Raw genomic sequence first — 58,045 nt, 5'->3', positions numbered from 1 at the left:
TGAGTGAAAGGTTATTAGATTTATTCCTGACCAAAGGTTTCAAGACTGACAGAGACTATAGTCAGGGAATCAACTTCTAAGCCAGGGGTCTTCAAACTTGATCCTTTTATGACTTGTGGACTTCAACTCCCAGAATTCCTCAGCCAGTCTGCCTGGCTGAGGAATTCTGGGAGTTGAAGTCCACAAGTCATAAAAGGGCCAAGTTTGAAGACCCCTAGTCTAGATTAATGGTTGTCCAGTCTCTTCTTAAAAACTTCCAGTGTTGGAGCACCCACAACGTCTGGAGACAAGCTGTTCCACTGATTAATTGTTCCAACTGTCAGGAAATTTCCTCTTAAATGGGATAAGACTTTCCAAAAGAAGAGACTATGTGTAATTCAGGGTCAAACTGTGGAATCCTGGATTCTCTCTGACCTTGGTTGTTTGCTGGATCAATGTGAACAATAAACTGCAGTAAGAGCGGTCTCTAAAATGCCCTTGAGGATGAGATCTGCTGAAGCCCTTTTCATTTGTTCAATCTCTTTTTATTCTTTTTCACATAATTTTGATCTCCGGACTGAGAACCTGCCAGTGGGTAAGTTTCACAGCCAATCCAGAAGGTGGTCAACTAATTTGTCAGTGTTCTCAAAGTGATTTATTTATATGGATGTCTTTACCTGCTCTGTCTAAAGCACGTAGCTTCAGAATGGACTCTGAAGCATTGCACGGTCCTATTATGATTTCTTGTATCGTGTGAACAGGAGTTTTGGGATCACTCGGCCAAGGATCTGTGCTGTGGGAATGCAGTCAGCCTAATGCCAGTTCAGATAAGACGGGTGTTGCCTTCAACAACTCTCTGGAAATAATCCGGTTATGGACTGGTTCTGGCAGGTGGCTGATTAGTCAGCTCTGCAAAGATGCATGTACAGGTAAAAAAGGATTCCCACAGATCTGACTGCATTCTTATTAGTCTGGCAACGGAGATTATTCCAATTCATGCAACAGCTTGTTGGTCTTGATGCAACCAGAGAGATGAATTCTGGGAATTATGGTGCCTCAATCGATTTAAGCTGCCGTTTCTTACATTAGTGTAAATGTTGGACGTGCAGGAAGCCTGCAATCCGAATGTCTTCGTTTTCCAGGTAGCTGATAGGAATGCCTTATGCTTTATTTTAAACCCCCTTAAAAAGTTGTCTATTTTTTAATGCAGGAAATTTAACAACCCCCCCCCCAATTAAAGTATCCCTGAATTAAAACAGATTCTGAATCCTTCCTATTTCAGCACTTATTCTCAGTGGAGCATTGAATATATGTGTGAGGTTTACATTAGTAGGAAACCGTCTATCTATCCAAATGCAGTTTATACTTTACTTGTGCCTGGGTGTAGCTCCATTGTTACACAGAGTTTTGAAATGGTGTTATGATGACTACAAGGCATTTTTTTTTCTGAGCGTGTGAAAATAGGAAGGAAAACTCACAGAGTGGTGAGTTTACCATCTCCAAAGCTGCCTTTTATTTTGGTCACGTGACCTCAGGATATTGGTCCCTGGCGTTTGAAGTACAATCACCGTTCACTTAAACCTTTGCAAAAGTTTTACTAGCTGCACGTGCTGTGAAATGCTACGAAAACTACACACCAACAACGATATTGCTGTCATTGTACTTAGTAAAAAGGAAAAGGGTTTGTGCATCCTTCTCCATTTCTTTGTCCTCGGAAGCAAAATCTCCAAAGAGGATGGAATTTGCTGAGATGATCAGAGAGAAAACATCTATGTTTATTGATGATTTGAAACCTCTTAAGACATTTTTTGCATGAAACTGGAAAAAAATGTTAATGATTTCTGATTAGACAGACCACCAATTTTAGCATGAAGGATGAGCCATTAAAAAGAACGTTCAAGTTCCAAATTAGGCTGGATAGGTCCAGAAGATGCTGAGAAAAAAAAAATTAAAATTTCCCCCTATGGGCTCATGAAGTTATTGACTCCTGTATCCAAATTCTATTTTCTGGTCACATGATCCAGGGTGGTATATGCGCCCTTTCTGAATGACAAAAACTGGAAAAGGTGAGAATGGAATTGAAAAAAAGAGACTGCAACCCCAACAAATACTATTTATGTAGTCCAGTGTTTTTCAGGTTTGGCAACTTTTAAGGTGTGTGGACTTCAACTCCCAGAATTCCAGCTGGCTGGGGAATTCTGGGAGTTGGAAGTCCACACATCTTAAAAGTTGCCAAGTGTTTGAAAAACTCTGATTGAGGTGAAACACTTGGTTAGCCAAAAAAAAGGTGTAAAAAAATAAAAATTCAAAGTGAAAAGAAACTGGGTTACGGTTAAGATTAACCGTATCCTACAAAAGTAGGATAACCCAGCATATTTAATTAACAGCCGACTGTGAAGAAGTGAAGTGGGTTAATTTTGGGATGTCTGTGTATGTCAATAATTGTTAATAGGTGACAGAATCCTGATTTGCTTTGCTGGTGGGTCAGATGAGGTATTCAGAGTTCAATAAACCTTTATAGACCCTGTTACCAACTCTTTAAATATACCAGTGGTTAGATGACACAAACTGGAGAATATCACGGATGAATTCCTGAAGGATTGTAATTATGGGGATATTAAGAACAAAAACGTGAGGCTGGATTGGGCTATGACTGTTCTCCCCTTCAGCATTCTGTATACCAGGGGTCTTCAAACTTGGCTCTTTTATGACTTGTGGGCTTCAACAGTTGAAGTTCACAAGTCATAAAAGGGCCAAGTTTGAAGACCCCTTGATTTGTGGACTTCAACTCTCAGAATTCCTCAGCCAGGCACACTGGCTGAGGAATTTTAGGAGTTGAAGTCCACAAGTCATAAAAGGGCCACGTTTGAAGACCCCTACTGTAGACCAAGCAGAAGTTTGCAAGATGTTCACATTAGATGGTGATGGTCTTCACCCAGTTACGCCCAAAAGCTGGCATGGAAGATACGCTGTCTGTGATGCTGGGGGAATTAACATTCGGGAAGACTATTCTGGTCTTAAATCTAGTTTTAAATCTATTTATATTTCTTTTAATAGTTTTAAATCTATCTCAATTAATAGCCGCTCCCCAGCCTGATGGTAGCAAATGCCACTCTGCCTTTCTTTAACCCCTGATTTCTGCAGAACTAACGAACGAACGAACGAATCCATCATTCAACAGATTTTATTATTATTACTACAGGCCAATCACCCACCATTTAACCCATTGGCTACAAATGCCTTGCAGATTTTACAACCGGTTAGTGCTCAACTGTCCTCGTAGTATCGTTTTTTAAGAGCTCGATATTTTCGGAGGAAGTACAAGGCTTCCAGTTCTTTAATGACAAACTTGCCTCTGGTAATCAGTTTTTTGATTTCTTCTGGATCCTTCACTTCCTTGTTTTTCAGGAAGGCTGCCTTGAGTCGGGTTCGAAAGTAATCAGCCCCTTTGGGGTACTCCTTTCCCAGATACAGAAGCTTCAAAACACAAGAAAAGGTTGAGTTTTACACAACCAACAAATCACAGAAATTCTTATTTAGGGCCAATTACTCTGTCTGTCCTAGCCAGGTGTCCTTCCAATGGCTGGACATAAACTCTCATCAGGCTGAGGATTAAAGGAGTACAGGTCAAGATATTCAGAGGTCAACCACTGGGAGAGGGCTGAGTTAGTCCTCAGAACTTACGTTTTTGTACAGATTCAGTACTTCATATCTAAGAGGGTTGGCCATGTTGTCAGTTGAGACCTACGTCCGTTTTATTCATGTGGACTGGCATATTTACCTGAAGGACAATCATTTTAAAATGAGCTGCATAATCTGAACAGTTCTTCACGATTGACAAGAATCACCCTCTCAGATTCAGATTTCTCCACCACTTAACTCCGATTAAATCTCTGAATGGCCTTTCACTTTAGATAATTAAAAATAGCCTTCTTTCACACCGGGTGACTTCAAGGACATGTTATGTGTGTGTGTGTGTGTGTGTGTGTCTTTTGGCAAGAGAAATATGTTACTGTCTTCTTTAGGGAAATTTTCTTAATTTATTCTCTGTATATGGCAAGAGGGTACAACAACAAAAAATATAGCAGTACAGATAATTCTCAACATACAACCACAACTGAGTCCAAAATTTTCTTTGCTAAGCAAAATAGTGAAGGAAATTTGGCCTCATCTTACGACCTTTCTTGCCACAGTTGTTAAGGGAATTACTGTACTTGTTGAGTTAGTAACACAGCTATAAAATGATGCTGGCTTCCCCATTGACTTTATCAGAAGGTCACAAAAGGGAATAACATGCATCAGTTGATGACAACTGTCATAAATACAAGCCAGTTGACTCTACGAATTATGATCATGTGACCATAGGGATGCTTCAACGGTCATAAGTGCGAAAAAGGTCATAGGTCACGGGTAACCTGTAATCCAATCCCTCTTGAACACAATCTCCCAACACTTCAAAACTGAATTAACTGGGATAGAAAAAAAAGAACTGATATCCCAACCTTATGGAACATGCATTTATGGACCAATGGCGATAATAATTTATTAAATTTATATATTTAGAGGCTGCCCAACTCCCAGCAGCTCTAGCTGGTGATGAATTGTACTAAATATTTCCATGATCTGAATGAGAAGATTTGGGACGTGACCATAAAAGCCAACGGGAAAATTCCAAACAGCTTCCAATACACAGAACATAAAATAACAGGACTGAGAAGGACCTAAGGCAGGGGTCCTCAACCTTGGCAACTTTAAGACTTGTGGACTTCAACTCCCAGAATTCCTCAGCCAGCAAAACTGGCTGAGGAATTCTGGGAGTTGAAGTCCACAAGTCTTAAAGTTGCCAAGGTTGAGGACCCCTGATTAAGGGATCTTAGAGGTCTTCTAGTCCAACTCCCTGCTGAAGCAGAAGACACTATGACTATACCATTCCAGACAAGTGGCTGACCAGTCTCTTCTTGAAACCTCCAGTGATGGAAATAAAAGATTGGAGTCAAGATGCACATTAAAAAAAAAAAAAAAGATTTTAGGCAAGAATGCAGGAGTTTGCAGGAAAAAAAAATCAACCAAGGAAAACAAATTGGCTGGAAAAGTCAGAAAAAGTTATAGGAAAAAGTTATTGCTTATGACCTGCCCTCACCAGGGTGCGGCAGTGGTGAAGGGGCTGAACTGAGAACAGCGAGACCCAGGTTCGAATCCCTCCACAACCACAGAAACTCCCTGGGCGACTTTGGCCCATTCCTAAGATTCCCCCACCAACCTCACAGGGTTGTTGTAAGGAAAAAGGAATGCTCTGCAACCTGTCGAGCTCCTGCATATATATATATATATATACACCACGAACCCAGCTAATGTCAAGAGATTTCCTATTCAGCAGTCAACATGGCTAGCCAGGCAAGCCTGTGGATGATGGGAGCTGTAGTACTTCAACATATCAAGAGGGCTGCAGGCTACAACTGCAAGCTGCCCCACCAATAAAATCGAGTCCTCGGAGTCTGAGAGCCCCCCCCCCGCAAACCGGTGCGAATGTAAATCACAACTTCACTAAAGTTCGAGTTAAAATTCACTACCTGCGCAGTCCAGGAACTGCAACTTCTCCAGCTGTTCGCACAGCCTCCCAGGGAGTCTGACGGCTACTGCGCCTGCGCACGAGCTGGAGGGGCGGGGACAGACGACTCTTCAAACGTCCAGGATGGCATCGCCTAAGATTCGCAGGCAGGGGCAGATAGAGGTACGAAAGGGAAGAGGGGGTGCCTCTGCTCTCGAAAAAGAGTCCCGTTTGACCTAATGGACTTCATCACATCGTTATCAATGATGAATGAATTCATCGTTCATCAATGGAATTCATCCTCAGCAAGAGTTGGCGGCTCCATTCACACGATAGGCAAAGCTTGGTTAATTTTAAAAGGGTGCTCAATTTTTTCCCCTAGATTTTCAACTTGGATTCAACCTAGAAATAAGGAGAAATTTTCTGACAGCGAGAACAATCAACCAATGGAACAGTTTGCCTCCAGATGTTGTGGGAGCTTCATCACTGGAAGCTTTCAAGAAGAGACTGGACAGCCATCTGTCAGAAATGGTGCAGGGTCTCCTGCTTGGGCAGGGGGTTGGACTAGATGACCTTCAAGGTCCCTTCCAACTGTTAATCTTCCCTGTGTATCCAAGTTAGCATGTCGCATGTTAGTATGTAAAAACATATGAAACATATAATATATAATTATACCACCTACCTTATTTGCAAAACCCTGGATCAGTGTTTCTCAACCTCAGCAACTTTCAAGATGTTTGGATTTCAACTCGCAGAATTCCCCAGCCAGCACGTCGACACATCTTAAAGTTGTTGAGGTTGAGAAACAGTGCTATAGATCGAGAATACTGGTTAAGCTTATTGCAGGTCTGCATTGGGAGTAATGCGCCTGCGCTGACTTGCCATATAACAAAGATGGGAAATGATTAAATCATAGAGGAAGAACAAAATGAAAGCTGCCACCCAATCATCACTTCCGAATTCAATGTTCGCACTGGCCAAACCTCCATCATTGCACGGATTGCCCCCCCAAAACAACCCGATCCTTACTTTATTTCCACCCAAAGCGCCACGAATACCGATTTTCTCAATGCTCTTTCTGTATAATTAGTAGCGTGGGGGGAGCCATAGAGTTCCCACCTCCATAAAGTTCATTTGGGAACCGGAAGTGTTTTCACAAACAAGCCTTCCAACCTCTTGGGTTGAATTCATTCCAGTTTGCCAGGAGGAGCGTCAAAGGGGCGGGACTCTCGGAGCGCCTGGGGGAGGGGCGGGACTCGTTGCCGCGGAAACGGAGGGGCGGGGTCATCAACAACTTTTCAGCCCGGGTTATTGGGGTGCCGCTGAAAAATGGTGAGTGACGCCCTTTCCCCAACCTGGGGGTGGGTTTATTTGCATATCTTATATGCATATGCAAATCACCCCCGCGTCTCGCTTGTAGACCCTTTCCAAAGAGATGAAGCACGCGAGTGGGTCAACGTGTTGTGTGAACGCAGCCAGTCACCTCGTGAACTGCAGTTGGTGGATCTGGCACTTCCGTCCCCATTGAGGCTATAATCTCCATGTCTTTTTTTTAAAAAAAAAACATAACCCGGATTTCTTTCTTTCTTTTTCTTTCCCCCTAAAAATGTTTTATTTCCATTTGGGGATGCTCAGTTAATTGGGTTTGAGTTAATTCAAGAATCCAATTCAGTGTTTGTGTGAACACAGCCAGTAGGCTGATGGTAAGATGGAATTCTAACTACTTTGTTCCCCTCTTGACAATTTTATTGTGTTTTTCTGATTTTTCCCCCTCTTCTTTTTTCTCTCTCTCTGCATTTAGGGTCCCAAAAAGAAAAAGGTATGTAGGTAGACAGATAGCTAAATTAATCTTAGAGGCATTAATACGTAACACTTAATACTTAATCTCGGAGGCATTAATACTTATCACTTAATACTTAATCTCTTATCACTTAATACTTACCAATAGCTCATATATTTAATGTTGATAATAGATTATAACTTCAAATTATGGTCCACTTTAGTGTAACAAAATATATTACAAGTACATTAGTTCATACAATGCATTTCAATCCTTTGGGGCAGTTTCCCAACCTTAGCAGTTTAAAGATATTTAAGCATAGTTGACTGGGGAATTCTGGGAATTGAAGTCCACATATCTTGAATTTGCCCATGTTGGGAAACACTGCATTAGGATAAACTTGACAGTTATTTTTAATGACATGGAATTTAAGTGCAGGAATGATTAACACATTTACAGTCCCCTTCAATGTGACCTAAATTTGTTGACACCCCCTGCTAGCACCAGGTGTTGCTGAACTACAGTTCACAATCAACCTAGCCAGCATAGCCAATGGTTCAGTGTTGGAAGTTGTAGTTCAGGGATCTTCAAACTTGGCCCTTTTATGACTTGTGGACTTCAACTCCCAGAATTCCTCAGCCAGTGTGCCTGGCTGAGGAATTCTGGGAGTTGAAGTCCACAAGTCATAAAAGGGCCAAGTTTGAAGACCCCTGTTGTAATGCATCAACATCTGGAGCACCTTAATACTTCTATGGTTAGACTTTCACCTTCTGTAACCACAGAGGTTGTGAAATTGACACACCTCCACAATCACGTGTGATTTTTGAGATGTTTGAAATGCTATTGATTTGATTCTTGCCTCAGAAGAAGCATATACAGGTAGTCCTCAACTTACGACCGGTCGTTTAGTGACTGTTCTGACAGACTTACCTAGGGTTTCCTCTGGCACAGCTGAGAAAAACTCATCTCATCCTGCCTCCTGCCTTTCTCCTTCCCGCCAGGTGGCCATTGTGCCTTGCCAGTATCTCCCCATCCTCCATAGTCATATATATCTTCTCCTCACCCAAATTTTGCTTCTTTCCTTTTGACCATATGATTAATTTTGTGGGGAAGACAAAACACACTTTTGATGAACTCTAGTATAATAGTGAAGAACCTGTAGTTAGACAGTGGTTCAGGACCTAATTCCCAATAGCCCCAGTTCGTATGCATTATCTGAGGATCATAGCAGGGGTCCCCAATCCCGGGTCTGTGGACCAGTACCGGGCCGTGGCATGCCAGCAACCGGTTCACACAAACAAGCCAAGTCCCATCTGTGGGATGCAGGCAGCACACAAAAGCACACACCCTCCAGTCCGTGGAAAACCCTTTCTCCACAGAACTGGTCCCTGGTGCCCAAAAGGTTGGGGACCTCTGGATCATAGGACCTACGCCCAACATCATCTTGAAGACAGTTGAGTGTCCACACTATAATTATACTGCTGGGAATACTTAGGGCAATGTTTTGCTGTCCTCTCAATAGACCCAAGAAAGCATTGTCATGATGTCCTTCAAGATCTGGGAAGTTGCAAGATCACATCTGGGGTTGGGGAATATCTCGAGAAGCCCTCTTGCCTGGCTTTGGTTACCAGCCAGTGGCCTCCTCCAGTTAGGAAGAATGGACAAAAGTGCATTGTGACCCACCTTGGCATGATGCCCAATACATAGATAAGTGCATGGAGCTATTCACCATTCTTCGGTGAGGTAGCAGTCTTCATAAGTAAGATAATAAAATGTGGATATCATGGACCTTGTTTAACAGATTTCAGTGCAGTGGACAACAAGCTAATTCTGATTGCTTAATCAGTCCAGACAATGTCCTTGTAGTTTGTATAAATTGATAGCATTTTCATAAGCTGTTTCATTGAACGTTTCATTTAATTTTGTGCAAATCTTATGTACATTGTGTACATTTAATGTACATCATGTAGAAATGCAAAAATTAAATGTCATGTGCATTGTAGAAATTCAGATTTCGTGTCCATTGGGCTTTCCCCATTCTACCCCGATATTAGTTTGTAAAATTAAGAGTTTCCTTATCTGTCTTCCAATACCTAAAGTTGAACAATAACTCTTGCAATTTCTTGCTATTGGCCAGCCTGGCCAAAGTTGCTTGAGCTGAATTCAAATTCAATGGGGAAGCCAGAAGAAACATCTGAAGAATATGTCAATGGAGACCCTCAGTCATCCAGGTCATGGTTGTCCCAAAGGTGCTTTTTCAAGAGGCAGCTGGACTCCAGGTGGCCTCTACGACTCTCTAAAAATGCAAATGACCAGCTGTCTGCAAGGAGCATAAATCCTTCCATTCCCCACCATCCAGTCAGAGCTGAAGAAGCTTCTTGGATGAGAAGCGAAACGTCTTCAAAGAAAAACAAGAAAGTCCAGTGGCCTCTTGAAAAAAGCACCTTTGGGACATCTGAAGAAGATTGGGTTGCCTACTGCTGTTCTAGATTGCTAGGGCAGAAGGTGTCCTGCACTGGAGCAAATAGTCATTACAAGAGAAGAGCAGGGATGTCTCCATACTGAATTTGAAGCTGACGGACCTCTTTGGAGGACCTTCTGTGTCAGAGATTCAGAAAGTCTTAGCATACAGCACCACCATTTTAGTTTCCCAGCTGCTCCTCAGCATTGCCAAATGATGGGGCATTGTGGGCGATTAAAATGGCAGCTCTGATGTGTCCAGGTGATGTGAGTAGATTTATCCAACCTGTGATCTCTCAGTTGCCCATTTCAATGTCAACATCTTTCCAAAAGGAAAATAAAGACCAGTTCGTCCTCCATTCCACAAGTTTCAAAACGAACTACGCCTTGATTTGAAAAAGCGGATATATTTTTACCAATATATTTTTCAGGGTAAGAAATATATATCGAGTCCCTTTTCTGCTCTGTCCTTTAATTTCCTTTCCATTATTTTGTGTGGGTTCAGTCTGCTGGTAGTAAGAAGATTAGTAAAGCGGAACGGATGAAATTGTTAAGAGAAGAGGAAGAACGTCGAATGCTGGAGGAAGGTAGGTGGCTTTTGACCCTCGGTTCGTTTAGTGGCCATTCAAAGTCACAGCGGCACTGCAAAAAGTGACTTATGACCGTTTTTCACACTTGTGACCGTTGCAGCCTCCCCATGACTCATGTCATCAAAATTCAGACGCTTGGGAACGGACTCATATTTCTGACGGTCGCAGAGTCCCGGCGTCATGTGATCCCCTTTTGCGACCTTCGGACAAGCAAAGTCAATGGGGAAGCCAGATTCACTTTACAACCGTGTTACTCGCCGAACAGTTGCAATGATTCACTTCCCAACTGTGGTCAGAAAGATCGTAAAGTGAGGCAAAATTCACTGAACAGCCGTCTTCCTTACGAATGGGGATTTTGTGGTCATAAGTCAAGGACTACCTGTGTTTGCGTTCAAGGAATCAGGCTGATCGATTAAGTAAATGAAACCTCGTTAATTGTGTCTTTTATTTTGTTCCCAGAGCAAGCCCGCTTACGTTTTGAGCAGGAACAAGCTGTGAAGGCCGAAAAGGAACGTATTGAAAGAGAGAAGACAGAACGCCTCGAAGCCAAAGTGAGCTCCCTCAGGCCTTGCTATGGATATTATCTAAGGCCGCAGGGGTAGGCAACCTTGACTCTTTTATGACTCGTGGACTTCAACTCCCAGAATTCCTTCCAGTCAGATATGCTGAATCAGGAATTCTGGGAGTTGAAGTCCACAAGTCATAAAAGGGCCAAGTTTGAAGACCTCTGTTCTAGGCCATGGGTAGGGAGTCAGCATAACTGACTCAGGAATTCTGGGAGTTGAAGTCCATGAGTCATAAAAGAGCCAAGGTTCCCTACCCCGATCTAAGGAAAACCTGGGCATCTTATGTCCCCTGGGCTACATCCGGCCTTTTGGTTGTCCTTGTCTGGTCCACATGGATTGCTTTTATTTTGAAGTTGACTGCTTTATGGATGTGTATGTGTGCCTGCCTATGCATCTTCGCAGGCCTAGGGGTTCATCCTTCCACAACACGTGGCTTCTTGGGAAAATTACTTCCCCCCACCCTCTATTTCTAGGGCAATCACTGGTGTTCCACCCCATGGCGTAACTGCAGGAGGCTTAGGGTCAATAAAACAAGAAAATATATTCAAATGTCCTAGTCAAAATTCAGCTATAAACACGAAGAACCGAATAGAGTGGACGTCATATTATTAGAAAAACTCCAGAGAAGCATTAACATCTTTTCCTAGGAGCCCTGGTGGCATAGTGGTTAGAATGGAGTAGTGCAGGCTAACTCTGCCCACTGTCAGGAATTCGATCCTGACTGGCTCAAGGTTGACTCAGCCTTCCATCCTTCCGAGGTCGTTAAAATGAGGATCCAGATTGTTGGGGGCAAATAGGCTGACTCTGTAAACCGTTCAGAGAGAGCTATAAAACACTATGAAGCGGTATATAAGTCTACTAAGTGCTATTGCTATTGCTTTTTTCTAATATCCTTCTTCATTTGTGAATTCATCACTTCATGGTAGAGATTGCCACTGAAAGATGGTGGGGACATTATCATTATTTCAATCCGACTCCCCCCCCCTTTTTTTTTTTACAAGATTGGGTTTTGGATTGTAACACTGACTTTGCCATCTTGATCCTCCTTGCAGATACGGTTGGAGAGTTATGCAACACCCAAATGAAGAGAAGTGTAGTTTGTTAGGACAACTGTGAGATCAAAGTATGGTTTCCCAGCTGGCCATGAAATTGCCCATTTTATTCAAAGTGGAGTTTATTGAATAGCTTAGTATAGGGGTCTTCAAACTTGGCCTTTTTATGACTTATGGACTTCAACTCCCAGAATTCCTGAGCCAGCATGCTCGGCTGAGGATTTCTGGGAGTTGAAGTCCACAAGTCATAAAAGGGCCAAGTTTGAAGACCCCTGGTCTAGGCCATGGGTGGGGAACATTGGCTCTTTTATGACATGTCCACTAGGACTCCAATGTCCCTCTCGCAGTTATTACCATCTGCGCCTACCACTATACCTCTGCATTTATCTTGGATAAAGCAAAACGGGTTCATAAATACTCACCTGACTGCATTTTTTATCAGTTGCAGCTTCTGAGTGATCTTCAAGGACAAGCAGTCAGTTGCGATGGACTAGTGGCTTAAAATAAATAAAAGAACTCTTTCTTGTGTCCCATTCAGGATCAAGAACGCCGGGGTGAGGAGTTAGATGAACTTTATGAGTTAGAAGAGAGCTTTTTCCTTGCCAGCCAATGGAAGTTGAAAAGTAGAGCCCTTGCTAAGGTACATGTGTCCTGGGATATTTGGCCCTTGCTTCCTATGAGGGAAAATTGGAATTCACCATGTAATTTTTAAAGGCTACAAATCTTTTACGAACAAATCTACATTGCTGTAAGATTTTCACTGTACAGATAGTCCTCAGTTTGCGATTACAATTAGTCTAGAATAGGGGTGGGGGACCTTGACTTGTGGACTTCAACTCCCAGAATTCCTGAGCCAGCATGCCCAGCTGAGGAATTCTGGGAGTTGAAGTCCACAAGTCATAAAAGAGCCAAGGTTCTCCACCCATAGCCTAGAACAGGGATCTTCAATCTTGACCCTTTTATGACCTGTGGACTTCAACTCCCAGAATTCCTCAGTCGAGCACACTGGCTCAGGAATTCTGGGAGTTGAAGTCCGCAAGTTATAAAAGGGCCAAGTTTGAAGACCTCTGGCCTAGAATATTGGTTGTAAGTCACTGGAGTCATTAAATGGCTCGCCTCATGACCTAACTCAGTTTTACAACCATTTTCCAATGGTCATTAAGTGTGCTACCAGGGTCATTAAGTGACTTGTGTGGTCAGTAAGCAAACCACAGGGTCGTTAAGCAAATCCAGCATGTCCAATGGGCGTTTTTTTGCCACTTTCTGCCAGAAAACGGCAAAACCCATCAAAAATCACGGCCATGTAATATAGGTAGAAAAGCATTTTTGACAATGTTTGAAAGAGTTACTATACACTGTTGTGTGTATGGTGGTGACAGTATTAACTCTGAGGACAGGCCCCAAAATGTACGTTGTTAAGTGAGTTTTGCCCTATTTTACGACCTTTCTTATCACAGTTGTTAAGTGAATCACTGCATTTGTTAAGTTAGTAACCCGGTTGTTAAATGAATCCGGCTTCCCCATTGACTTTACTTGTGAGAAAGTCACAAAAGGGGATCACATGACCCCGGGACAGTGAATTGGTCATAAGTATGAACTGTTTGCCAAGCTTCTGAATTTTGATCACGTGACTGTGGGGGGTGCTGTAAGGTTGTAAGTGTGAAAAATGGTCATAAGTCACTTTTTTCAGTGCCATTGTAACTTCGGTCACTAATTGAACTGTTGTAAGTGGAGGACTACCTGTAGCTTTTTAAAGCAACCGGTCTTTAAGCGAGGACTATCTGTAAACAAGTGAGCAGTCCTGCATATCTGTTTACCTGCCTCTGTTTTAAATCCCTCCAAATCTTGTCTGCTTTCCACCTTCACCCATTCATGTCTTGCTGTTTCTCCAGTGGGAACATTACACAGGTTGTGACGGCAGCCCAGACCCAACTGTTCCCCAGGAAATCAACACTTTCATGAGTTTGTGGCTGGAAGAGACCCAGAACGATATTACGACAGTGGTCGAGAAAGGCAGCAAGGTGCTGGAAGTAAGTCCCTGCCATGATATCCCATAATAGTCATTCCTCCATCCAGAGATAGGTGAGGTGCCTTCTCACGGTGAGCAAGATTGTTGTTTTATTTTATTTTATATTATTATTTTATTTTATTTTATTATTTTATTTTATTTTATTTTATTATTTTATTTTATTATTTTATTTTATTTTATTTTATTTTATTTTATTTTATTTTATTATTTTATTTTATTTTATTTTATTTTATTTTATTTTATTTTATTTTATTATTATTTTATTATTTTATTTTATTATTTTATTATTTCATTTCATTTTATTTATTATTTAATTTAATTTTATTTAATTTTATTTAATTTTATTATTTTATTTTATTTTATTTTTTATTTTATTTTATAATAATAATGATGATGTTGGAAGGGACCTTGGAGGTCATCAAGTCTAACCCTCTACTCAGGCAGGTAACCCTATACCATTTTATTTTATTTTATTTTTTTATTTTATTTTATTTTTTATTTTATTTTATTTTATTTTATATCATTTTATTTATTTATTTATTTATTATTTTATTTCATTTCATTTTTTATTTTATTTTTTATTTTATTGTTATTTTTATTTTATTATTTTATTTTATTATTTATTTATTTATTTATTATTTTATTTCATTTTATTTTACTTTTTATTTTATTATATTTTATTTTATTTTTTATTTTATTATTATTTTATTTTATTATTTTATTATATTTTATTTTATTATTATTTTATTTTATTATTTTATTTTATTATTATTATTAGTTTATTATTTTATTTTATTATTTATTTTATTTTTTAACTTAGGTACTGTCCAACTCACTCGCAGTGTGACTCTGGGTATGGTTTATAGAGAAAAAAATTAAAACCCTATAAAAATACGTAACGGTAGTCCTTGACTTATGGCCTCAATTGAGCCCAAACTTTCCATTGTAAAGCAAGACAGTTGTTAAGTGAGCTTTGCCCCATTTTATGACCTTTCTTGCCACAGATGTTAAGTGGTGAATCAATGTGGTGGTTAAGTTAGTAACATGATTGTTAAATGAATCCGGCTTCCCCCATTGACTTTGCTTTTCAGAAGGCCACAAAACGTGGTCAAATAACTCTGGGGCACTGCAACCGTCGTAAGTACATGCCAGTTGCCAAGCGTCTGGATTTTGATCATGTGACCAGGGGGATGCTACAAGGGTTGTGAGAAAAACAGTCATAAGTTGCTTTTCTCAGTGCCATTTGCAACTTTGAACCGTCACTAAACAAATGGTTGTAAGCTGAAGACTGCCTGTGCAAGAGCAGGTGGAAGATAAGTGCAGGGCAGAAAGGGAGATCGTACACAATACACAACGACTGTGTGTTGTGAATGCCTGTATCTATTATCGGAGTGGAATGTTTTCCAGCTTATTGCCAAGTTAGAGATGTACGTGTTGGAGACCCCGTTTGAAGAGCTCCCTTCCAAAGATGTCGCTCAGTACCAGGAGACAATTGTGCAATTGCAGAATGTGCTTCGCCACAAATACAACCAAGCAACAGAACATCTGCTGAAGGTGAGTCGGCAACCCCGTTGTGGTTTTTCTCTGATCCTCAGATTACATGGATTGATGTGCATCTCATTCTGCCCAGGTTAGCTGCTGTTCTCCTTCCTCAGTTTAATTTTAATTATAACAACAACAACAACAACAACAGAGTTGGAAGGGACCTTGGAGGTCTTCTAGTCTAACCCCCCTGCTCGTGCAGAAGACCCAATACCATTTCAGACAAATGGTGGTCCAATCTCTTCTTAGAAATCTCCAGTTTTGGAGCACCCACGACTTCTGGAGGCAAACCATTCCACCTATTCATTGTTCTCACTGTCAGGAAATTTCTCCTTATTTCTAATTTGGTTCTCTCGAATTGTCTACAAGCCTTTTCTAATTGACTGTCCATAGATTTTAGTAAGAAAAAAAATCTGGTTTCATCTGCATATTAATTTTTAAAACTCTCTGCATCCCCCATACGTATTTGTGTCCAGTGTCTTTTCACTTTTTCACAAGTCCACCATGCATGATCAAATGCCCTTTCAGGTTTGTTATCTTTCCAACAGTAATTAGCAATAGCTTTTATCTGTCTCAGACAATTTCTTGGGCAGATTGGTACAACTTTTTGATTTTTTTTGGTTCCAATGTTCTTTACACAGCAAGCCAGTAGTTATGGAGAATCCGAAAGCGGAAATATGGAACTCGTCATGAAAGAGACGGACATGACGCTGTGCCTTTGGGCCAATCTCAAGAAGAATGCAAGGTAGAGTTCTTTGCTAACAAATTAAAGAGACAGTAACAAGGCTTCATGTTACGATCTTATTGAGATGAGCCACAACTGGGAAGTAACTTGTGGATGTGAGTGTGTCAGTGATGCAGTCTGTTATGACATGCAGGTAGTCCTCACTTACCTGCAACTTGTTGCTAAGCATCGTGGTCATTAAGCGAAAATCATGTGCGTCTAGTTGCTGGTTTCTAATGCATACACAAACACATAGTTGCTATGGTAATTAGCAGTTTACTCAAGATCAGGGAGATGACAGCAGACAAGGAAAGCAAACCAAAGCAGAATCTCTTAAAAGAGCTGGCCTGCATGTTTGCTTTTAAAAGGAGCACGCAGAAAAATAGCCAAAATCCAGTCCAAGGTTCTGAGAGCCAAATCAGAGTTGTCAGCCAACCCAGAGGTCACAATTCCACAAGCAGGGTCTAAAAAACATCACGTAAGAGCTGGAGTTCAGATGGTTGATTCCAATGAGGATCATGAGTCAAGACTGTCTCTTAAATCAGGCTGCAGCCAGCCATCTTTAATCAAGAGGTTTAGTCCCTTGCTTGGCAAAGAGCCTCATAGAACATCTCTGTTCCGCCTTATACTCACCAGGTATGAGGGCTGGCTGGCCTTATGGCACCATCATCTGACAGCTGTGGCACCAGCTGTGTTTGATCAGTCTCAGGTGGGTCTTATCTTTGTGTCTCCCGAGGCTGCCATTTCACAGGTTCTGCTGGAGCAGCTTCTTCACCTTCAGAACCAGTGCCTAAATCCCTGGCCCCAACAATATGACTGTGACCTTTCCCCCCCCCATCTGGTCATTATCTGAGTCACAATGGTTGTTAACCGAAATATCACACAATTGTGACTGGCAATTTTGGTTCTGCTTGCTTGTCCATTCCTTGTGCTTGTTGCAACGTTGCAGTTTACGACCTTCGCAGCATCCCTGCGGTCACGAGATCAGAATTCAGATGCTTGGCAACTGATTCACATTTATGACCGTGGCTCTGTCCTGGGGGGGGGTCACGTGATCCCCTTTTGTGACTTTCTCACAAGGGGGAAGCCAGATTCACTTAACACAACCGGGTGACTAACTTATCAACCGCTGGGATTCACTTAAGAACCGTGGCGAGAAAATGGGGCAAAATTCACTCAACAAATGTCTAACTAACACCAGAAATTTTGGGCTTAATTGTGGTGGTAAAGCGAGGACTTCCCATATCCGTATAACCTTGGTTGCAATTTCTCTCTGTCAGATTCCGGAGCCAGATATTTTACGATGAGAACAAGCAGCCCTGCCATGCGTTTGATCTTCCCAAGCCGCTGACCACCTGCGACGTGGCCGTACGCATCTTGCACACCCATTATGACCATTTGTCGCCTTTTCAAACGTTCCCCAGAGAACTCCCAAAGTTGGACCTCCCGTTCGCAGAGGAAATCACTCAGCCCAGCGAGGACAAACAAGTCTCAAGTGAAGAGCGGGAGACCTTGAAAGACATGTCTGAGATCAAAACAGAAGCCTCAGCCAGAACGATGGTAAGTGTGATGACCCCAGGGCACAGCACCGAGGCAATGCAGTCAGCTGGCAATTCAAACCAACCTTTAATTGCTCCAAATTTTCCCCAAATGCTCCCACGTTTCTGGCAAGCCTCCAAACAAAGGAAGAGACACACACCTCTGGCTGCAAGTAGTCTGATTAGGAGAGGAATTTACTCAAGGCCATGGAGATAAGAAAGAATGACACATACATCATAAACCTAATGAGTCTGTGTGAATACAGCTTGCCTGAGCAGTTTCAAAAGGGAAGCCAAAATACAGTCCGAGATCTATAAACATCCAAGCAACGTTGTCAGCCAGTCCAATGGTCAGAGTTTCCGGGTTTCTAAGCAGAAGTCACAGAACAAGAGATCAGCAAAAAAACACACACAAAACTCCAAGGAATCAGCATTTGTTCCCAACAAATGCCTCTCCCCACAGCGTCTCCTTAAATCTCAATCTCCAGGTGTTCCTTGTGGAGAAGGGTGGGACGCTCTCCTCCCGAGTAGTTGAGCCTGCCTGCGTTGTTCCCTCCTTCTCTCCACTCTCCGTGCTCTAGGGTCAGGTGGGGGTGGCCCCTGCTCATCACCTGAACTCTGCCTCTCCTGTTCCTCCTGTCCCACTCCTGAAGGGCTCTGGCCTGCCTCGGCCTGCTCTTCCCCACATTCCTCTGAAGCCACAGACATCTCTCCCTCGACCTCCATAGGGTCCCGTTCCAGCTCATTTTCCTCCGCAGATTCAGGCTCCGATGGAGGCATGACAGTAAAACAGAGCAGAAACTTGCAGGAGAAGGGACATTACAGTACAAGGACTTGCAACCTCCCTCAATTGGTATGCTTTGTCAGCTGGTCAAGCCAAAGCGAAATTTAGCAATAGCAAATAACACTTAGACATATACAGCTTCACAGGGCTTTACAGCCCTGTCTAAGCAGTTTACAGTGTCCATCTATTGCCCCTAATAATCTGGGTCTTTGTTTTACTGACCTCGGAAGGATGGAAAGCTGAGTCAAGCTTGAGCCAGTGAGATTCGAACTGCCAAATTGCTGGATGAGCGAGTAGAAGACCCGGGTTCTATTTGCTAACAAGCAAATATATATTGGCTTGAACAGTAGGGTTGAATTCAGGGTCTTCTATTGATTTTGCCAGTTTTAAGTGATTTTAATATTTAGTTAATTAGAGGAGAGTACACAGCCTCCAAAAGTGATTTATAAATATCATTCAACTGGCTAACGTTGTCACCGGCTGATGTTTTCTCCTGCTTGTAGACCTTCAGCGATGTCTTCAGTTATTCAGAAAGAAGAAGAAGCAGCAGCTCCAGGGGCTCTGGCAGCAGAGAAGATCATTATAACAAAAGCTCCTTTTTCCTTCGGTCCACCTCCAGAGGTAATGTGGTCTCTGAATAATGGCATCTCTTTACAAGTAGTCCTTGTTTAATGATGGGAACTGGGACTGGGAACGCCATCGGTAAGAGATGCAAAAAAAAATAAAAATCACTATATATATATTTGATTGATGGATTGATTAGCTCTTGGGCCATATCCAAGTGCAAAGTTCCAGAAACAAATTATGACTAAAATTCGACAAAAGCAATTTAAAATGGAATATGATAAAATACAATTTAAAATGGAATTGGAAAAAAATAAAATGAAATTTTATTTTACGTGTATATTTACGTGTACTGTATATATATAGTCAAGTATAGTCAAGGCCATGGTTTTCCCAGTTGCAATGTATGGCTGTGAAAGTTGGACCATAAGAAAGGCTAAGTGCCAAAGAATGGAGGCCTTTGAACTCTGGTGCTGGAGAAGACTCCTGCGAGTCCCCTGGACAGCAAGGCGATCAAACCGGTCAGTCCTAAAGGAGATCAACCCCGACTGCTCTTTAGAAGGCCAGATGCTGAAGTTGAAACTCAAGTACTTTGGCCACCTAATGAGAAGGAAGGACTCACTGGAGAAGGGCCTGATGCTGGGAAAGACTGAGGGCAAGAGAAGAAGGGGACGACAGAGAATGAGGTGGCTGGATGGAGTCACTGAAGCAGGAGGCGTGAGCTTAAATGGACTCCAGAAGATGGTAGAGGACAGGAAGACCTGGAGGAATGTTGTCCATTGAGTCGCGATGGGTCGGACACAACCTCGCAACTAATAACAACAAAAATGAAATTGGTATAAAATGCAGTCTAAAATGAAATGGGAATAGAATATAATAATTTAAGATATAGATAAAATATGATAAAATTATATTTCGGTGTCACCCCTGCAATCTACCCCAATCAGTCCCACATATGCAGATCCCAACTGAACCATTTTGCTTAAGTACCGCACAGTGTTAAATGTTATTTTCAGATTGTGGCTGCATGTAAGGTAAGTTGTTTTGATATGGGGATCCCAATGGGTCATTTGTTTGGTATGTAAACCGATATACCTGTCTCTCACCCTCTTATACAGGCAATCATCAAATAGGATGTGAGCCAGGTCTTCTACCTCTGCCACTCTGCAAATGCAGAGACGTTCATTGTAGGGTATAGAGATGCAAAAAAAAAAAAATCACATGATTGCCTCACTTAACGACAGTAAATCCAGCGATTTCGGTTATCTTTATTAAGCAAATCCTGGGTGGTGGTTAAGCAAGAATGTCAGTCTTTCAGAGTTATATGTGAGAAATTGCTTTCCTATCTCTCTACTTGAGGAATATTGGTCACGATATGAGATGTTGAAATACCTTGGACTATAAAATTTTGCTCGACAAACAGCTTTTTACTAGAAAAACTATTTATCAACACGTGAAAGAGATGGATGAAGACCAGGAACAGATTCTTTCCATGTTGAAAGCAATACATGAAACCATTCTTTCCGCTTGTGATAAAATAAGAACTAACATAAAAGATCAAGACGCCAGCTTAGATGCCCAAATCCAAACTTTTGACTACAACCAAAGAACCAACAATTGCAGAAGATAAGCAAGAATGTCAGTGACTAAATTAGCCACCCTACTTTCTGAAGGGAATTGGTGCCCTTCTCTCAGGTGTGAAGAATCAGGACCATGCTTTGTTCTAGTCAAGCTGATTTATTGCTCAAACATATACCCAACAATGTAGTCATCTAATGGTCAGCATTGAATTGGTGCTAAATAAGAATTAACAGAATTCAAGAGGGTCTGGACTTGGATCATTTGTGGGAACTTAAGGATTCTAGGCTGATTACTCCCTTAAATCCACCCACCAGGCTCTGCTTGTCCTTCTCCGACCTACACCTTCTTTCCAAAGGTGTGCCGAGCTCATGGGGAGTCCCGGTGGGCCTGCAAAATGCAGGCTGCATTGTGGAGGGAAGAGCAAACCAGGATGGGGGGGGACAGGTGCATTTTGGGCTTGTGTCCCACTCTTGTGCTGGACTGGCCACGGCTGTGCCACTTCCTGTTTGTGTTGGAATCCGGAATTGAGGGGAAGGGTGAAAAGGCTGGCTAGCCTCGAATCACTGATGTGGGAGAAGCAGCTGAAAGGACATCCCCCCCCCTAAATCTTGGCAGTATTTTTCTAGTACTTCTACGGTGAGTGCATTACTCTGATGAGCTCCTGCCAGCCTAGCATTTTGAAAGCATGCAAATGCAAGTAGGTAAATAGGTACCACTTTGGTGGGAAGGTAATAGCACTCCGTGAGGTCATGCTGGCCGCATGACCGCGGAAAGGTCTTCGGACAGTGCTGGCTCAGCGGCCCTTGAAATGGAGAGGAGCACCACCCCAGCAATGATTAGCGGAGTAAGCTCTGTATGCTTTAACTTTACATTCTGTGTTGCCAGGCCTTGGCAAGCCGATCTGTAAAGGGGAGGGGTTTGCTTTTCAGCTGAAAAATGAGGGCAGTTTAGAATTACGGTACAGACAAACTAAAGACCTCCCGCCTGTCTGTCCTTTTCCAGCTCATGTTTCAGCCCTGCGGCTCTTTGATATCAGTGAATTGGATATCCTCGAAGATTACACGGTGGATTTACACCAGTTCATGCCAGTGGGAGGCGTCTATCACTGTGATTTGCTGAAGCTCCCACCTCAAGCCAAGCAGGTCAAAGGATGGACCATCGTGGAAGTAATGGTCTTTTTTCTTTCTTTCTTTCTTTCTTTCTTTCTTTCTTTCTTTCTTTCTTTCTTTCTTTCTTTCTTTCTTTCNTCAAAGTGGGATCCTTAAGGGTGTGCTGGATGGAGACCAGCGTGTCTGTGGAATCAGATTCCCTGGTCTCTCTACTCTAGCTACAGAGTGACTGCAGAGGCAGGTCAAAAAAGTAAGAAAGGTCCACCACAGAGCAATCAAAGCCCCACCTCATTTTTACTTGTGTTTTCTATGAAAAGAGGGTGGAGCTTCAATCCCCAGAGTTGCCAGCACCCTCTTGACTTTTTTTGACCACTTTGCACAGCTTTCTTGGAAAACAAGTGTTGCAAGCAATTGCAATCCAGTCCTTTCTTTGGAGGCATGCCCACTTCTCTAACTATAAAGATTAAAAAACAAGTAGGGGAAATTATCTATAAAATTTAGGAATAGATATGCATTTGGATATGCATTTGCAAAAATAAATGCATGGTGCATGGTGGATTTTTCCCCATTTTTTTTAACATAGCTTTGATTGGCAGCAATTTAAAAACTGTAGGAATGATTCAGCTAGCAGGCAAGTAAAGTGGTAGGTGAGCATATAGAAGGCAGCCAGATAGATAAAAAATGTCTTCCCCTAATTAGGCTTAAATTCTTTAAAGAAGAACATTTGCAATAGTGAATGTTAACACTAGTTAGAAACATGTAAGAAACAATGGTTGTGCACTGTTGGAATAATCTTTTCACTGTTGGTAAAAGAAAATACAGGAACATTATTACTTAATGTGTAACTGAGCTGGGCAGAGATCTACCTTGGAACATAGAATAATAGAGTTGGAAGGGACCGTGGAGGTCTTCTCGTCCAACTCCATGCCCATGATAGGAGACCCTATGCCAGAGGTCCCCAACCTTTTGGGCACCAGGGTCCGGTTCCATGGAGAAAGGTTTTTCCACGGACCGGAGAGTGCGTGGTTTCGTGTGCTGCCTGCATCCCGCGGATGGGGCTTTGCTTCTTTCTGCGGCCCGGTTGTTGGCATGCCGCGGCCCGGTACTGGTCCATGGACCAGGGGTTGGGGATCCCTGCCCTATACCATTCCGGGCAGATGGCCATCCAGCCTCTTCTCAAAAACGTCCAGTGATGGAGCATCCACAATTATTGGAGATAAGCCGTTCCACTAATTGTTCACATTGTCAAAAAAATTCTCCTTAGTTCTAGGTTAGATCTCTCTTGAGTGATCCATGCTGCCCTTGGGTGCTTTGGAGAATAATAGGTGGTCTCCCTCTTCTTCGTGACAGCTCCTCAAATATTGGAAGACTGCTATCATATCCTTGCTAGTTCTTCTCTTCGTTAGACTAGACCAGGGGTAGGCAACCTTGGCTCTTTTATGACTCGTGGACTTCAACTCCCAGAATTCCTGAGCCAGCCATGCTGAGGGGAAAGGGAGAGGTTTCCATGCTTAGCCATGCTGGCTCAGGAATTCTGGGAGTTGAAGTCCACGAGTCATAAAAGAGCCAAAGTTGCCTACCCCTGGACTAGACATACCTACTTCCCTCAATCGTTCATCATATGGTTTCAACTCAAGGGGAGAGGTAAGTTGAGTTATTTCTATAAAGCAGCTAAATTTTCTTCCTTTCTTGCTTGAAGATCTTGGATACAGGATTAGAGACTTACCCCTACACTGCGACATGTGAGGAATCTGAAGACAACTCAGCCGTGACGGTGGGGATCACGATCCATCTGACTGATTCCGTGATTTATTTTGAAGAGCCACTGATAGCGAGGTGGGATAATCAAGGTATGATACACTTCTAACAACTACTCCAAGAATGAGCTAGATTTTAATGTCCACTTTCCTGTGCTAGTAACGGATATCTGGAGAAGAAAACTGGTAGAAATATTTTACAGGCAGTCCCCGATGTATAGCAGTCCATTTAGTGGCTGTTTGAAGTTACAGTGGCACCGAAAAAGTGACTTATGACCATTTTTCACACTTACGACCGTTGCAGCGTTCCCCAGGGTCACGTGATCAAAATTCAGATGCTTGGGAACTGACTCACATTTGTGACAGTTGTAGTGTCCTGGGGTCATGTGATCCCCTTTTGTGACCTTCCCACAAGCAAAGTGAAGCTAGATTCACTTAACAATTTGTGTTACTGACTTAACAACTGCAGCGATTCACTTAACAACTGTGGCAAGAAAGGCCGTAAAATGGGGCAAAACTCACTTAGCAAATTTCTCAATTAGTCACAGAAATGTTGGGCTCAAGTTGTAAGTCGAACCTGTAATTGTCCTCTAGTTCTTTTTGGTGGCTTTATTCTGAGTGTTGCTCCTGAAGCAATTCTGAGATCAAAAAAACCAGCTGGCAAAAAGAAAGTTTAAAAAGTAAAGCTATCAGGATATGGCAGCATAAAACAATCTCTGTTACAGAATTCCTTTGAGCAACGAACATGATTGATCAAATTACCCCAGAGTTCTCCCCAAAGTTCATACTGGATTTGAAGAACCACAAAAGAACGAATTCTGAGTGACCAAAACTCTACTCTTCTAACTTTACGTTTGTTCGTTGTTGTACTTTTGAAACATTTCGTCCTGAGACATGAATTCATTTCATGTCCTTCATTCATCTCCAGAATATTAGTCCCCACCTTTAAAAAAAATAAATCCTCTTCTGTTCTTTTTTTTAAGCATTTCTTTTATGGGGATTATTTAATAGCTCTATTTGGGGACCCTTGTCTAGCCCTTTCTGTGAGGTCAACCCACAGTATTTGCATGTTGTAAAAATTGTTTTTACAAATTGACGGTGTTATGATTTAGGTATGAAGTCCATTGGAATAGGGCAGTTATAACCAATTTAAAGAGCTGTGTGGAACGAATGCAGTCTTTCTTCCTTTTCTTCGCTGTACAAGATAAATACTGGAGGACCGATGACATTGGGGAGGTGGTCTACAGCATGAACGAGAAGGCGATCTCCTTCAGAATGAACGGCTTCTTCACCGTCACGTTACTTCAGGATGCTCACCTCAACATGCCGTATCAAGCCTGGGAGCTCCAGCCTGTAGGCCCCGACCGAGCTATTTTTACCATCCTCACCACCTTTGCTGAGGTCCAGATCCACATCAAGGTAGGTGGGAAGACAACCGGCAGATCTGCGGTGTGGGTGCAGGTAGTCCTCGACTTAACAACAGTTCATTTGGTGACCGTTCAATTTACAACAGCACTGGAAAAAAGTTTTCCACACTCACGACCCTTGCAGCATCCCCATCACAATCCAGAAGCTTGGCCATTGATTCATATTTATGACAAGTCACAGTGTCCCGGGATCATGTGATCTCCTTTTGTGGGCTTCTGACAAGCAAAGTCAATGGGGAAGCCAGATTCACTTAACCACCATGTTGCTAACTTAAGAACTGCAGTGATTCACTTAACAACTGTGGCAAGACAGGTCATAAAATGGAGCAAAATTCACTTAACGCAGGGGTAGGCAACCTTGGCTCTTTTATGACTCGTGGACTTCAACTCCCAGAATTCCTGAGCCAGCCATGCTGAGGGGAAAGGGAGAGGTTTCCATGCTTAGTCACGCTGGCTCAGGAATTCTGGGAGTTGAAGTCCACGAGTCATAAAAGAGCCAAGGTTGCCTACCCCTAACGTCTCATTTTTGGACTCAATTGTGGTTGAAAGTCGAGGACTATTTACTCTTAGGAAAGAATGAAACGGCTGTTTAGCAGCTCTTCTGTTTTTCTGAGGCAGGAAAGTCAATGTATGATCTATTCTGTGGCTACAGTCGAAGATTCTGACCTGCTTATGGGGCTGAGAGAAAAATGGATGACACCCATGGCCCTCATGATGGTCCTGAAGAGAGCCGGCATGAACATCTTTCCCGCTGAATACTCCTCAAAGTATGTCAGCGTGAACAAAAAAGTAAGCAGCCGGGAAATGGTTTTCTGTCATTTCCTCATTTCATGTGTTCCGTTTGGGTAAGAACGTATGAATGCAGTCATTCGGGGTTGTCTACCCTGGTTTAGTGCAGGAGCGTGCAACCTTGGCAACTTAAGACTTGTGGACTTCAACTCCCAGAATTCCTCAGCCAACATGGAAGTCTCTAGCATGGAAGTGTCTTAAGTCCACTAGTCTTAAAAGTCCTTCACCTATACCAGGAGTGTCCAACCTTGGCAAATTTAAGACTTGTGGACTCTGCACAATATATAGAGAGGATAATTAGAATATTTTCAGTTCTATCTGTCCGTCCGTCTGTCTGTCTATTTATCATCTATCTCTTTCTAATCTATCGCTACCATTATCTAGCTAGCTATTAGATGATTGTTAGATGATAGATACATCATCTTCAGATCTATCCATCCATCCATCCGATAGATAGACAGATGATAGAGACCAGGGGTGTCAAACTGCTGGCCCTCAAGCCGGATGCATCATAGTGAAACTGTGCCAATCCCATTGCTGGCAATGGCAAAAAAGTCACGATACGTCGCGACACATCACGTGACATTGTGAGTTTGACACCCCTGATATAGACAAATGATATAGGATGATGATGATAGATAGATAGATAGATAGATAGATAGATAGTTGATTGACATATGATGATAGAGGGAGATAGATAGATAGATAGATAGATAGATAGATAGATAGATAGATAGATAGATAGATAGATAGATAGATAGATAGATAGATAGATAGATAGGTGGTTGGTTGGTTGGTTGGTTGGTTGGTTGGTTGGTTGGTTGGGTAGGTAGGTAGGTAGGTAGGTAGATGGATGGATGGATGGATGGATGGATGGATGATATGGATAATAGATGATAGATGATTGACATGATGATAGAGATGATAGATAGAGGGAGATAGATAGATAGATAGATAGATAGATAGATAGATAGATAGATAGATAGATAGATAGATAGATAGATAGATAGATAGAGATAGAGAGAGAGAGAGAGACAGACAGACAGACAGACAGACAGACAGACAGACGATATGGATAATAAATGATAGATGATTGACAGGATGATAGAGGATACAGGGAGATAGATACACAGATATGGATGATAGATGATTGACAGATATGATAGAGGACAGACAGACAGACAGACAGACAGACAATATAGATCAGCATCAAGAGAGAAAAATCAGGCTTGGGCCTTGTTCCTGTGCCAGGTTTCCTTCGCAATTGACTTTGGATAGTTTCATCTGCTTTTTTACAGACGCTGTTGGCAGAAATCATGGTTTATCAGCAAATGTCTCTTGTTGCCACCTCTTTTGCCTTTGGCTGGAGCAAATGGAATCTGAAGAGCGGAGAGAATAATCTGGTCTTTAAGGTGGGTGTAAGTGGCGATACCACAAACCCTGCCTAGTCTCCCCGTTAGGTATAAGCAGAGCCGGCTCCAAGGCCCCACTCTGTCCCTGCAGTCTCCCTGGCATTGCTCCTTGGTGTCTTCTCCACACACAAACACATACACACACACACTCCCAAGCGAGCAAGATCAGAGGGAAGGCTTGCAACCTCCGTCTCCTCCTCTTCTCAAAAATGGGCAGGAAGAGAGAAATGGCTAGGACAGGGATGGACCACCAGGTCAGTGTTTATTTAAATGATTTTTGACTGTCCACCTCCTAGAGGTGACTTTGGGTGGCATACAGAAGGTCAAAAGCAATCAAAATATCACCAATCATTCACATCGCTAAAGTCCCCCACAAAACCCCCCACAAAAAACAGCGATAAAGCCAGTCAAGCAACCAGGGATTTCTGCAAAGCCTGGTTTAGAAGATGACACATAGAGTCCTTGGATCCTAAGTGCTCAAGTCCAAGAGGACCTGTTGGTGGCTATGACAACACCAACGAGGCTCTGCCTGTTTGTGTGTGTGTTGCATGTCAATTTTGCCAGGAAACATTCAACTTCGCCCATTATACTCTTCCTTTTTGAAAACAGTTGAAGAAGCCCAACAGTTCCTTCAGAAGCGACTAAAGGATAATATTTGTAGATCAAGGTTGAAGTGAGGGATCCTTGGTGTGCTCTGAGCTTGGCTGTTTTCTTGCAGACGTTTCATGACCCATCTAGGTAACGTCATATGTGTTAGAAGCAATAGCAATAGCACTTAGGACTTAGAAAGGCTAGAGAGAAGTTCCCTGAAGGTGGGCTTCAGCACGGGGGTCCGAAAGCTTAGACGACAAAAAACTCTGGTCCTGGTGACCGATCCAGATTGGATCCTGCAATTTAGACTTATGTACAGCTTCATAGTGCTTTTACAGTCCTCTCTGAGCAGTTTACGGTGTCAGCCTATTGCCCCCAACAATCTTCCTTTTCCTTCCTTCTTCCCTCCCTCATTTTTTAACTCCCTCCTTCCTCCCTCCCCCCTTTTTAATCTCCTTCCCTCCTCCCTCTCTTCCATCCTCCCTCCCTCCCTCATTTTTTATTTTCTTCCTCCCTCTCCTTCCCTTTTTATCTCCTTCCTCCCTCCCTCCCTCCCTCCCTCATTTTTTAACTCCCTCCTTCCTCCCTCCCTTTTTAAATCTCCTTTCCCCTCCCTTTCCATTTTTTATTTCTTTCCTTCCTTCCTCTGCCTCCTTTTATCTCCTTCCTTCCTTCCTCCCTCCCTTTTCTCTCCTTCCTTCCTCCCTCCCTCCATTTTTTATCTCCTTCCTTCCTCCCTCCATTTTTTATCTCCTTCCTTCCTCCCTCCATTTTTTATCTCCTTCCTTCCTTCCTCCCCCCATTTTGTATTTCCTTCCTTCCTCCCTCCCTCCCTCCATTTTTTATCTCCTTCCTTCTTCCCTCCCTGCATTTTTTATCTCCTCCCTGCATTTTTTATCTCCTTCCTTCCTCCCTCCCTCCCTCCCTCCCTCATTTTTTATCTCCTTCCTTCCTCCCTGCCTCCCTCCCTCCCTTGCAATAGCACTTAGACATATACCACTTCACAGTGCTTTACAGCCCTCTCTAAGCGCTTTACAGAGTCAGCCTATTGCCCCCAACAATCCGGGTCCTCATTTTACCCACCTCGGAAGGACGGAAGCCTGAGTCAACCTTGAGCCCTTCAGGATCGAAGGAATCGAATTCCTGGCGGTGAGCGGTGAGCTAGCCTGCAATGCTGCATTCTGACCACTGCGCCCCCAGGGATCCTTCCCTCGTAAAAGAGAGTGCTAAGCTCTGATGACGTTTCCTAGTTGGGTAATGAAACGTCTGCGTGAAAACAGCCAAGCTCAGAGAGCACCCGGGACCCCTTCAGAATTCTGGTGAGGTGTCCACTCTCTCTCTTTCTCCCGCCCAACTGCAGGCCTGTGAACATCTGACCGAAGAAGACCAGATCCAGGAAGAAGCATGGGCTCTTTACATGTTCAACGGCCAAAGAGCTCAGAAGCTTGCGATCGGTGAAGACAGCGATTCTTTCTCCAAGAACATTGCAGAAGGCTCCGAATTCCACTCCACTCTCTATCATCTCCTGAAAGATGCCGGGAGCACAGCGGCAATGGACCGGGTCACACAGAGCAACTACCTGTTCATCGATGCCGTGTACCAAACGCTCCTTGCCACCAGGGTGCTGACATACTCCTAACACACGCCAAAAAGCTGCTTCAGAAACTTTATTGAGTTCACAGACACTCCAGTCGATCAGAGGTGGAAGAAATCACACTTCAGACATCTCTTTTTTTTTTAATAGAAAAGAAAAATAAAATAAATATCCGTAAGCTATTTAAGGATAGACTACGTGCCCTGAATTTTTTTTTTTTGAAAAAAAAATCCGTCTTGTTTCTATAAGCTCTTTGGTGAGATTTTGGGGCGGGATGGGTGTGGGGGGGGAGGGAGAGAAAAGACTGACGAAATTAAAAATAAAATAAAATTAGTTGCAATCATTCAGAAGATCGACTCGCTTGGCCGGAAAAGGCTGAATCGTATCTTGTTTCTGAATGACGTGGTCCTAAATTATTAACAGAAATGTGAAGACGATGCATTAAAGTTGCATTTTTCTCGGCATTCAGAAATTTAAAATGTCATAAACCTCAATTGCTTCATCCGTCTGCTAGATTATTCAGTTTAAGACTACATGCTGAACAGGCACTATAAAAATGAGTGTATTTTCAACCTTGGCAGCTCTAAGGTGGGTGGACTTGTACTCCCAGAATTCCCCAGCCAGCCATGCTGGCTGGGGAATTCTGGGAGTTGAAGTCCACCCATCTTAGAGTTGTTAAGACTGAGAAAACCTGCATTAGAAAAATCCATTCTGAATACTGCTGAATTATACAGGCGGTGGTCCATGGTGGAGAAGACGTGTGTATGGCCACAAGAATTTCTGTACTGAGGTCCAAGCGGTCCCGGTGCCATCAGGAGCGGCTTCCACAGGTTGATGGAAGGAGAACCCCATGAAAAAAGTCACCAGGATGGCAAAGAACACGACTGCAATGAGAGAGACATAGAGGGCTCTGCTAATCCTGGAGAAGGAAGTCCTAAGAGAGGAGGCCCAAGAAAATACTCTCGTGCATCTGCAGAAGAAGAAGAAGAAAAAAAAGACATGGAAAAGCAGATATGGGGTCTTTCATCCAAGGTCTACCTTCAGTGGCAATTCACACACTCCAATACATGGACACGTACTACAAAAATCTAAATTTTTTCAGGGAAAAATAAACATGTAAAGAGGAACTAGTGGAGGGTGCTAACAGCGAGGACAATTAATCAGTGGAACGGCTTGCCTTCAGAAGTTGTGGGCGCTCCACCACTGGAGGTTTTTAAGAAGAGATTGGACGGCCACTTGTCTGAAATGGTATAGGCCAGGGGTCTTCAAACCTGGCCCTTTTGTGACTTGTGGACTTCAACTCCCAGAATTCCTCAGCCAGCATGCCTGTCTGAGGAATTCTGGGAGTTGGTCCACAAGTCATAAAAGGGCCAAGTTTGAAGACCCTTGTTCTAGTAAGTGGCTGGCACAAAACTCCTGCCATCCTGTACTAACTGACTTCATCCCAAACTCTTCCACAGCTGTCTTAATACCCATCAGTCAAGAGCCTATAGACTAGAGCAAGGATCTTCAAACTTGGTCCTTTTATGACTTGTGGACTTCAATTCCTCAACGTGCCTGGCTGAGGAATTCTGGGCGTTGAAGTCCACAAGTCATGAAAGGGCCAAGTTTGAAGACCCCTGGTATAGGGTCTCCTGCTAGAGGAGAGGGCTGGACTAGAAGACCTCCAAGGTCCCTTTCAGCTCTATTCTGATTCTTCATTTATAATCCTTCGGCTTTACAAAAAAAAAAAAGTGCTAATAGAACTTCTGGGAACATTTTTTTTTTAAGTCCTGTGCATGGATGCTCCCAGTCAGCTTTCCAGCACTCCAGCACCCAAGGCATGCCGATAAATCACTGCTACTGCGTCAAATTCAACAAATTATAAATTCCAAATGTCTTTCCCACATTCCCCACAAAGCATTTTGGTCTTGTTTGCTTTCCTGCTATACTTACAGTGAGCGTAGCCCCCCTTTAGTTGTGTTGCTTTCCTTTTCGCTCAGCTTTCGTGCTTTGCTTCCCTGGATCTCTGGAGCTGCCGGTTCCTGAAGAGAAGCCCTGTAAGGGGTGATTTAGAGCAGTGGTTCTCAACCTTTTTAATGCCGCGACCCCAACCGGTCGTAAGTCGAGGACTATACCGGTCGTAAGTCGAGGACTACCCAACCGGTCGTAAGTCGAGGACTTTCCCTGCCCGGGAGCGCTGTGCATGCGTGGTTCCGCCCCCTGCGAGGCGTAGCTGGCAAGCGGCAGAGACGGAGCAGGCCGACCACCAGCTGGCCCAGCTCAAGGGAGGTAAGGCACCCGCCGGAAAAGGGGAAAAAAATGGCGGACAGCCTTGCTTGGCGACCCCCGTGAAATGGTCGATCGACCCCAAATGGGGTCGCGACCCATAGGTTGAGAACCACTGATTTAGAGGATGGATTAAAAAGCCCCTGCTCGTCCAGTATGCTTTTTGACATCAAGGGACATCAACTCTCAGAATTCCCTAGCCTGGCATGCTTTAAGATGGATGGATTTTAACTCGCAGAGTTCCCCAGCCAGGGTGCTAGCTGGTGAATTCTGGGAGTTGAAGTCTACAGGTCTTAAAAGTTGCCAAGATTGAGAAACATTGTTCTAGACCAGGGGTCTTCAAACTTAGCCCTTTTATGACTTGTGGACTTCAACTCCTAGAATTCCTTAGCCGGGCATGCTGGCTCAGGAATTCTGGGAGTTGAAGTCCACAAGTCATAAAAGAGCCAAGGTTCTCCACCTAGAGAACAGGGGTCTAGAACAGGGGTCTTCAAACTTGGTCCTTTTATGACTTGTGGACTTCAACTCCCAGAATTCCTCAGCCAGACATGCTGGCTCAGGAATTCTGGGAGTTGAAATCCACAAGTCATAAAAGGGCCAAGTTTGAAGACCCCTGGTCTAGACTGACACCAGAGTCAACATTCACCTGCCTTATTCTTTAACCACATAGAACATAATAGAATAGAATAGAATAGAATAGAATAGAATAGAATAGAATAGAATAGAATAGAATAGAATAGAATAGAATAGAAAGGGACCTTGGAGGTCTTTTAGTCCAACTCCTTTCTCAGGTATATCTATACCATTTCAGACAAATGGCTGGTCCAGTCTCTTCTTAAAAACCTCCAGTGTTGGAGCATCCACAGCTTCTGGAGGCAAGCCGTTCCACTGATTAATTGTTCTAACTGTCAGGAAATTTCTCCTTAGTTCTAGGTTGCTTCTCTCCTTGATTAGTTTCCATCCATTGCTTCTTGTCCTGCTTCCTTCTATGCTCAGAGAAATTAGTGGCTTCTACGGGAAGGCTTCTGTCTTTGGGGCACCAGGAGGAAAAAATAAGACTCACTCTAATTCAGGTTGTTCTTCCTCCGATTCTGTCCAGGAAGCTGAGCTAATGAATCGCTGCAGCGATGGCCGTTTTTCTCCTGGTTTGGTTCCTTTTAGACTCCTAAAGGCAGGGGAACCAAATGGGCCTTCTTTAAAAAGAAATCTTGATTGCTTTTTAAAATTAAAGATTCCTCCACCCTCCCCCCCCCCCAAAAAATACAGGTAGTCCTCGACTTATAACAGTTCATTGTTTAAATGGACTACGTAGGGCGTTTGGCTGGGAAAATTATTGTTTAAGTCTACGAATTGGAGTTAGTTTTGCTTCGACATTACCACACAGTGTATTCAATAAACAGTAAGATTTCGGAGATGGAATGTGTGTGCTTACGTGTGCACACATATACAAATACAAAATATCATACGTACCAACTCAAGCGCCTGTTGAATTTTTCATTCCGGTTGTTTCCGTCCGTTTCATTCATCTGAGCCTTTGTGGAACAGGGAATGGGGAGAGATCACCATTTACATGCAGCCAGTACTTTTAAAGTAAGGAACGGTCAATTCTGGGAAAACACCTACATACCAGTTGCAAAAAAGTGATTGCATTTCCATTACTGTTCCTAGGCAAGGGTGCAGTGCTAACTCTGCGTAGTGATGAAGGCTACATAAAACAAGAAATACTATTTGATCAGTTAGGTATTGCATATCCTGGTGGAGTTCTGTGGGTCTTCTGTGCAAAAGGTGGGACTTGCGTGAACAAAGCAGAACTTCTAAACCGGTGTTTCTCAACCTTGGCATCTTTAAGATGGGTGGGCTTCAACTCCCAGAATGGTGGACACCAAGGACCGGTGGTGCTGACTGGAGAATTCTGGGAGTTGCAATCCACCCATCCCAAAATGGACAAGGTTGAAAAAGTGTTCTAAACAGATTTAAGAAGTCGGCATGGAATTCATCGCTGATCTCACAAACGGGTACTCATCACTGAACAGGAAATACCACAAAAGCTCAAATCCTGGGCCCAGATCCACTTTCCATATCCAGCCTCTCTTATTATTATTATTATCAATAGTACAAATAAAAAGAGATAGAAGAACACATAGGGGGTCTTTTGTGCATAGGAACTTCACTCATCTGGGCCATATAAAGCAGCGATCCACATATCTGGGCCATATAAAGCAGCGATTGTGGCTTTTTTGCGCTACCTAGATCCCACGCATGCACAGATGAAATTCACTTGCTTGTGCAGCCCAGATCCTAACAGGCCAAGGATCGGTACTGGCCCACAGCCCAGGGGTTGGGGACCCCCTGTTGTAAAGAATGGCATCTAAGCAAACATTCGAAGCAACATACCACACTAGTTAGTGGGAGCATCAAAAGAGAAGAAGATCCACAGATTTTAGCTAAGTAAAGGATTACATTGTCCATCCAGTTCCTCAGCAGCTATTTAATGAAATGTGATCTGCATTTTTCCATCAGCAAACGTGCCAGAAGCAACTGATGATCAAACACAGATAAAACGTTACAAATATTTAACAATTTCCAAAGAAATATATGGTTCGGACTACCATATATTCATTATTTCAATTTTTTAAAAAGAAAATCAACTGGTTCATACATATGTATTACATATGAGATTATCCTAACTGGTGCAGAAACTCAGTTATTAGGGATATTTGTAATTTGACTCACAGAGTCAATATTTGTAATTCAAGCTGTAATTTTGTTCATACTTAAGATTGATTTTGGAGAGAGATTTTAGGCTAGGAATTGGTTGGCAAATGAACAAATAGCACAGATAAAAGGCTAAAGCAATGCACAGACACTTTCCTCAATTTGTTTTTTTAAAATACTTATGACTAACTTGAATTTCCTGGTTAACGAATATACAGTTTTTTCAAAGTCTTGTAGGTCAAATTATTTAGCACATCTTCCTTTCCCAAAAACACCAATTTAGTTCTGATCTTAATGAAGCCAGAGAGAAAGGGAATGTTTCTCAATTGCAAGATCCAATTTGGGTCGGTCTTCCAAGCTTTCCGACTTGTGCGAGAACCCATCCTCTCTCGCAGGGTGTATGCTTTGGGCTATTCTGCGTGTGGTATTCATATGGTGCCTGGTTGTATGCGGCTTTGGGGGCTTTGCTGGCCAATCTGCACAGACTATTTGTGTACCATTTTATATTTGTCAATTTACCTCAGTGAGCTATGCAGAAAACAAGGTAAAAAAAATACCAAGTTCCCAGCTGGGAATTTGGTTTTGTGATTCCTCGAAAACCGTGGTCACTGTTCTTGGGTTTTGACCACACATTAATTGCATTTAAAATACTTCTATCGCCCATCTCATGATCTACACTCTAGAACAGGGGTAGGCAACCTTGGCTCTTTTATGACTCATGGACTTCAACTCCCAGAATTCCTGAGCCAGCCATGCTGAGGAGAAATGGAGAGTTTCCAAGCTGAGCCATGCTAGCTCAGGAATTCTGGGAGTTGAAGTCCACGAGTCATGAGGGGGCCATAGTTCCCTCATGCTGGCTCAGGAATTCTGGGAGTTGAAGCCCACGAGTCATAAAAGAGCCAAGGTTGCCTACCCCTGCTCTAGAAAGACCACCATTACAGAATTCTGTTCAACATTAAGAGGAGCAATTTGGAAAAACAAAACAAAACTAAAAACAAAAACCAAAGAGACTGGAATTGAAAAGACCTGGCCACAAAAATGGTACAAGTTCAAGGCATTATGCAAGAAAATGGCACCGATTTTCAGGGACGTAATTGGAAATTTCAGGAGTCGGCTTATGCATGTTGCGAGGCTGCAAAAAAAAGGGGGGAGAAAAAGAAACTGCAAAAATTGCTCAAAAGCATCGCAATCGGAAGGCAGGGCGCAACGCAGAAGAGTGTGCAGAAAAGCAAGACGCTTTTAACAAGGGTACCTTGAGAGAACCAGAGAGTTTTCTAATTGAAGAGTCGTCTGGAAGTGCAAGAGAAATGGAAGAAGGTACATTAATCAAGGAAGCAATGGCTTCAATAAAATTAGAAGAGGGATTTGTAGGACAGTAGCTTAGTCTGGATTTAGGGGATTGAATCGGTTTGGAGAAGATGCCCAGAGTGGGCTCACCTCTTTATAACTGAGCTCTCGCCCATTTGTTTGCCTTTCCTTGGATGCCTCTCCCTGGCATGGCGAGTGAAGAGCAATAGATTTGAAGATCAGCCACAAACCCTCCCCACCATGACACACCAGTTGTCCCAGAGGTGCTTTTTCAAAAGGCAACTGGACATTGTTTTTTCCTTGAAGACGTGTCACTTCCCATCCGGGAAGCTTCTTCGGTTCTGACTGAACGGTGGAGGACGGGAGGATTTATATTCCTTGCAGTTCATCTGGTCGTCGGCGCAGAGAAATCTCCAAGTGGCTTCAATGATCCTCAGAGAGAGTACTAACGACCAGAGGACTGCCAGGAATATAAATCCTCCTATCCTCCACCGTTCAGTCAGAACTGAAGAAACTTCTGGAATGAGAAGTGAAACGTCTTCAAGAAAAATCAAAGTCCTGTTGCTTTTTGGAAAACAGCACCTTTCGGACAACCCTGACCTGGATGACGGAGACCCTCCATAGAGATCCAACACCAGGTCTATCAAGGTCCCCATGAACAGAGGAACCCGCCAGGTAACGAAGAAGTAGGTCCGAGATGCTTGGCAGAGGGAAGGTCTAGAGCAGTGTTTCTCAACCTGGCTGTGAAATTCTGGGAGTTGAAGTCCACATGCCTTAAAATTGTCAACACTGGTCTAGAGGATGGCTACAAACTGTGACTGAAACTTCACCCCTTTTTATGGACAATCTGCATTAAAAGGGGTGGGGTTTTGATTGCATGCTTGTGGCTGTTTTGACCCTCCCCTGCAGGCAGGTCTGAAATTACAAATCAGAAAAATAAAACCCATATTAGGAAGCACTAAGACCCCTTTCCCTTGGCCCCAGTTGAAATCAACTAAGTTGGGTTGATGGATGGGGCTGTGTTTCATAGAAAAGGCCCAGCATGAACAGGTAATAAAGGGAATAGCTGAAGGAGACACCATTGTCTGATTTGAGCCTAGGCCATGCACAACACATTGCATGAGTGCACTTTCACATGCAGTCATCCTACTTGGCGTCTGATTATTGAGACTGGGAGTCTCCAAACTTGCCAACTTTACGTCTTGAGGACTTCAACTCCCAGAATTCCCACAAGTCGTAAAGTTGGCAAGTTTGGAGACCCCTGATTCAGACCACCAATCTTGCACTGGAGAGAAAAGGCGGGAAAGATGATGTAGCCATCATTTCAGTCAACGTCAACCTTGGCTGTTACCTCGGTCCCCCGGAGAGCTGAAAGACTTCTCATTCTGGAGTAATAGCTCCTTCAGCTCTTCCAGTTCTGCGTGCTCTCTTGCGTATGTACGCTTTAAGTTTTCCACGTGCTGAATCATCACTTCTACTGCCTTACTGACCCGGCTTTCCTAAGGAAGAAAAGGTAGGGAAGGACAGAAGCCAACTGGAAACTCCACCGGTTGTTTTGTTGGAGGGAAAAAAAGGTGGGCGTAAGCATGATCCTACATCAAGTGGCCCATCTTATTTTGGGTGAAAGAATTCAAAGGCTTGGTACCGAAGCCATCCCATGTGCTCTGTTGTTTTTCAAACTGTGCAAAGCCTGGGATTCCAGAGAAGATTGAGAAGATGTGAAAAAGTCAAATTGGTTAAATTGTGGAGACTTAGGGATGATCTTAAGAGGACAGGAAAGAATAAAATTCAAGTATCTAGGAGTTGAAATAAACTCAACAAGTATTGGACTCCACCTTGATGCTAGTGGTGATTTATGATGGGCTACTGGATTCTCTAGCCACAGATGCCTTTGATGGTGGGGATGGTGGGCCAATGGTTGGGCTGGTTGCCGTGTAATTTTCAAGGAAAAGAGTATGGTGGTAAGGTATGTAGAAGCAGGAGTTTTGTGCCAGCCACTTACTAGAACAGGGGTCTTCAAACTTGGCCCTTTTATGACTTGTGGACCAACTCCCAGAATTCCTCAGCCAGGCACACTGGCTGAGGAATTCTGGGAGTTGAAGTCCACAAGTCATAAAAGGGCCAAGTTTGAAGACCCCTGTACTAAACATTCCTGTTCCTCTCCTTATCACGCATGAATAAGAAGGAAGCATTCCCTATTTTGCTCAAAGAACAGAGTGTGTGACTCAATGACAGACTGGCAAATTCCACATTGTATGTACCATCTTTTCTACAAGAATCACTGCTGGATCAGTAATGCTAAAAGCAATTCACTAAAAGCTTGAGACATCTTGACTTGAATATTGTCTTGGTGGAACAGATATTACAATAAGCAGCTCATCCTTTTCAAACTTCAGAAAAATAAGAATTTGAAATGCCAGAAGGATTCTTCAGGCAAAATGTTATATAGGACATTTAAGTAGCAGGGCGTTTTGGGTAAGATGAAAAGCTTCCTCACAGCTTAAAAGATCAACTAAAATATTGTAAGACATGGTGCTTCTATTCATCTCCAGAACTTCCCAATTACATTAGACCAAGTCCAGTATTTAAAATTCTTGAACAATAGCTTTACTATACTTCTGTAACGTCTAACAATAATGCTTGGACTTTCCTAGTAAATCAGGATTAAAACTATCATCAACATAATACAGAGGACACTCAGAGAAATATATGCCTTTACAGATTGTGTGAAGTAACAAAAGCCACAAAGTCTGCAACAGAAATGTCTTTGTAGATTTATTCGAACTTGTAGAGATTCAACTTGCTTTTTTGAATCAATCTGGATATTTTGCTTTCATTAGAAATTTAAGAATATTAAGTTTCTTATATCCTTCTGTTTGTTTCTCCTTTTCCTTATCTTCTTGGTTCATTTTTCTTTCTGGCTGATTAGCTTTTCTGCTGCCTTGCTCCTCAAGCTTTCAAAATCCCCACATCATTTACAAACACAATTTGCTAAGATGGGATTTTTCCAGAACATTGTTCCTCAAGCTTGGCAACTTTAAGATGGGTGGACTTCAACTCCCAGAATTCCACAGTCATCCATGCTGACTGGGAATTCTGGGAGTTGAAGCTCACCCATCTTAAAATTGCCAAGCTTGAGAAACACTGTTCCAGAATCGACTTTCAAATAACTTTTCATTTAATCCTATCGATTCAGACTTCCAAGGATGTGGGAACATCCTGCCAACTCAACCAAGGGTAAGGAATATTCAGTTCTGTATAATTTTTTTTCGGCATGATTATTTGAAAGAACGGAACACCTCTAAAACCCAGCCAGGTGGCAACATCTAACCAACTGCTCTATGTTGACTAGCTAAGGCCTGATCTATCATTGTGAACGAGACAAAAATATACCAGGAGTGTAGATTGGTTTGAGTGTTAACCCCTGCCTTCCCCACATATGCACATTGGACAAAGACAGCAGGCATGTCCATGAAGTCACCAGGAATCAAACTCAACTTGGAGAAGACTTAAATCACTTAAATATGAGCCAGCAGTGTGCTGCAGCTGCCAAAAAAGCCAACACAGTTTTGCATCCAGTTTTGGTCACTGCGGTGTAAAAAAGATGTTGAGACTCTAGAAAGAGTACAGAGAAGAGCAACAAAGATGATTAGGGGACTGGAGGCTAAAACATATAAGGAACGGTTGATGGAATTGGGTATGTCTAGTTTAACGAAGAGAAGGACGAGGGGGGACATGATAGCAGTGTTCCAATATCTCAGGGGCTGCCACAAAGAAGAGGGAGTCAAGCTATTTTCCAAGGAGTCAAGCTATTCTCCAAAGCACCTGAAGGCAGGACAAGAAGCAACGGATGGAAACTAATCAAGGAGAGAAGCAACCTAGAACTAAGGAGAAATTTCCTGACAATTAGAACAATTAACCAGTGGAACAACCTGCCTCCAGAAGCGGTGGATGCTCCAACACTGGAAGTTTTTAAGAAGAGACTGGACAGCCATTTGTCTGAAATGGTATAGGGTTTCTTGCCTGAGCAGGGGGTTGGACTAGATGACCTCCAAGATCCCTTCCAACTTTATTATTATATTATATTATAATTTTTGTGGGTTTCCGCAGCAAACAACAATGACCCCAGAATGACAAATCATGATCAGTGATAATGTCAGAAAGAAAAATTGGCTGTGATTGTTCCAATAGTAAACCTCTCTGATCTGAGCAGTGGGTTGGACTAGAAGACCTCCAAGGTCCCTTCCAACTTTACTACTACTACTACTACTACTACTACTACTACTACTACTACTACTACTACTACTATTGATCATCGCACAATCAGCCAGATGTTCAGACTGGATTTGGCATTTTTATCTGCATCATCATTATTATTATTACTACTACTACTATTATTATTGTTATTGTTGTTGTTGTTGTTGCTGTTGTTATTATTAAATACCTTTTTTTATTCTTCACAATTTTGGATCAGTCCACCTACCTGATGAACAGCTCCCAGCATTTCTGCTTTGCTAGCAATTCTGGTGGCATGCTGATCCAGCAGGTTCAAACTCTTCTGCAGCTTATTAACTACCTCCAGCACCTGATTATCTTCGCTTAGAGAGGCTAAAGACTGAAGGAGGAACAGCCAGTATGTGCATGCAAAAAAAGAAGACAAAGCATTGTGCTTTATACGAATGAAGATAATGAATGGGACAACTCTCTGGCCAGCTCCCGCTTTTAGGTTTTTAGCCCTGCAAATGATTTTTGAAACTTTTGTTTTCAATAAGAATGTAATTGCCGTTCGTATCAATAAGCACGCCCACACACGGCACAGAGAAATCTCTTTGTCTGTGGCTAGAGATTTGCATAACCATCTCTGCAAAGCAATATAGATTAATAGGCATTAATAAATATCCATCCCGTTTCTTTTCAGAGCAGAATGTACTGTAGAGATTTCTTTCGTTTTATCACCATTTTCTAAGCCAGGTTGGGCTGAGAGAGCACGACTGGCCCAGAGCTTATGGGACTGAAGACAGACTAATACCTGGATCTCCTTAGTGCTGGTCCAGCACTATTACACCACAGTGGTTCTTGGGCTGAGAGACAAGGATTAGCCCAATGCCTCAAGGGAACCTCTAGACCAGACATGTCAAACACAAGGCCCGGGGGCCGGATGCGGCCCGTGAAGTGGTTTCATGTGGCCCGAGAAGCCATCCTGGAAACAGTGAGGGAACGGCCCCCGCTGCCTTGGCCCTGGCCCAGGCCGGCCGGGAACCACTGTACAATTTTGTGGTGGCCATCTATGCTGAAATGCATTCAGTCTTAGCTCCACAAGGCCGTCTAGAAACAGTGAGGAACCAGCCCCTGCCGTGTTGGCCCCGTCCCCTGGGTGCATGCTGGGGAGGTGTCACCCTTTGTGAGGAATGAAGAAATGCACCATCGCCTGGAAGTGGCCAGCAAATGGCCCTCGCCTACTTCACATATCTGGCTTGATGGGCTCCGGCGGAGGGGTTTCAGCAGGCAGTGAGGCTCCTCCAGTGGACCATGCCTTGGCCCTTGCCCCGATCCCACCCCCTTCTGCCAGAGACCCTCAGATCTGTCCCACTCCTGCCCAGGCCCCCACAGGCACCCTTGACGCAAATGATGTAGAGCTGACCATGCCTACCCAATAGGCCCCACCCACTCCACCCACACCCACCCAGTAGGACACACCCGCCCGGCCCCTGGAGGGCAACCGCAATGCTGATGCAGCCCTCAATGAAATTGAGTTTGACACCCCTATTCTAGACATTAGAGGCTGAGTTTTCCTTTTGTTAGTCCAAGACCTTCACCATTATCCTACACCAGGGGTCTTCAAACTTGGCCCTTTTATGACTTGTGGACTTCAACTCCCAGAATTCCTCAGCCAGCATGCCTGGCTGAGGAATTCTGGGAGCTGAAGTCCACAAGTCATAAAAGGGCCAAGTTTGAAGACCCCTGTCCTACACTAATCTCCAATCCACAACACAGTCCTTTCAACAGTTCCAAGAAGGCTTCACACACCCATTTGCACCACTCAGGTGACCCTGAAGACACAGATAAACCTCCAGGTGGCCTCTACGACTCTCTAAAAGAATGCAAATGACCAGCTGTCTGCAAGGAGTATAAATCCTTCCATTCCCCACCATCCAGTCAGAGCTGAAGAAGCTTCTTGGACGAGAAGCGAAACGTCTTCAAAGAAAAACAAGAGAATCCAGTTGCCTCATGAAAAAGCACCTTTGGGATAATTATCACCTGGATGACTGAGAATCTCCACAGACATATCCCACACTAGCTCTTACTATCCTGGTCTCCTTGGGAGAATCAGCTTCCTTTGGGTCCCTCTGCTTCAGGCTTAGATACGGGACATTTGCTGCTATCCTTTACTCTCCCACTTTAAGAATGGCCAAAGCTGAGAAAAAAAACTGATCTAGAAGTTAAGTCTGCCTTCACCCTCTGAAGCCATAGATGTATAGGACAGAACCCATCTTCCTCCTTCTTACATCAAGTAGTTTCAAAGCACCGGCAATTTCTTTCCTCAGGCTCCCTTCCGCAAGATCCCGAGATCGTTCTTCAAGCCTGACTCTCTTCTCTAAAGTAAAGAGATCACATTTGAATCCAAGAGACAGCCGTAGGAATTCTGCCTGGAAAACAGAAGAGGAGCAGACATCCTTACTAGGCAGATTACCAGTTGATTAATCTCTCTCTGTGCAAAAATAATAAAAATAAAAATAAAAATAAAATTAAATCTATATAAATAAAAATGTAAATGTTCGTTTGTTCAAAATCTTAAATCTCTGAAAGTTCTTCACCGATTGCTTTGAAATTTTGATACAACGTTGCATTCAAATACGCACGTGTTTTTATATACCTATATTATATAGATGTCACACCTGTGACAGGTAAAAACATGCTTTTTTGAAAAACAGCGCCATCTGTTGGACATAAAAGCAACACATGCTTTTACCAGACTGAGCCACAGCAACGCGTGGCTGGGAACAGCTAGTTAAAAATAAAAGTAAAGTAAAGTAAAGTAAAGTAAAGTAAAGTAAAGTAAAGTAAAATAAAATAAAATAAAATAATAAAATAAAATAAAATAAAATAAAATAAAATAAAATAATAAAATAAAATAAAATAAAATAAAATAAAATAAAATAAAATAAAATAAAATAAAATAAAATAAAATAAATAAAATAAAATAAAATAAAATAAAATAAAAATAAATAAAATAAAATAAAATTAAAATAAAATAAAATAAAATAAATAAAAATCTGTTATTGCTTCCAGCAGGAAAGAATCTCAAGTTGAATTCTGAATGATCTTGGGCCTAGAAATAAGGAAAAACTTTCTGACAGTGAGAACAATCAACCAATGGAACAGCTTGCCTTCAGAAGTTATGGGTGCTCCATCACTGGAGACTTTCAAGAAGAGACTGGACAGTCACTTGTCTGAAATGGTATAAGGTCTCCTGCTTGAGCAGGGGGGTAGGACTAGATGACCTACAAGGTCCCTTCCAACTCTGTTATTCTGCATCTGTATCTGGGTGGCAGTGCAGGAGGTGCCAAATGTTTCAAGTCAAACCAGTTCAATTCTGAAATAATCCACATGTAAGGTAAAACCAACCATTTGAAGTGTGAAACGGGCTGTTTCAAGCACACTCCAAACTTTTTGATTTTTGAATGCTGTTCTGCTCTTGAAACAGAGGTATTTGGAACATAAGACACATCCAACTGCTGGGGAGGGAGGCTCTTTTCGCACTTACAGTGGCTGTATTGCACTCCGAAAAGTGTCTTCATGCTCAAAATCAGAATATTTAATTCAAAGAGTTCAACTCAAATCATTTTGCGCATGGTTAATCTAATAAGCAATAGATGGCACTAGTGCCCCAAAGTAACTATTTATTTCACTTATTTACATTCAGTTAAACACTAATCCTGGGAGTTAATTCAACAATGAGGGTTTCCTAGGACGTTCCTGTTTGTTAGATCATGAATTCCAACGGCCCAAACCTACCTCAAATGGAGAAAGTATCACGCTGACATAGAATATAGGTAGATGGAACAAAGAAGCTCAAATTAACATGCTGTCTCCAGTTAACCAGGTCCTAACCTGCCACCTTGTTTTAGGCAATACTAGCAGATGCTCAAACAGAAAACATGGACTCGTCATGATCCCACACACAGAATCCTGCTTCCCTTCCCCCCTCTCCTGGAAACACCGTTAAAAAGTATGAACACATACCAAGAGGAGCAGTGGTGGGATTCAAATACATGAACAACCGGTTCTCTGCGTGGATGCCCTTTCTGGAAGTTTGTTCTGGGCCTCGGAGGCCCAGAGGAGGTCTCCCAGGCTCAGAATGGCCCTCTGGAAGTGGTATCCACATACTTCCTGCTGGCCATTCTGAGCTTGGGAGGCCTCCTCCGGGCCTCTGAGGCCCAGAACGGACTTCCGGAAGTGGCATCCATGCACTTCTGGAGGGCTGTTCTGGGCCTTGCAAAAAAGGGCTAGAGCTTCAGTGGATGCCATCCAGTGGTGGGATTCAGCCGGTTTGCCGAACTCAACAAAAAATTAGCTACCGGTTCTGCTGAACTGGTGCGAACCGGTTAAATCTCACTGCTGAAGAGGAGGTAGAAAAAGCAACCAATACACCCATGCTTACCTCCACTTCTTTCTCATTGGGAGAGCCACTGAAATGAGAAGAACAAAAGGAAGGATATTAATAGATACACAGACCTGGAATATCTTCTTCTAAGGCAGGGGTTCTTAACCTTGGCAACTTTAAGACTTGTGGACTTCAACTCCCAGAATTCTGGAAGTTGAAGTCCACAAGTCTTAAAGTTGCCAAGGTTGAGAACCCCTGTTCTAAGGCCTTCGCAGATTAACTGGAACTGCAATTCTCCAAATTCCTCATTTATCAACCATTCTGGCCAAAAGGTCTGGAGTCCCAGCACCACCATATCTCAAGGGGGTTGGGGACCTCACAAGATGGAACAAGGTCTACTCTTAGGGGATATCTGCAGACCAATCCTTATGCCCTCAGGGAGAGGATAAACTGCTGACATTTCAGTTGAACAGATCCACAATGGCACATCAACTACAGCACAGAACATGGAGCTTTAAAGCAGAATACCTGGTGAGTTATTCCAGGAAAAGCCACAAAAATGATGGCATCTAGAACAGTGCAAAAATAAAGCTGCAACACACAGAAAAAACAGGCTAAGCACTTGGCATCCTACTATAGTCGTTATATTGGTTCCCCCCCACCATAACTTGAGTATATTTCTGAAACCTGATACTTACTTATCCTGGTTCTTTTGGCACATGACACTGCTTGACAGATCCTGACATGAAGATGAATCACCTGCAAAAGAAGAGAAGCCATGAGCATTGAGTAGGTTGTCTTCTGCTGATGCTCTACCAGGGCCCATTTTCATGAGTGGAAAACTCCCAAAAGATTCCCAGAAAGCTCAGATCAGACCCATGCAACCAGATGAGACTGTTTTGTTCGTGACTATTATTACTATTATTACAGAAGTCCTTTGGTGCCTTCAAAGACTACAAGTTGGGAGGGAAGATTATTTAAGTGGAGGTCCTGTGGGAAATCAGCCCCCTCCCCCCCAGAGAAAGAAATATTTGGGGGAATATTAAAAGGCAGAATATTATATTTCCCCAAAGGATCTTAAAGGCAGAAACCAACCCCCCCACCAAGTCTCTCTGCCCCAGACAGAAACCAGGTCTGCAGAAATGCAGATGTGATAATCTTGTCAGAAAGATTGGAGCCAGGAAGCTTGGATTAGAAAGACAAGAATCAACAATCCCTCACACCAAACAGTCATCAGCCACAGCCCCAGGGAAGCAGGATATGACCTTTGGGACATAATAGGATTAACCCAGCACCATCAGAATACCAGAAAGGCACACTCAGACTCAGGTCAAAGTTCATGCCACAGGAACAACTCCAAACAAAAGCTCAGGAAGGTATAAAAACCCACCACTCCCTACTACATGTGGTCAGTTTTTTCAGAGCCGTCTTTCTGTCTGGCTCTCCTCTTCAATAAACTACAACCTTCTTTCTAAAACAGTCTCCATTTTGTTTATTCCCGGCTTGGACTGGACCCTGATGAAGATTTTTCTTTCGACAGTCCCAAGGTGCTTTTTCCAAAAGTCAACTGGACTTTCTTGGTGTTTTCCTTCGAAAATGTTTCGCTTCTCATCCAAGAAGCTTCTTGGATGAGAAACAAAATGTTTTTAAAGAAAAAAAAACTCCAAGAAAGTCCAGTTGCCTTTTGAAAAAAGCATCTTTGGGACAACCGTGAGCTGGATGATTGAGAATTTTCGTAGTTACTTAAGAGGAAGACAGTGTCAAAAATAAAACAAATAGTAACTGAGCATCAAAGAATGGAAGGGAATATTTAGTTGCTCAATGTAGATTACAATTAGAAAAAAATAGTAATTCAGTCACACAGTGGTGGTGAACCCTGTCCAAGTTAAGGACACGGCTGGCTTTACATGCTGCATGAAACCTTCTTGAGATCTTGGCTGAGTGTGATCTGTTAAGTCAGTCATTGTGACTTGTAAGCCATGGCTTCATGCAAGGTGTGAAAGCAAGCCTATTTTGGTTCAATCCAAACTCCAGGAATACGGGTAGTCCTCGACTTACAATTGAGCCCAAAGGTTTCGTTGCTAGGAGACAGTTGTTAAGTGAATCACTGCAGTTGTCAAATTAGGAACATGGTTGTTAAGTGAATCTGGCTTTCCCCATTGACTTTGCTTGTCAGAAGGTCGCAAAAGGGGATCACATGGCCCCGGGACACTGCGACCGTCATAAATAGGAGTCAGTTGCCAAGCATTTGAATTTTGATCACGTGACCATGGGGATGCTGCAATAGTCGTAAGTGTGAAAAATGCTCATAAATCACTTTTTTCAGTGCCGTTGTAAATCACTAAATGAACTGTTGTAAGTCAAGGACTACTTGTAGCATTCACTAGCTTCCTGCTTGTCAAGGGGCTCAAGAGTAACACCAATACCAGTCTTGTTGCTGGAGGCATCTTCTGCAGCTTCCTCTTCTGAAACAGCTGTTGCTTCCGGCAACCCTAAAGTAGAAAGGTGTGTTTTCCCCTCCGGTTCCAGTAGTGTAGAGTCCGTATCTATAAAGGCAGAAGACGAGGGGGAAAAAATGCTAATATGATATCCAGATGTTTAAAGATTTTCATACATTTCAATAGAAGAAACACCAGGCTTCTGTTAAGTGGACATAATTTGATGGCTTTCAACCATGTTTCTGAGTCTCTCTGCATTCGCCCCTCCCCCCCAAATTACAGAATTCTTGGTTGTGAAGGAAGAAAAATGCTAGTTAGGAAAAAATATTTAGTTCTTTATAGGTGTAGGAAAAGCCAAATCTGGATTCTCACCGTAATCTGTGGAAGATATTATTATTATTATTATTATTATTATTATTATTATTATTATTATTATTATTATTATTATTATTATTATTATTATTATTGATGATGATGATGATGATCGCACAGATGTTCAGACTGGATTTGGCATTTTTGTCTATCTATCGAGTCCTTACCAAGAACCTGGAATAGGCAGATGTGGATGTTTGATGATATTACAGATATCGTAACAGGATGGAAGCAGTTCCTAGTAAGGCTGCCTTTTGCAATTGACTAATGGCGAATTTGTCAATGCCAATGATGGTGTTCAAGTGGTGCTCCAGTTGTTTTGGGATTGCACCCAAGGCGCCTATTACTATTGGTACTACCCTTGCTTGCCTTTGCCACAGTCGTTCTATTTCTATTTGTAGGTCTTTGTATTTTGTTATCTTCTCCAGTTCTTTCTCATCTATTCTGCTATAATAATAATAATAATGATGATGATGATGCAGATAAAAATGCCAAATCCAGTCTGAACATCTAGCTGATTGTGCGATCATTAATAATAATAATGATGATGATGATGATGATGATGAAGATGATGATGCAGATAAAAATGCCAAATCCAGTCTGAACATTTGGCTGATTGTGCGATGATTAATAATAATAATAATAATAATAATAATAATAATAGTAGTAGTAGTAGTAGTAGTAGTAGTAGTAGTAGTAGTAGTAGTAGTAGTAGTAAAGTTGGAAGGGATCTTGGAGGTCTTCTAGTCCAACCCCCTGCTCAGATCAGAGAGGTTTACTATTGGAACAATCACAGCCAATGTTTCTTTCTGACGTTATCACTGACCATGAGTTGTCATTCTGGGGTCATTGTCGTTTGCTGCGGAAACCCACAAAAAATTGAGATGTTCTTTACTCTACTTACCGCTCAACGTACCTTGTGATTCTTTAATGCCCTCTGCGGCAGAGACAAAAGTTTCTTCGGATGAAAGTAGTTCACTGGGAAAAGAATGAGAGATGAGTGTACAATCCAATAGAAGAAAAACAGGGTGGATTAGATAATGGATAGATTTTCTCTTACCTGAATAAGGTATCTGTTAATGCTCTGGCATCTCTCTCCTTGAAAAAAGATGAAACATCTTAGCATTTATAGCCAAACAAAAAGCATTGGAAACATTTATTTGTATAGATATATAAAAAATGAGGCATGGGGACATTTCCTGGAGACTGCTTTCAAGACGATCAAACCGGTCAGTCCTAGAGGAGATCAACCCTGACTGCTCTTTAGAAGGCCAGATCCTGAAGTTGAAACTCAAGTCCTTTGGCCACCTAATGAGAAGGAAGGACTCCCTGGAGAAGAGCCTAATGCTGGGAAAGATGGAGGGCAAGAGAAGAAGGGGACGACAGAGAATGAGGTGGCTGGATGGAGTCACTGAAGCAGTAGGCGTGAGCTTAAATGGACTCCAGAAGATGGCAGAGGACAGGAAGGCCTGGAGGAACGTTGTCCATGGGGTCGCGATGGGTTGGACACGACTTTGCAACTAACAACAACAACAACAATAAATGTCAGGAGCCAATAACCAGGAGCATTTGTTGAGTTCAAAGCACAGAAGAGTTTATTATGGCTTGCTAATATACAAGAATCTAGTCAACAGTGAAAGCTAAATTGGTGCTAGATGAGGTCTTCAGAATTCACGGAAGGCTGGACTCTTGTGGCTGCGCGATGACACCCCACAAATGACATGTTTAACCCCGCCTTCCATCCCAGTCTGTTCATCTCCCACAATAAATCCTATTGTTAATATAATCAATATGCTACCAGATCGATTTCCTAAATAAATAAAACCAGCCTAAGACTTAGTTATTTGGGAGAAATACTGTGAGGGACCAATTTGATTGTGCAGCTTTCCTGTGGTTAATGTTATTTCCATCGTCATTTGCTTTGGAGCAGAGTCCACCGTTTCATTCGGTTTATTTTAACAACAGCTGTTCTCTAAAAAGCCCCTAGGAGAAGTTCAAAAAAAGAGCGACAGATCTCTATTGCAAGGACCCATTTAAACACGAGGAAAGCTAGACGAAAAAGGCTAGGCCGGTCCATTTTTTTTCTTCTTCCTTTTTTTTTCTTTACAAATGAATACCACATTTATTATCTGGTCTCCAGCACTCAATACCGTAGATTCCCTGAAGCAAAAGCAGGGATTTTCTCTCCCTCCAACACTTATAGATACCATTTCACACTTATGACCACTGCAGCATCTCCAGGGTCATGTGACCGTGGATGCTTGGCAACTGGCCTGTATTTATGACAGTTGCAGTGTCCCGTGATCTCCTTTAGTGACCTTCTGACAAGCAAAGTCAATGAGGAAGCCAGATTCACTTAACAACCATGTTACTGTAGTAGATGACCAGGCTGAGCCCGAGGGAGGGGTCAAATGCGTCATCAGTCATGAGTCCTCGAGTGCCCACAAGAGATCTAAGCCCAGCCCACCTTGAATTCTTTTTTATTCTTAATTCCCATGATTTCACCTTGACCGTTAGTAGCTCAGATTCTTGCGGAGAGCTTACGTTTGCAATAAATCTTTATACTCATTTGAACAGCCCGAATCTCCTGATTTCCCCGGCACGTACTAACTCAACCACTGCAGTGATTCCCTTAACAATTGTGGCAAAAACGGTCGTAAAATGGGGCAAAACTCAGTTAATCTCTGTCAGTGAGGAAGCCAGATTCACTTAACAACCGTTAAGGCAGATTCACCTAACAACTGTAGCAAGACAGGTCGTAAAATGGAGTAGAAATCACTTAACAAGGGTCTCGCTTAGCAACAGAAATCTGGGGCTCAGTTGTAATCGTAAGCCGAGGTCTACTTGTACTGTATAATTACTGCTACTAGCATCTTTCACCATTGGTGAGACTTAGCTACAAAGCTGAAAGGTGTTAAAGTTAGCAACATTGTCAGGCAGGCATACTTTTTTCCATCTCTGATTTTTTTCCCAGATGCAGTAAATTTCAGCCTGAACTATTCCCAAATATTCTGTATGGATGGAGGAGATCAGTGTCTCTCAACCTTGGCAGCTTTCAGATAATAGGTCTACTAATCTACTAGGTCTACAAGATGATCGAAGGCCTGGAGACTAAGACATACGAAGAACGGTTGCGGGACTTGGGTTTGGCTAGTCTAAAGAAAAGAAGAAATAGGGGAGACATGATATTTATTTATTTATTTATTTATTTATTATTTGAATTTTTATCCCGCCCTTCTCCTTACGGACTCAGGGCGGCTGACAGCCTGATAAAACAGATACAAAGATAAAAATACCCACTTTAAAACCTAATTAAAATGAAATATTTGATGTGGCCTGTGTCAATTTAAAATTATTCTTAAAACCCCACTAAAAATTCCCCTAGGCCAATCCCGCTTGTTGGAAGAGCCATGTCTTAAGGGCGCGGCGGAAGGAGGGGAGATCCGGGATCACCCGGATCTCTGGGGGTAGTTCGTTCCAGAGGGTGGGAGCTCCCACCGAGAAGGCCCTCCCCCTGGAACACTGATAGCAGTGTTCCAGGATCTGAGGGGCTGCCATGTTATTCACCAAAGCACCAGAGGGCAGGATGAGAAACAATGGTTGGAAACTGATCAAAAATAGAAGCAACCTGGAATTAAGGAAAAACTTCCTGACAGTGAGGACAATTAACCAGTGGAACAGCTTGCCTCCAGAAATTGTGGGCGCTCCATCGCTGGAGATTTTAAAGAAGAAACTAGATAGTCATGACTGGAGATTGAAAGTTTCGTATCTTGCTGAAATGGCAAAGATTTCGGCTTATTTGAAGAATCATTCGAATGAACAATTTTTATCAATATGGAGAAGATGGATTGTTTATATTCAAAAGAAGCATAGAGTGGTAGAATATAATTTAGGTTTTTAGACTTTCTAAGTTTGCTTACTCTTTCTATCTTTTCATGTAGATTAAGATATTTTGTGGAGTTAGAGATATTAGTATTTGCTTACTTTTATATGAATATTATCCTGGGATTAGGTTTGGGAAGTCCGGGGGGGTGGGTGGGGTTTTTTTTTACTTGTTATTGTGTTTACTTATGTTATGATTGTTTTTTATGATGGAAAAAAAATAAAATTTCTTAAAAAAAAAAAAGAAACTAGATAGTCACTTGTCTAAGATGGTATAGATCAGTGATGGCGAACCTTTTAGAGACCAAGTGCCCAAACTGCAACCCAAAACCCACTTATGCATCGTCAGGTGCCGGGTGGGTGTGGCCCATTGGGTGGGTGTGGCCCATTGGGCGGGCGTGGCTGTCGTAACGGCAGACTGGGTGGGACTAAAAAGTTCAATCAATCAATTCCAACTTTGCAAGATCTTTTTTTTCCCCGCAAGAAGTTGAAATTGACTGATCGATTGAACCTTTTTTTTTTTTTTTGCACACGGCGGCGGAGGCCTAAAGCGAAAAGGTTTTATAAAACCCAGCTGAAGGCCCAGGACTGGGGCGACGGCGTGCGTGCCCACAGAGAGGGCTCTGAGTGCCACCTCTGGCACCCGTGCCATAGGTTTGCCACCACTGGTATAGATTCTCCTGCTTGAGCAGGGGGCTGGACTAGAAGACCTCCAAGGTCCCTTCCAGCTCTATTCTATTCTATTCTATTCTATTCTATTCTATTCTATTCTATTCTATTCTATTCTATTCTATTCTATTCTATTCTATTCTATTCTATTCTATTCCCAGAATTCTCCAGCCATGCCAGAATTATCATACCCTAGTCCTATAAATGAAGTCTTTTATTCCTAGGATAGTTAAAGAGAATCTTCCTCAATTTATTATCCTCCAGATATTTTGAGACACCAGCACAAAGAATTGGTTTTCTGGGAACTGGAGGAGAACTAACTGGGACAGCTGGATTAGGATGGACATTTTGCATTTGGGGGGAAAAAGTACATTTGAACCTGGGATGCCACAATTCATAACGGACAAGACAACTGCGAGGAAAAATCTAACAAAGTATAACTTTTTAAATTTAATTGTCAAGATTCTACAGATATATGGTGCTCGGTTTGCATCTAACTGATTCATGCATTCAAATGCCCATCAAGCACCAAGTAAATCTATCCAATTATCTATGTGTGTGTCCTAGCAGGTTGTATAACATCTCCTCAGAAGGACAAGCATGTGTGGATTGCAGAGTTTTGAATGAACTTGTGAATTTCAAGTTTCAAATGAACCAAATCAGGGGTCCTTGGTGCTCTCTGAGCTTGCTTGTTTTCTCGCAGACGTTTCATACTAGATAACATCATCAATGCTAGTGACTGATGATGATTAACACTGAGGATGTTACCTAGTTTGGGTAATGAAACACCTGCAAGAAAACAAAGAAGCTCAGAGAGCATCAAGGACCTTTCACGTCAACGCCGAGCTACCAATATTCTCCTTTACCGAACCAAATCAATGTGGGTAAAAACCCTCTGTCGATCTTGGGAGACAGCACAGCATAGAGGGAAGGAATTCTGCTTCCATGGTTCTGAATGAATGGTCTTCTTCTAGGGAATCCATTATTGGAAACAAGTAAATGAAACTAACCTTGGGAGAGTCACCATCCATCCTTCTTGCCGAGATCAGGTCTGCATCTGTCTGGTTACCGACCGAATGGTGATTACACCTGCTGGCAGAAAGCAATATTTGCATATGGCAGCTATTCAGCTTTCCCTTCCCCTAAAGTGAAACCCTGGGGGTTATTTTTATCTACAGTTTTTGCTTAAGCGAAGAATCCAACCCTAGCTGCAACACAAAACCAGCCTAAGACAAAGTAGAACGAGTAGCTTTCACTAGTTTCAGGTGCCTGTTCAACAGTAACAAGCCAGAGGCACTTGTAGCTGAGATAATCACTTCAACTCAGAGAGATGAAATTGCAAAATTTTGACTTTTGGAAGCAAGAACTTCCATAGCCAAGAGAGACAAAATTCAGATGATGCCTCTCCTATAGTGGACAATGGGTCCATCCGATGACCTTTCGCAATATTCTGTGCTCAATTCTTATAACTGAAGGAAAGTAACCTTAACACCAAAAAATATCTGAGTTAAGATGCCAGCTGTTCAGAATAGCAGGCTGCTAAAAAAGTAACACATTCTCGACATACATAGTAATTGTATGGACAAAGAATTGAGGCCTTTGAACTATGGTGCTGGAGAAGACTCCTGTGAGTCCCTTGGACTGCAAGGCATTCAAACCGGTCAGTCCTAGAGGAGATCAACCCCGACTGCTCTTTAGAAGGCCAGATCCTGAAGTTGAAACTCAAATACTTTGGCCACCTAATGAGAAGGACTCACTGGAGAAGGGCCTAATGCTGGGAAAGATTGAGGGCAATAGAAGAAGAGGACGACAGAGAATGAGGGGGCTGGATGGAGTCACTGAAGCAGGAGGCGTGAGCTTAAATGGACTCCAGAAGATGGTAGAGGACAGGAAGGCCTGGAGGAACGTTGTCCATGGGGTCGCGATGGGTCGGACACGACTTTGCAATTAACAACAAAAACACCACCCAGAGGAGCAGTGAAGCTTCTAACAACATTGCTTGCTCAAAAAGAAATCCTTACGATATTTGTAAAAGATATTTGGCCCAAGAGTTGCCCAATTAATGCGTAATGACTGGAAGTGTTCACACGAACTGCCCACTTTTATAAAGGAAAAGATGGGCTGTTAAGATATTGAATGTCTACGAATGTCTTCTTAAGCTCCAAAGAAGCTCTGTAGATTTGCTTATTTGAATCATATATAAAAGGGAACAGAAGTCACTAGGATATAATAGGTAACTATCATAAGAATCAAGTGAGAAGATACTGGCAATGTAGGATAAAAATTATCTATTGAGCTGTGTGTAGCCTTTATCAACCTTGGAAGACTCAACATTTTAAAAGCTGGGTCTGTGATCTTACTTGCATTCATCCAATATCACATCCGAGGTGGTTCCATTTCTTAAGTGTTGTTTCCCAAATATCAATAATATTTGAGAATTTCCAACAGTCCCGGGTAGAGAGCTTCTTCGAAGCAGTCGCAGAGAATCAAGTGACAAAGCTTCTGTTAAAGATACAGAGAAGGAGAGGTGGCAGGATTATTAATGAGAGGAAGCCCAGAAAATGTGACTTTGTTTACCTGGAATCATGCAGATCAAGTTGGGATGTCTATGGAGATTCTCAATCACTTAGGTCAGGGGTAGGCAGCCTTGGCTCTTTTAGGACTGGTGGACTTCAACTCCCAGAATTCCTGAGCCAGCCATGCTGAGGGGAAAGGGAGAGGTTTCCAAGCTGAGCCATGCTGGCTCAGGAATTCTGGGAGTTGAAGTCCACGAGTCATAAAAGAGCCAAGGCTGCCTACCCCTGATCGAGGTCATGGTTGTCCCACAGGTGTTTTTTTCCCTAAAAGGCATCTGGACTTTCTTGATGTTTTCTTTGAAAACATTTCACTTCTCATCCAAGAAGCTTCTTGGATGAAAAGAGAAACATTTTCAAAGAAAACACCAAGAAGGTCCAGTTGCCTTTTGGGAAAGAAAACACCTTTGGGATAATTGAGTCGGGATATTGCAAAGTACGGTTTGATCCTCCAAGATGTAAGCCCTGTGGCCAATTTCAAAGAGTTTTTTGTAATCTGAGAGTTCTGCATTAAACGTACAAATGACCTCTCAAAAAACTTAATTGTTCAATAAGCTCATTTCAATCAGAGCCTTTTTTTAATTGCTCCTGAGCTACGCGATTTAAAAAAAAAGGATGCATGCTTTAATCTTCACCCATAGATGGACGATAGATACAAACGCTAATCAACAGAAGCATAAACACATACAATAATATTGATGAGAAAGCATTAACTTAACTGAATAATCATAATAAAAGGGGGTGAAAGAACTTGGAAAATGATGTTACAAGCGGAAGAATTCCTTAACTTTGACCATGTTGCTTCCATGTCTTTCACCTTACCCTTTTCTTCAAAAAAAATAAATTCAAATTTTGAAAAAATAACACATAGCAACATGCAAATCAGATACAGTTTTCTTCTTCCAGGGCTCCTCCTTTTAACCAACCCACTGGCAGCCAAGGCATATTTTAAGCTTACCTAACAGTAAGATATCTTGTGTGGACCAGCACGTACTCCAAGGCCAGTAGAGTTGGGTTCCTAGTCTTTGAGAGCAACAGGTTTCCTATTTAAAGAAGAGAATTGAAATCCTTAACCTCTACCCATACCGACACCAACAACACCAGTTCAATTGGAGCAACACTAAAATCATCAGCTACGTGCTGGGCTGCATTAACAGAGGGATAGAATCAAGATCACGTGGAGTATTAATACCACTTTACAATGCCTTGGTAAGGCCACACTTGGAATACTGCATCCAGTTTTGGTCACCACGATGTAAAAAAGATGTTGAGACTCTAGAAAGAGTACAGAGAAGAGCAACAAAGATGATTAGGGGACTGGAGGCTAAAACATATAAGGAACGGTTGCTAGAATTGGGTATGTCTAGTTTAGTGAAGAGAAGGACGAGGGGGGACATGATAGCAGTCTTCCAATATCTCAGGGGCTGCCCCAAAGAAGAGGGAGTCAAGCTATTCTCCAAGGCGCCTGAAGGCAGGACGAGAAGCAACGGGTGGAAACTAAGCAAGGAGAGAAGCAACCTAGAACTAAGGAGAAACTTCCTGACAGTTAGAATCAGTGGAACAACCTGCCTCCAGAAGCGGTGAATGCTCCAACACTGGAAGTTTTTAAGAAGAGACTGGACAGCCATTTGTCCAAAATGGTATAGGGTTTCCTGCCTGAGCAGGGGGTTGGACTAGATGACCTCCAAGGTCCCCTTCAACTTTACTATTGTTGTTGTTGTTGTTGTTGTTGTTGTTGTTGTTGTTATTATTATTATTATTATTATTATTATTATTATTATTATTATTATTATTATTATTATTATTATTATTCTCTTCCAACATACACTTTGAAAACTTTTCTGTGCTTACCTGCTCTTCTGTTTTTATCTCTTCACTGACATTTGAGCAGGACAGAGGGCTCTCGTCATCAAATGCACAGCTCTGTTTTGACAGAAAGTTAGCATGCTGGTCAGTTGAAAGAAAAGTCACTTCGTCAAGAAAAGCTAGCTACATTTTGTTGCTATCCAAGAGGACAGTGCTAAATGGCTGAAGCAAGAAAAGAACAGAGTTTGGCTCCTGCAGAGGGGGTATAGAAACATATTTTTCAAGAACGCAAAAAAAAAAAAAAGGCAGAATACATGTTTTTGCGTGCCAAAGGCCTTAAACGTAAGCTGCCTCTCATTTTTAGGGCTGAGAAAATCCCTGCTCGATGTTCTCAATCAACACAGAGGATGCTGTTCTAGATCTGATAAGCATTTTCAGTGGTTGCTTGTTCAGCAGTAGAGCTCTATTAGGAACCGAAGAAAATTATCCTTTGAGAACACCTTTTTTTTCTTGAAAAGGGGGCTGCTAGCCAGCAGCCATTAAATCTGGGAGCCAAAATCCCAGATCTTGTTCTGATTGTGTCTGAGACACACACCCCCCACCCACAAATAAATTGACACGGTCCCATTTGGCAAATGACAGGCCGACAATTGTCAGTAGGCCCAGTTTTAAAGGAAAAGCGTTTAGGATAAAGGTACTACAATGCCCGTGCTTCATTGCATCACCCAAATTGTATCAAACTTCATTATTACATTTAGCTGTGAGGGCAAGTGGCACTCTTTTCCCCACAACAACAACCCTGTGGAGTGGGTTGGACTGAGAGCAAGTGACTGCCTCTCCAGGTACTTCTCGATTCGTTACGCTTGCCATCTTTTATCTTTTTTTAAAAAATGTTTTATTGATTTTATTATAATGCTTTTCATTGTCGGGACCTGCCCAGACTCTCTGAGAATTCAGCAATTTAGCTAAATGAATTATTATTATACGATGACAGAATGGAGGGAAACACAGACATCAGAGCCGGTTTGGTTTAGTGGCATCAGGCTACAGTCTGGGACAGGGGTAGGCAACCTTGGCTCTTTTATGACTCGTGGACTTCAACTCCCAAAATTCCTGAGCCAGCATGGCTCAGCATGGAAACCTCTCCCTTTCCCCTCAGCATGGCTGACTCAGGAATTCTGGGAGTTGAAGTCCACCAGTCTTAAAGTTGCCAAGTTTGGAAACCCCTTGGCCTAGAGTAGAAGAACAGGATAGGGCAGGGGTAGGCAACCTTGGCTCTTTCATGACTCGTGGACTTCAACTCCCAGAATTCCTGAGCCAGCATGGAAACCGCTCCCTTTCCCCTCAGCATGGCTGGCTCAGGAATTCTGGGAGTTGAAGTCCATCAGTCATAAAAGAGACAAGGTTGCCCACCCCTGGTCTGGGAGATGGTGAGTTAGGTGTGAAAGCCAGCAAGGTGTCTTTGGGCCAATCCCCAGGAGATTGTGAGTTCCAGTTCCAGTCCTGCCTTAGGCATGAAAGCCACCTGGAGGTTTTTAAGAAGAAACTGGACAGCCATTTGTCCGAAATGGTATAGGGTTTCCTGCCTGAGCAGGGGGTTGGACTAGATGACCTCCAAGGTCCCTTCCAACTTTATTACTACTACTACTACTACTACTACTACTACTACTACTACTACTACTACTATTATTATTATTATTATTATTATTATTATTATTATTATTATTATTATTATTATTATTATTATTATTATTATTATTATTATTATTATTATTATTCTCTCCTAGCCCAACTCACCTCACAGTTATTGTTGTGGGCAAAATAGGAGGAGGAAGGAGTATTATGTAGGATTGTCTTGAGTTATTTATAAAAACAAACTAAGCAAATGGGGTTAGAGAGGCGTGGAGTGACTCATAGCTCTCTACATCTTGCTAGCCTTCAAAACCCCTCCATCCAGCCAACAATTAGGGATGGTGGAAGTTCACCACTTCTG

At 42.5% G+C, this 58,045-nt stretch overlaps 3 protein-coding genes and 1 long non-coding RNA gene across 4 annotated transcripts; 1 reads left to right on the top strand and 3 right to left on the bottom strand.

Moving 5' to 3' along the window:
* Positions 1-3,165: 3,165 nt before the first annotated feature.
* On the bottom strand, positions 3,166-5,628 carry ETFRF1 (electron transfer flavoprotein regulatory factor 1). The gene is made up of 3 exons (XM_015824952.1): positions 5,550-5,628; positions 3,664-3,760; positions 3,166-3,456 (listed from the first exon to the last, which is right to left on the bottom strand). The coding sequence occupies exons 2-3, from the start codon at positions 3,706-3,708 to the stop codon at positions 3,247-3,249; spliced, it is 255 nt and encodes an 84-aa protein (XP_015680438.1). The 5' UTR covers positions 3,709-3,760; positions 5,550-5,628; the 3' UTR covers positions 3,166-3,246.
* Positions 5,629-10,007: 4,379 nt separating this feature from the next.
* On the top strand, positions 10,008-29,629 carry CASC1 (cancer susceptibility 1). The gene is made up of 15 exons (XM_015824949.1): positions 10,008-10,034; positions 10,273-10,354; positions 10,817-10,908; positions 12,514-12,615; positions 13,868-14,005; positions 15,412-15,558; positions 16,188-16,291; positions 17,551-17,830; positions 19,096-19,213; positions 21,740-21,903; positions 23,546-23,696; positions 24,808-25,022; positions 25,649-25,819; positions 27,118-27,231; positions 29,183-29,629. Exons 1-15 carry the CDS (start codon positions 10,008-10,010, stop codon positions 29,459-29,461), a joined length of 2,184 nt encoding a protein of 727 aa, XP_015680435.1. The 3' UTR covers positions 29,462-29,629.
* Positions 29,630-30,103: 474 nt separating this feature from the next.
* Positions 30,104-55,289, bottom strand: LRMP (lymphoid restricted membrane protein; the record flags this gene model as incomplete). The annotated part of the gene is made up of 15 exons (XM_015824948.1): positions 30,104-30,386; positions 31,352-31,453; positions 32,748-32,849; positions 33,155-33,216; positions 35,652-35,689; positions 37,059-37,206; positions 40,191-40,322; positions 42,214-42,354; positions 44,370-44,397; positions 45,011-45,071; positions 46,739-46,858; positions 48,039-48,100; positions 48,183-48,220; positions 52,684-52,762; positions 55,205-55,289. Coding segments are annotated over 15 exons (1,442 nt in total), but the record flags the coding sequence as incomplete, so codon positions are not given.
* Positions 33,177-35,677, bottom strand: LOC107295636. The gene is made up of 3 exons (XR_001549067.1): positions 35,652-35,677; positions 33,312-33,389; positions 33,177-33,216 (listed from the first exon to the last, which is right to left on the bottom strand). It is a non-coding gene; the product is annotated as an uncharacterized LOC107295636 (long non-coding RNA).
* Positions 55,290-58,045: the final 2,756 nt, after the last annotated feature.

The sequence above is a fragment of the Protobothrops mucrosquamatus genome, unplaced genomic scaffold (assembly GCF_001527695.2).
Source record: "Protobothrops mucrosquamatus isolate PMUCROS unplaced genomic scaffold, P.Mucros_1.0 scaffold2428, whole genome shotgun sequence".
NCBI lineage: Eukaryota > Metazoa > Chordata > Lepidosauria > Squamata > Viperidae > Protobothrops > Protobothrops mucrosquamatus.
This window is presented reverse-complemented; position numbering and strand designations above follow the sequence as displayed.

What these genes read in the sequence shown, in the direction of transcription:
- ETFRF1 (XM_015824952.1), bottom strand. Translation starts at nt 3,708, where the DNA reads ATGGCCAACCCTCTTAGATATGAAGTACTGAATCTGTACAAAAAC. An exon ending in TACTGAATCTGTACAAAAAC is followed by an intron (nt 3,457 to 3,663) that starts GTAAGTTCTGAG and finishes TGTGTTTTGAAG; the next exon opens with CTTCTGTATCTGGGAAAGGA.
- CASC1 (XM_015824949.1), top strand. Translation starts at nt 10,008, where the DNA reads ATGGCAGCTCTGATGTGTCCAGGTGAT. An exon ending in CAACAGAACATCTGCTGAAG is followed by an intron (nt 15,559 to 16,187) that starts GTGAGTCGGCAA and finishes TTCTTTACACAG; the next exon opens with CAAGCCAGTAGTTATGGAGA. An exon ending in AAGCCTCAGCCAGAACGATG is followed by an intron (nt 17,831 to 19,095) that starts GTAAGTGTGATG and finishes TCCTGCTTGTAG; the next exon opens with ACCTTCAGCGATGTCTTCAG.